Source organism: Oreochromis niloticus, unplaced genomic scaffold (assembly GCF_001858045.2).
Source record: "Oreochromis niloticus isolate F11D_XX unplaced genomic scaffold, O_niloticus_UMD_NMBU tig00000744_pilon, whole genome shotgun sequence".
In the NCBI taxonomy this organism is placed as follows: domain Eukaryota; kingdom Metazoa; phylum Chordata; class Actinopteri; order Cichliformes; family Cichlidae; genus Oreochromis; species Oreochromis niloticus.
The window spans coordinates 43,484-114,920 of record NW_020327232.1 but is presented as its reverse complement, the minus strand read 5'-3'; the positions used below and the strand labels follow the sequence as shown (position 1 = coordinate 114,920).

Genomic DNA, 71,437 nt, shown 5'->3' with positions numbered 1-71,437 from the left:
CCTTTTAAGAGTGTGACGACTTCCTTCCAAAAAGGAGCTATAAGGGAACATTCCCAAAAACAATGTAGGAAAGTCCCCGCCTCAGTTTTACATTTCCAACAGAGATAGTCAGGCATAAGCTTCATACGATGTAATCTTGTTGGAGTATGATAATATCTATGCAGAATTTTATATTGTATGCATTTGCTCCTCGCCTCCTTAACATAAATCCCATTTTCCGCCAAAATGCCCATCCATTTTTCGTTTGAAATTGGTGCATTTAAATCTTTCTGCCACAAAGTTTTAATATTCGAACATTCCCCACTTCTATTATCGTTTTCCAACCTATAAAAACATGATGCTGTGTGGTGCTCCTGAGGCATATTTATGAAATTTAGAACAAGATTTTCATGTCCCCTTCTGAACTTCGACATCACACAATGTCTAATTTGCAAATATCTCCAGAAATTTTCCTTCCCTTCCAATTTATATGTTTGAACAAGGTCTCTATAGGACATAATTTCCCCATCCTTAAATAAGTTGCTAATAACATTTATGCCATGAGACTGTCACAATTTCCAAAACACAATTTTTTTCCCTATAGAAATAGCTGGATTGTTCCAAAGAGATGAGTAAAACTGCACATGAGGTGATATTTCAGGAGTTCTATGTATATTGAGCCAAACCTGACTAGAATGAAACAAAATTGGGTTCGTTGAAGTGCAGCTTTGAGACAACATACCTTTTGGATCAAAAGGAGTATAAATCTCAGACTCTATACTTAGCCATTCCTGTCCGGCTGCATTTTTTCCCCAGTAATTAACCAATTTTGCCATCTCGAATGAGACTGAATATAATCTTGGATCAGGTAAACTTAAACCACCCTTCTCTCTAGGAGCATATAATTTACTTAGCTTGATTCTTGCCCTTTTCCCATCCCACAGAAAGTGCTTAATTAAGTCTTCATACTGTTTAAAAAAACCGGACGGTATCGCAATTGGTAACATCATTACTACATAGTTAAATTGGGGAGCTATGATCATTTTTACAATATTTATTTTGCCCCACAATGAGATTTTTAATTTGCCCCATTTTTCTATATTTGTTTGCATTTTTAGAAGGACTGGGTCAAAATTAAGTTGGGGTAGGTCCTCCATATCTTGGCTTAGCCTAATCCCAAGATACTTCATCCCTCTAGGTACCCATTTAAAATTAAATTTTTCTACCATGTATGGATAGCATAGTGGTGATAGTGGCATTACTTCAGACTTTCCCCAGTTGATAGTATAACCTGACACCTCGGAGAACGCATTTATGGTGTCCATTAAATGCGGCACTGATAAAAGTGGGTCTGTTATAATGGCAAGAATATCATCAGCATAGAGGAGGAGTTTGTGTTCCTGCTGCCCACCTATGACGCCTTTAATCTCCTTGTTTGATCTGATACTCACTGCCAATGTTTCTATAAAAATTAAGAACAAAAGGGGGCTTAAAGAACAACCCTGACGAGCGCCACGTGACAAACTAAAAAAGGTGAAACCATACCATTTGATATTACCACAGCCCTTGGTTCTTTGTATAGCACTTTAACCCAGTTTAGAAAGTGTGGACCAAACCCGAACTGCAACAAGGTTGAAAAAAGAAAGCTCCATTCAACTTTGTCAAAAGCCTTCTCCACATCTAAGGAGAAAGCTGCTATTGGAGTATCTTTAGACTGGCTCGGCCACATCAAATGGAGTAGCTTTCGAATGTTATCTGAGGAAGAGTGTGTTTTCATAAATCCAGTCTGATTTGGATGTATGATGACACCCAAAACCTGCTGTAACCTTAAGGCTAGAACTTTTGTAAGTATTTTGCAGTCCAAATTCAATAGGCTTATTGGTCTGTAATTTGATGGATCTGTATTGTCTTTATCTTTTTTTGGTATTAATGATACTGGGATCTGCCCATTTTCGAAAGCTTCTTTATACACTTTTTGTAGGACCGGAGCAAGAATGTCAATAAATGTTTTATAATACTCAGCTGGTAGGCCGTCGTTACCCGGTGATTTCCCCGTTTTCATCAAAGTTATTGCCTTTCTGATTTCTGCCTCAGTAATCGGACCCTCGAGCCATTCCATTTGATCCTGTTGCAGGTTGGGCAGGTCCAGTTTAGACAGAAAAAGGTTTTCACCTGTTTGATTTCCTGAAACAGTAGATGTATATAAACTTTTGTAGTAATTCTTGAATATCCCATTTATTTCTCTAATTGATGTGACCAAATTATTTTCATGTTTAATAGCTGAAAAGAAGTTTGAGAAATCCTGTTTTTTAACCTGTCTTGCTAATACTTTACCTTTCTTTTCACCACCTTCATAAAATGTAGTATTCAGGCGAAGCATAGAATATGCAACTTTTTCGTTGTATATCTCATTCAATTGAAATTTTAATCCACATATATCCCTATATAGTTGCTCTGTGTAAACCCCTGAAAGCAGGTTTTCTTTATATTTGATTTCTTTTTCCAATATTTGGATTTTATTTAAACTTTCTTTCTTCTTTTTAGAAGCATATGCTATTAGCTACCCCCGAATGTATGCCTTAGAAGCTTCCCACACTGCTCCTATGTGTTTGGTGCTTCCAATATTAATTTGGAAGAAATATTTGAGGTCTTCCTCAAGTAAGGTCTGAAAGGACTTATCCAATAAAAGGGAGGCATTGATTCGCCATCTAGATCCTACTCTGTTCTCTGTGCCTAATTTAATACACAATTCCACTGCTGCATGATCAGTTAACCCAATACTCTTAATATCACAACTTGTTAGACAGTTGTATTGCAGAGTATTTGAGACCAGAAAAAAATCCAATCTAGAAAAGGATTTGTGAGAATGAGAGTAGAAGGTGTATTCCCTTTGAGTTGGATTACTTAATCGCCATACATCTGTCAGCCCCATGTCGTCTTTTAACATGTGGACTGCCTCTCTGGTTTTATTACCAACAGAGCTCCCGATACTACTCCTGTCGAGGGCACCATCCATTACTTCATTAAAATCTCCAGCTAAAATAATTTGTCCTTCCATCTCCCCCACGATTTTATTAACATTGTGATAAAAAAGTGGGTCTCCCTTATTTGGACCATAGATATTGCAAAGAATCATCATCGCACCTTCAATCCGTGCCAGAACACATATTATTCTTCCCTCTGCATCTTTAAATTCCTTTACCAGTACAAAGTTAATATTTCTTCTGATGAGGATGATAACCCCATTGCGAGCACTTGAGAAAGAGCTGTAGAAAATGTGACCTGCCCACCCAGTTTTAAATTTTGACTCTTCACCTTGGTTTAAATGTGTCTCCTGTAGAAATACTACATCTGCTTGTGTTGTTTTTAAATAAGACCATATTTTACGTCTTTTTGCAGGACTACCACATCCATTTATATTCCATGTCATTATTCTAATACATTTTCCTGTCATTTTGCGTGAAAATTAGCAATAATTTGGAACCAGTGCTCCTGCATTTTGGAGTGATTATTCTCCCTTCCCAACTGACTAATCCCAGAAATTGCCACCAGCCAAAACCCCTGAACAGAGAAAACATTGTTATCAACTTGAAATGGAGAAAAAAAACAAAAAAAAACAAAACAAAAAAGCAAACAAACAAACAAAAAAACTTGCAGTTTGCTGCAACGCAGCATAAAAAACAGAAAACCAAAACCAAAACCTTATCGGGTCCATGAGAGATGCAGACCAGCTTCGTAGCTTCGTCCCAGCTGGCAGGCTGCACAGACCCCTCTCCCACCTAATTATCAACTACACAACATCTGGTTCATAGCTCAAGTTAAAAGCTAGTCCACCCTCCGCGTTTCCTCCTTCCCGTTGTTGAAAAACTTCTCCGCCGCTGCTGCCGATGTGAAGCTCAGATTCCTTCCCTTCCATCTCACCTTCAGTGTGGCCGGGAACGCCAGGGTGTACCGCGCATTGTGTTGTTGTAGTTTTCGTTTCACCGTTGTAAAGGCCTTCCTCTTCTCCACCAACTCCTTTGTCATGTCGGGAAACACAGACACTCTACTCCCTTCCCATTCAAAGCCGCGTTTTACTTTCGCGGCTGTAATAACTTTATCTTTTGCCGACTGACGCAGGAACCGGACGAGCACTGGCCTCGGAGGTTTGTCCGGGTCCGGCATAGGAGCCAGGGCCCGGTGAGTGCGCTCAATCTCAAACTCGGGGTCATCCATATTTAATCCAAGCCCCTCAGCCATCATCTTGTGGACGCTATTCAGCAACGCCCCGTCAGCACCAACAGTTTCTCTTAATCCAACAATTCTTACATTGTTCCTTTTGCCGTAGTTTTCGAGGGCTTGTATGCGATCCCACATAACCTCACACCGTTTGCTCACTTTTGTTTCCTCCGTCTGCAGCCGTGCTGTAACATCTTCCACGCTAGAAATGCGTGACTCTGCCTCAGTAACCCGTTCTTGCACATCCGTGACTGCGGTGGTTAATTCCATCAGTTTAGTCTTAATCGAAGTAATATCAGCCGCGACAGTCTGCAGCGTACTTCCAATTTTTAATACTTCAGTCAGCACGTTGTCTGCATATGGAGATTCCTGGCCTCGCTGTTCCGCTTGGCCTTGTTGTTCACCCCCATCTTGCAAGCCACTGCGGGTGCCGAGTTTCTCCCTATTTTGCTTCGGAGCCATGGCTGTCTCGAGCTACTTCTCTTTACAAAGATGACAGCAGGCTTGCATTGAGAAAAAAAAAACAAGATCCAAAATATAAGCTACGAATTTGCAATATTCAGTACATTATCATGTCGGTGGAAGGAGCACTCCTAGCCAGCTGCCATCTTGCTTGCAACGCCCACGTGACTCTAGTCTTTAGTTTTAAGTCTTCCTGAAACGTTTCCACACAGAGGCCGAGTCGTTCTCTGAGATCTGCTGCTGCATCTTCTCACAGTGCTGGTGTTTAGCAAGTCCACTTCTTTACTGAACCTGTACTTGGCCTTTCTGTAGCAGTCCCTGTCTCTGCTTGTAAACACCTTTCTCTTTTCTAGCCACAGCTTTTTGAGTTTAGTAAACCAGGGTTTGTCATTATTATAACTCACCCTGGTGTGTGATGGCACAATGCTGTCCTCACAGAAGTGGATATAGGAGTTGACAGTGTCCATGAACTCATCCTGTTAGAAGCAGCCCTCATTGTATCATCTGTAAACATGTGCCAAGCTCCTCCAGCAACTTGTTGCTCCACAGTTTTTTAGTCCTCATGACAGGTTTGGAGAGCTTCAGCCTCTGTCTGTACGCAGGAATCAGGTGGATCATGACGTGGTCAAGGGATTAATAAAGTATTCTGATTCTGTTCAGTGTTCAGGTCTCTTCGCTCTCGCACTGCAGGCCTACTTGTTGTTCCTAGAGTATTTAAAAGTAGAATGGGAGGGAGAGCCTTCAGTTTTCAGGCCCCTCTTCTGTGGAACCAGCTTCCAGTTTGGATTCGGGAGACAGACACTATCTCTACTTTCAAGATTAGGCTTCAAACTTTCCTTCTTTCTTTCCTGATCCAGCCCTAACTAAAGCATATAGTTAGGGCTGGATCAGGTGAGTGTTTCTTTGCCCTCCTCTTTTCACTTCCTGTTACACCCTGGTCTAGACAAAACTGGAGCGCAAAAGTGATTCCCCTGCTGTGAGCGGTGCTACAGCAACATTTGCAGGTGCTTCATTGATGTTGTTTCAGAATGAACATGATCAAGATATTAACAACCATAAAAACAGACAGAACCTTATAAAAAAGAGACAGAGAACTACCAAAACCAAAAGATAATTTTGCTCAGCCTCCAACAAACATGAAGCTTTCACCGAGACACACAACACAGTGAACAGCAAGTAAAAACAAAACCATCCATCTATTTTTCATTCTGTCTCCATCTGTGAACAAAACCCTGAGATACTTGATTGTTGGGGTTTGCTCTAATGCTCTAGTGTCTTTGCCTTAAAGTATTGAGTCCGCTATGAAGCACCTTGAGGTGGAATTCATTGTGAACTGGCACAGCAGGAATGAACCTGAAGGGAATCCTTCAGTGTTGTTCCTCGTGCTGCTGTAGTGTTTCCTTGTGTTCTGATGGATCTCCATGGAGCGTCCTGACTCTGTGTCACATGTTAGTGTGGAGCAAGACCTTCTGTGGATGAACACTGAAGCTTCATGTGGGTCAAAGGTCAAAGCTGCTGACTGTCAGCAACCATCAAAGCCTCAGAGAAGATCGGCTTTTGCTTTTAACAAACAGCAGAGAAAAATTTTATGATCATGCATGTACTTGTTATATCTGTGTGCTGATGCCAGTGGTCTGAATGTGTTATATATCTGTTATATATATATATCATATCAGTGTGACATGAACTGTAATCTGAATGTATGGTAATCATGCTACATTACATTTAATACTTTAAATTTATCACATTTATTACATTCATTCATATGCATGAGCAAAAACTGCTGATTATAAGTAATTAGAAATAAGCCGACTTGTACATTGTTACAGTAAAACAAGAAGACACGAAGTGACGTGTCTAAATGGGGAAGGACGTGTCATAGGAGGCGGGGCTTCATATGAAGCTTGTCACTGTGAGGATTTATTGAAATAAAGTACATGATGCTCACCTTCCTGACATTTTCCGCAAAACTGTTTGTGCTGAGCTCCGACACATCAAACAGGTCAGAGGGATGAGTGTGTTCAAGCTCAGATTCAGACCTGTGAGCTCTCAGACTCTCACCCATGGATCTGTGATCCTGCCTGTAACAACACTCTGTTTACTTTCATATTAAACACTGTACTGTAATATTGTTGCATACACATAAATGAGGTACAAGCTTTGTTCTTGATGTTTAGTATTGTGCTGTAATGATGTCTGTGCATGTTCTGCCTGTAGCTGCATCAAACATTAAACATTAAAGTCATTCTGATATTTTTGTGTATTTTATGAGTTTCATTCCAACACTTTGTGTTGTGGTGCAGGAGTGTATAGTCTCTGTTCTCCGCTGATGAAGGTCAGAGAAGCCACGATGGCTTCTGTGTGTCTGAGGTGTAACCATGGCACCCAGTCAGCATCACACCGTCACATTAAAAAAAAAAAAAAGAAGCATAAAGATTTTCTTTGATTCTGGCTGTGCTTCCATGTATCTACAGCCAAGACAACATGTTCACCCAAACTATTTCAATTCAATAAGTAAACTTTATCCTAATCTGATGCACACCCACTCATTTTGTTCTGTAAGGAGTTCCTGAGCTTTTCTGGATTACTCACAGGCCCCTCCGTCTGCATAAAAGCAGTGTTGGAACACACTGTGGTACCATACCCTCGTGTTAATCAGCTGAACAGTATTGTACTGCAGAAAGTAGTGTGTTACTTAAAAAATGGCAAGAAAAATGCAATTAACAGTGGAAAAGAGACAGAGGATCATAACACTTAAAATGTAGGTTGTTCCTACAGAGAAATTGCAAAGAAAGTCAAGGTGTCAGTGAGTACAGTCTCCTTCACCATCAAAGGCACTCAGAAACAAACTCTGACAGGAAGAGGTCTGGCAGACCCAAAGACACAACTTTGGGTCTGCCAGACAAGTTTCTGAGAGTTGACAGCTTGCGTGATAGGCTGCTCACAGGACATCAGCCTCAAGCACAGCTTAATAGTTGTCGTAGTGAGCAAGGCTCAGTTTCAACTGTGAAGAGAAGACTTTGAGCTGCAGGTTTGACAAGACGAGTTACAGCAATAAAGCTAAGGCGTCAGGATAAGACAAAGAGGCTTGCCTGGGCCATGAAACACTGCCATTGGAATACTGAAGGCTAGAAGAAGGTATTATAAAGTGATGAATCAAAATTTGAAATCTTCAATTCATCACGCAGGATCTCTGTACGCTGTCGAGTAGGTGAAAGGATGATTCCACAGTTTATGGGATCAACTGTCAAACATGGAGGAGGAAGTGTGATGGTCTGGGGCTGTTTGCTGGATCCAGGGTCGGTGACTTGTTCAGAGTGAGAGGCACCCTGAACCGAAACAGCTACCACAGCATTCTGCAGCACCATGCAGTACCCACTGGTATGGACCTATTTGGTCAGGGGTTCATCCCAGAGTAAGATAATGACCCAAAAGTTCAAGCTGTGCCAGAACTACCTCAGGAAAATAGAGCAAGATGGTGAGCTTGAAAACATGTAGTGTCCAGCACAGTCTCCAGACTTAAACCTCATTGAGCTGCTTTGGGTCGAACTGGACAGAAGAGGGAAAGCAAAGAAACCTACAAGGTCCACATTTATGGGAACTTCTGCAACAGATATGGGAAGAAGTTTCTGAAGAATATTTCATTTCTATTTCAGAAAGAATGCCATGGGTCTGTTCAGCTGTTATATCTGTCAAAGGTGGCTACTTGGATCAGCCAAAGGTTTAGAATACATTTTGGTCTATAAAGTGATTCCATGATTTATTTTTTAACTCCAACTGCTTATTTGTACTTAGCTTTCATTTCAGAGTCCAAGGAGACATTAAACTGCATCGTTTTCAATAAAAATCTTGACACACACACACATGCATACTGTTGCTCAATCTGAGCATTGAAATTTAAATATAAAATCCTCTTCTGCACTGATTTAGTAACTGAAGGGTCAGACACTTTTTTGAAGTACAGCAATTGGCATGCGTGCCCACACATGTACAGTAGATACAAGGTCCATAGCAAAGCTTTGTTCCCTCTGCTGCAGCACAGTAGTGTTTCATTGACACCTAAACATTTCTCTCAGACTTCATTATGGCAGAATGTACAAGCTAATACATTGTTGTTGCTATCATGTTGCTCTCTGTCTGACTTGACCTTTTGTATTGTATCTGAAACACACTTGTCTCTGAAAGGACCGACCAATAATCAACTTGTGTTTAAATTTCGATTTTTATTTTTGAATTTAAAAACATTGCAGTGCCATTTCTTTCATATTCAACAATAACCACAGAATGCAAACATCACTTTTGGTTTTCTGCTTGTTCAGTGTGAACCTCTGAATGAACTTCCATTAACACTGTGCCCCCTGCTGGATGTACAAGACATTACCACTAGTTTTCATAAATTCTTCTTGTGGACATTACTGTTCCTGTTGGCACAGCACACGTCACAGGCAGGGCTGTCATTACAGCCATGGATCAGCCAGCAATCAGCCAGCAATCAACCAGGTACCCGTTATGGTCCTGTCAGGCATGAGGCAGCCATTTAAAGTGGCTGTATCTGCACCAGCCTATCACTGAATTATTACTGTGGTAATTAAATGTTATTGATTATTATTGTTGTCATTAAACTATTACACCACCATGGGATTACTGAGCTGTAACACAAAGAGCTGCTGTTTTCTTTTATCCGATTTACGATTTATGAACTACACAACAAATACAGTTTAATCTGCCTGTCTGTCTCATTGTTCTGTGTTCAGATTAGCCAGTAGAGATTGTGGAGGTGACACAGAAGGAGAAGTCTGTCCTGCTGCCCTTTAAAATCAGTGAAGAAGATGATGTTCCTCAAGACGTCAAAGTGGAGTGGAAACAGGTTGTAAGTCTACACCAGCTATAATAATACTTAACATTTGAAATGATGAAGCCACTTCAATACCTTGCCTTTCCAGAAAAACACAAAGGGAAACGGGTGATCCACTTCACTCTCCTTTTTCTTTTTCTCTTACTCGCTCTCACACTCTGTTGTATTAACATTTGCAATTGATTAACAATAGATTATATCAATTCGCTAATTCAGTCTGATGCCATAACAGAAATGAAATCTTTAGAAAAAGCCTATGTGGCACACCCAAAATGCGTGGCCACTTTTGTGTTAATCATCTAATTTAATTTATTTAATTTGTTTATTTGTTATTTTCTGTGACTATGAATATTCAAAATGACTTTGGTAACATGACCAATTTATGCAGTACATTATTTTGTCACATGGACTGTACAGAAGGAGAGAAAAAAATGGAGCAACACCTCAGGTGGAACTATTATTTCAAGGCAGGTGCACCCCAGTTGCTTTAGGGGGATGGACTTCCGCCCACTATTCAGATGCAATCTGAGAGGCAAACCGAGTGCACTGTGTCTTCATTGCTCCTGAACTTTACCTGTATTTGCAGGGATTTCTTCTTTGTTATTGTGGCACCATTCCTGGGGCCCGTAACAAATTGTGGGGGCTCGTCCGGGATCCACTTCCTGTTGAATCTTCTAAGGAAGAGGGTCCAGTGATACTAGAACCATAAAGTCAACGCGAGATGGCATCGCTGTAACCGAGACGACAACTGGTGGGTGTCCACAAAGAGAAGTCAAGATCTGTACGAGGGTCTTCACTCCACCAACGGAACTGCACCTCTGTGTCTCATTAGTCGAAGCTCATCATGGCAGCAGCGCGCAAGGAGCTGGTTTGGAGCATCAAAAAGAACCTGTATAAGCTTTCAGGTGCAGCAGCCTATCAGCTCGCAAGGGACCTGGTCACAGACAGCCAGAGTAGTGAATTAGAGTCCACTGATGAAGAAGGTTGTGTGGATTGCATTATTGCATTATCTAATGCAATAGATAACAAGGAATATACTGTTGGTGTTTTTATAGACTTACAAAAGGCATTTGATACAATTGACCATTCTATATTAATGAATAAACTAGAGAGATATGGTATAAGAGGGATAGCATATAAGTGGATGAAAAGTTACCTGGATGACAGATATCAATATGTTGAAATCAATAATGTAAAATCTAATCAGTTGAAGGTATCTTGTGGTGTTCCTCAGGGCTCTGTGCTGGGCCCTAAATTATTCATATTATATATAAATGACATATGTAGTGTTTCCAAACTGTTAAAATGTGTATTGTTTGCTGATGATACCACTCTGTATTGCTCAGGTAAAGACCTAGAACAGCTTCTGACTACAGCGGAAAAGGAGTTAAATATATTAAAAAACTGGTTTGATGTAAATAAGTTATCGTTAAATATAAAGAAAACAAAATTGATTATTTTTGGCACTAGACAAATGAAAAATGTATCTAAAATCAGGGTTAATGGAATTGAAATTGAAAGAGTGTATGAAAATAAATTTCTTGGAGTGATAATTGATGATAAGCTGAGCTGGAAGTCTCATATAAATCATGTGACAACAAAAATGTCAAAGACCATTGCTATTCTCTACAAAACAAAGCATGTCCTGAACAAAAAATCATTATACACACTTTATTGTTCTCTGTTGCTTCCATATATGACTTATTGTCTGGAGATATGGGGTAATGCATATAAAACAAATACTCTTCCTATTTTCAAGTTACAAAAAAGAGCTATAAGAATTATAAATCAATCAAACTATATAGAACCAACTAACATTTTGTTTATTAATCTGAATACCCTAAAATTTTATGATTTAGTCGAATATAAAATGGCACAGATAATGTATAAAGCACAAAATAACTTGCTTTGCCGCAGTATTCAGAAGCTGTTTAAAGTCAGAGAGAGTCAATATGACTTAAGGGGAACAGATGTCTTTAAAACAAACAAGATAAGGACAAACATAAAGCAAAGATGTGTTTCTGTTAGAGGAGTTAACCTGTGGAATAGTTATGACAGTGATTTAAAAAGGTGTCGTTCATTTTTCTTGTTTAAAAACATGTTTAAAAATAGAGTATTAGAAAAATATATTAATCAAGAATGAAAAGAGCAAAAATAATAATTCTGAAACTCTTGATTGTTTTGCTGTGGAAATTTTTTTTGTTTGTTTGTTTGTTTGTTTTTGCTTTGCTTTGTTTTATTCTTTGCTTCGAGCCCTGTGTACAGGAGCTGCATGCAAAAGATTTTTTGTTAAAAGGGTTGGCATAATAAGCAAATGCTTCAGCCAATACCTTTTGATTAGCCTTGGCTCATGATTTTTTGCTTTTTGGTAATCTTTATTTTGTATTCTGTATGCTAATCAATAAAATCAATCAATCAATCAAACTATATGCAGTCAGATGCTTTGTTAAATTCTGAGGATGAGGGAATGAGTCAGTTGCTGGTGCTAAATGATCTTGCATGCAGTATGGTTGAAAATCGTGGCCTATTGAACACTGCTAATGAGGTGGCGCAGCCACTGGAGTCACCAGTTGTTAGTGCTGAGACAGTCGAGCACACTACAGTAACACATGCAGCAACATCTCACCCCTCATCACATGTAACCACTGAGAGAATGGTTTCCTTAAAGGACCTCTCTTACCTTCAACGGAGGGAATTTAAGGTACATGGTGGCCAGATTGGGGACCACAATGCTGACATAACTTATAGCAGCATGTGTAAACAGATAGATGAAGGCATTAGAGAGGGTTTCACAGAGACTGAGGTTATCCGGGGTGTATTGAGAGTTGTAAAACCAGGTGTCTTCAAGGATATGCTCATCAACAAAGATGAAATCACTGTGAATGAACTCAAGGGCTTTCTCAGGTCACACCTGGGTGAAAAGGCCAGCACTGAATTGTTCCAAGAGCTTATGTGTGCAAGACAGAGTGAACAAGAAACCCCACAACAGTTCTTGTACCGCATGATTGGACTCAAACAGAAGATCCTGTTCCAATCAAAACAGGTCAGTACAGACATTCGTTATGAACCCAAAACTATTCAGGAAGTCTTTCTTCACAGTATCTACCAAGGTCTGGGCACAAAACATACTGACATCAGACAGCAACTAAGGCCACTCCTTTCAAACAGTGACGTCACTGATGAGGAGATTCTCAGCCAGGTTATGAAGATGATTAGCGATGAAAATGAACACCAGCGTAGGTTGGGTCATGCCCCCCGTCAAAAAACAACACATACACATAGTGTCCAGGTGGAAGGAGGAGATGTGAGTGCAAACAGTGGGGATAATGATGCGATCCAACAGCTTAGTGTACAAGTAGAGGCTTTGACTAACATGGTTGCGACTTTAATGGGCCAACAAGCGGCAGTTATTCAAACAACCCAATCAAAGACTGCACCTGTCCAAACGCCAGGCCAGGACCAATTCCATGGCACCCAACCTCTTGTTAACTAGGCACCCACTACTCCACCAAGTCAACCTTCAGCTGCAAGGAGAGGTAAAATACCCAGTTGCACCAAATGTATGCAGCAAGGCTCAGAAAACTGTAATCACTGCTTTGTGTGTGGGGATGCCGGGCATAGGGCAATTGGCTGTTTAAAACGAACCAACCAGCCGGGAAACGGGAGCCGGTCTCTGTTGAGGGGCAGACAGAGACCATCCCAACTCCCCAGTCCCACTCAGTAAAGCCCATTAGCAAACTAAGACATCTGAAGGGGAAGGAAAGAAAACGCTGCAAAAAGGAGAGCCAGCCCTCCCCACCGAAAAGCCAAGCAGTTACTGACAGTACAGCCCGAACAGTGCCATTGATTGGTAAAAAGAGCCTCCTAAATTGTTTTGTCAACGGCTATGCTGTGACAGTGTTATTTGATACTGGCTCACAAGTGAGCATCATTGATAGATCCTGGAAAGAGACGTTCATTCCCCAATATGCAGTGAGGCCCTTAAAAGAACTTCTTGATCCTGGGGAAAGCCTTGACCTGTGTGCAGCAAATGGACAGCCGATCCCATATGATGGGTGGGTGGAGCTAACAGTTAATCTCCCGGGGAACACCAATCCCAACCTTACAATGGAAGTACCCTTCCTAATCAGCCAGCTCCCCCTCCCCCAGCCACTACTGGGAGCCAATGTCCTCCAAGGGATGATTAACAGTCATGAGTGTGATGCCGATGCACACACTATGATCCTCAGCCTTCTTCGCAAAGCCCTAGGAGTGGAGGAAGAACAGGCGAGGGCCATGGTCAACTTTATCAATCTGCAGAAGGAGTCAAACCACAGTATGACCACCATTAGGGTGGGGAAGGAAAATGTTTATGTTCCACCTGGCAAAACGGTAAATGTGCGATGTAAAGTACCGTCTACCTTTGACATTTCCAACCCAGTTGTCCTGTATGAGCCACTAGAGGATAGCGCCACGCTAGAGCAGCTTAGTGTGGGAGAAGGCCTGCTAGAAGTCAGTAACGACAAGCAACCATTTGTTAGAGTGCCAATTTCCAACCACACTAACCAAGTAATCACTCTGCCTAAGAGGTCCCAACTTGGCTGCATTCAGCATGTTGCCAAAGTTCTTGACCTAGGTGAGCAGGACATTGGAGAAGGGAGTCCAACACAAGCTAGTGTAGTGAAGGCTAAAGTTAATGTGGCCTCTCCTGGCACTCCCTGTGCTGACTCGTGGCAGCCACCGGTTGACCTCAGTCACCTTAGTTTGGAACAACAGAGGATAGTCGAGAAAATGCTGAATGAGGAATCGGCTGCTTTTGCAAGGGACAGCAGTGACATTGGCTGTATTCCCTCTCTCCAAATGTCAATTAGACTCAAAGATGACACCCCGGTCCAAAAAGCTTATGCCTCAGTCCCGAAGCCATTGTACAGGGAGGTGAAAGAATATATACAGGAGCTGCTTGTGAAGGGGTGGATTGTAAAATCACACTCACCATATGCTGCCCCTATTGTTTGTGTGAGGAAAAAAGACGGATCATTGCGCCTGTGCATTGATTACCGGCTCCTCAACAAAAAGACTGTGCCAGATCGGCACCCCCTCCCCCGCATACAGGACCTGATTGACTCGCTCGGAGGCTACAGATGGTTTTCCATCTTAGATCAGGGTAAGGCTTACCACCAAGGCTTTATCGCGGAGGGGTCCAGACACCTGACTGCATTCACCACCCCATGGGGCTTATATGAATGGGTCAGGATCCCGTTTGGCCTTTCCAATGCTCCAGCAGCCTTCCAAAGAAGCATGGAGGAAATGCTGGACACACTCAGAGATGAGTGTTGCGTCCCTTATCTGGATGATGTGCTGTGTTTCTCCAGGTCTTTTGAGGAACACGTTGAGGTCTTGCGGCGTGTACTTAAAGCTCTGCAACGTCATGGAGTTAAACTCCGGGCTGAGAAATGTGAGCTACTCCGCAAAGAGGTCAGGTATGTAGGCCGCTTGGTGTCTGCAGATGGAGTGAGGATAGATCCAAAGAATCTTGAGGCAGTACAGGCACTAAAGCAGAAAACCCCCCAAACAGTCGGTGATGTCAGGCGGCTACTGGGTTTTCTGAGCTACTACCGGGCTTATGTGCAGGACTTCTCCCGCATAGCCAGACCACTTTATGAATTGCTCCAGACAAACCCCAGCCCACCTCTAACTAAACTTGTAAGAGTCAAAGGAGTTTGCAAAGAAAAGCGTCTGGACTTCTTTGAGTTGCTTGAAGACGTTTCACCTCTCATCCGAGAAGCTTCTTCAGTTCTAAGGTCAAATGGCCGAGAGTCCCAGATTTAAACCCAGTGGGAGTATTCCCCCAAAGAGGGACAAAGGACCCCCTGGTGATCCTCTAATCACATGCGACAAGGTGTGAAAGCGGGTGTGGGACCTAATCAGCCAGGGTTTCGGGTGAGCTCATTGTGAAACCTGGCCCCACCCTATCATGTGATTTCCTGAGGTCAGATGGCCCAGGATGTGAGTGGGCGTTAAGGCGTCTGGGGAGGGAACTCAAAACTGGATTATAGATGGCAGACAGTTGGTGTCGTAAACCACCGCCTCTGTTCAAAGATGGTCGCTCACAGTGGACATAGATGGCCTCTTTCACTCCTCTTTCAAACCATCTGTCCTCTCTGTCCCGAAAGACAAAACTCTAAAACACAGACTGAACAACGTGGTGTATGCTGTACAGTGCAGCGAGGAATGCCCAGACCTCTACATTCGAGAGACCAAACAGCCACTTCACAAGCGCATGGCACAACATAGAAGAGCCACCTCCACAGGACAAGACTCAGCAGTCCACCTGCATCTTAAGGATAAAGGTCACTCTTTCGAGGATGCCAATGTTCACATATTGGACAGAGAGGACAGATGGTTTGAAAGAGGAGTGAAAGAGGGCATCTATGTCCACTGTGAGCGACCATCTTTGAACAGAGGCGGTGGTTTACGACACCAACTGTCTGCCATCTATAATCCAGTTTTGAGTTCCCTCCCCAGACGCCTTAACGCCCACTCACATCCTGGGCCATCTGACCTCAGGAAATCACATGATAGGGTGGGGCCAGGTTTCACAATGAGCTCACCCGAAACCCTGGCTGATTAGGTCCCACACCCGCTTTCACACCTTGTCGCATGTGATTAGAGGATCACCAGGGGGTCCTTTGTCCCTCTTTGGGGGGATACTCCCACTGGGTTTAAATCTGGGACTCTCGGCCATTTGACCTTAGAACTGAAGAAGCTTCTCGGATGAGAGGTGAAACGTCTTCAAGCAACTCAAAGAAGTCCAGACGCTTTTCTTTGCAAACTCCTTTGACTACGATGACCTGGATGACTGAGAACCTTCACAGACATAAACTTGTAAGAGGAAAAATGAAGGGGCCGCAGTTATCTTCACGGATCCCAGTAGAATGGAGCAGTCAACACCAACAGATTCTAACAAGCCCACCAGTGCTAGCCTACCCAGACTTTGATCGCCCTTTTGTACTGCACACAGACGCGTCCCAACAGGGTCTGGGGGCGGTCCTGTACCAAAAGCAAGATGATAAGATGAGGGTGATAGGTTATGGGTCGCGCACACTGACTCCAGCAGAACAGAATTACCACCTCCATAGTGGGAAACTGGAGTTTTTGGCTTTGAAATGGGCAGTATGTGACAAATTTGTCGATTACTTATACTATGCGCCCCATTTCACGGTCTTCACAGACAACAACCCCCTGACCTACATTATGAGCACAGCCAAGCTAAATGCTGTGGGTCATCGCTGGGTGGGGCAGCTCGCCGACTTCCATTTTGAAATCAGATATTGGCCAGGCAAACAGAACATTGATGCAGACACCCTTTCACGCTGTCCACTTGATATCAGTGCTTTTATGGATCAGTGCTCAGAAAGACTACCAGAAGAGGCCGTGTGTGCTACTTGGGAGGGAACTAGGACGGCCAAAAAAGGGGATGTAGCATGGGTGGCAGCCCTCAACATAACATCACAACACCAGACACATGCAGACACTGAAACATTTCCAGTCATCAGCCCCAAAGAGCTTTCAGATGAGCAGCAGAAAGATCCTGTTATCAGGAAATTGTTAGAGTTAAAGGAGAATAACAGAGATCTAACTGATGAGGTTCGTAGAACATTTGACAAGCCCACAAGGAAATTGTCACGAGAATGGAGCAGGCTGCAGGTGGAAAATGGCCTACTCTATAGGAAGACTCCCAGCCGAAAGCAGTTAGTCCTGCCTGCCATTTACAAACAAACTGTCCTCTCACACCTACATGACAACATGGGGCATGTTGGCGTGGAAAGAGTCCTTGGCCTAGTAAGAGATCGCTTTTATTGGCCCTTTATGAAGAGAGAGGTAGAGGAATATATCACCAGACGATGTTGTTGCATTAAGCAAAAAAAGCCAGCCTTACCTGACAGAGCACCTATGGGGAGCCTTACATCGAGCTCACCCCTAGGGCTCGTATGCATTGACTTTCTGCACCTTGAGACCAGCCGGGGTGGGTATGAATATATACTGGTTGTAGTCGACCACTTCACCAGATTCGCACAGGCATATCCCACTAAAAACAAGGCTGGAAAGACTGCTGCAGATCGAATCTTCGGTGACTTCATCCTGCGGTTTGGGTATCCAGCTAAGCTTCACCATGATCAAGGCCGGGAGTTTGAGAATGAGTTGTTTAGGGCTCTCAGACAACTGTCCGGTGTAAACCATTCTAGAACTTCCCCATACCATCCACAGGGCAACCCTGCAGAGAGGTTCAATCGAACTTTGCTACAAATGCTCAGGACGATGGGCGAGAAAGAGAGAGAGAACTGGAAAGATCACCTGTCTCACGTTGTTCACGCATACAACTGCACCAAACATGAGTCTACTGGGTTTTCTCCATATTACCTCCTTTATGGTCGCCATCCACGTCTCCCCGTTGATCTCCTCTTTGGATTGGTAGCTGAGGACGAGGCTGACACTCCAAGTGGATATGTAAAACGATGGAAGGAGAAAATGATCGAAGCATACAAGATAGCCAGCACGAACAGCCAACATTCGAGTGCCAAAGGCAAGCACTATTATGACAAACGAAACAGGGGTGTAACCCTACAACCAGGTGACAGGGTTCTTGTTCGCAACCTTGCAGAAAGGGGAGGTCCATGCAAACTGAAACCCTATTGGGAGAAAAACATCTACATTGTCAGAGAGCAGGTTGGTGACAACCCAGTTTATAAAGTCAGCCCTGAGAACAGAAGTCACCACACTCGCACCCTCCACAGAAATTTGTTGCTTCAAGTTAATGATCTACCGGTAGACATTACAGATGTTCCGGTGCCTGATAGGCCACCAAGGGCAAAAGGAAAGTCAAATCAGTCCTGTGAAACGGTCGAGGAAAGAGAGGATGGTGATGTGAGTGGGTCTGAAACCGATGAGGAGGCACCTTGTTACTGGCTGCGGGTACCCAGAGAGCCATCAAGGACCAATCGGGACATTTCTAATCAGGTTCCAGTGAGTTCTGAAACACCTGGAGGCATGCCGGGTGGAGATGTTCCTATGGGATCAGAGTCTGACCGAGCGAGTGTAGGAGAGATGGAGCAAAAGAGAGAGAATGAAATTTCACCCTCTGTTGAGGAACCAGAGTTTTGCGAAGTGCAGCTGCCGCCCCAGACCAGTGATCCCAGTGAAAACATTCAGGGGTTCCAACCTGAACTTCAGCCTGCACTAAGGAGATCTACAAGGGAGAGAAGACCTGGCCAGATACTGACCTATTCTTCCCTTGGTCAGCCAACGTATCAGCCATGTCTTGCTGTTAGTTCTATAGGTGTACAGCCAGTGTTTTATATGTACCAGTATCCACAATCGTACTGGCATTCAGTCCAACCCATCCATATGATGCCTGGTGTACACTCAGCTGTCACTTACCCTGTCTGCTGTTAAGTTTCGGACAGACCTTGTGCTTATATAGTGTTGGGTATTCAGAAAATGGGAAAATCGTAGCACACCCATATGTATTTGTAATATGTGTGTATATTGAGTGAAGAGTTGAAACTTGATTCAGAGTTAATGTAAGTTTGGACTGTTAATTGCAAGTGTCGGGAGCCACTTTTGTTTGTAGGGGAGTGTGTGGTACACCCAAAATGCATGGCCACTTTTGTGTTAATCATCTAATTTAATTTATTTAATTTGTTTATTTGTTATTTTCTGTGACTATGAATATTCAAAATGACTTTGGTAACATGACCAATTTATGCAGTACATTATTTTGTCACATGGACTGTACAGAAGGAGAGAAAAAAATGGAGCAACACCTCAGGTGGAACTATTATTTCAAGGCAGGTGCACCCCAGTTGCTTTAGGGGGATGGACTTCCGCCCACTATTCAGATGCAATCTGAGAGGCAAACCGAGTGCACTGTGTCTTCATTGCTCCTGAACTTTACCTGTATTTGCAGGTTAGTACCTGGTAAAAATACTACCACTGTTTGTTACATAGCAATGTTTCATCTCCATGCTAAGTTTTAAGGAAGTAAGACGTTACCTGTAACACTTATGGGCACAGCCGCGCGTTTGACCCGCATCAGTGTGAGACAGCGGGGTCAGGCTGCGCAGGCCGCTAGCAGAAACGTCGCGGTAATGTTTTGTTATTATGGGTCGTAGCGCCCAGAGCATTGTCTTGAAGGAAGGTCATTCATATAGATTTATTTTCTTTTCAATATGAAGGTTGGTACTCCCGCACACTTTACTATTTTATATAAAGTTTATGATACAAAGATGTTTTATTGCTTAAGTGTCATTGATGTTTGAAAAGTATAAAGCTGTTTAATATGTGAGTGTTAATGACATGTGAAGTAGAAGGAAGTTGCCCATGTTATGCAAAAGGGAGTTTCATCTTCAGTGTGCTGTAAATGATGTGTGTTTATTTTTGCTCAATTTCAGTATTCAGAACCGGTACAGTTGTCCACTTTAACTTCAACCAGATAAGAGTGTGGTTTGCTTTAGATACAGTTGAATATTGCTGTAGATTCACTGTAGATTACAGTGACTTTCAATTGCTTAAGGAAGAACGTACGTACTTTTGTTTTGCTTTCACTGAGCGATCACATTAAGCACATGTAAAATAGTGGAAAGTGTAGAGTGTGAATGCATTTATTTTTCTATTTGTGACTTTGGGAAATGGACAGATATGGACACTGGGGCTGAAAAAGTCATGCACACATGGATGTTGTTAATGTTGTTCATGTTTATTGAAACTTGAATAAGAGATGCAATCTGAGAGGCAAACCGAGTGCACTGTGTCTTCATTGCTCCTGAACTTTACTTGTATTTGCAGGGATTTCTTCTTTGTTATTGTGGCACCATTCCTGGGGCCCGTAACACCTACGTGTCTTCCCAGGAACAGGAAACACTGAAAAAAAATATACAAAACAGAAATAGAATTAAATTAAATTATTAATAAAAAAAAAACTATTCTAAGTACAAAGATTTCGCTTGCAAAATTTTGAACACGGTAACAAATCCGGTCGATTTCTAGTTAACCAATTAAGGATAAATAAAGAAAAAACAACTATATGTGCTGTTAAAGATTTATCTGGGAACACAATATATGATCCTGAAAGAATAAACAACATTATTAGGGATTTCTTTGAAACTTTATACTCACCACAAATAAGCTTGTCTAAAAATGAAATTGATCAGTTTTTTGAAAATGTAATGCTTCTGAAACTACTAGACAGTCAAGCAATGGCACTGGATCTGCCACTGACACCAGGTGAACTCCAGAAAGCCCTGATAAGTATGCCCAATAATAAGACTCCAGGTCCAGACGGCTAACCTGCAGAATTCTACACATTCTGGACAATTCTGGCGCCACCACAGAATGTTGCAGGAAATCAAGGAAAATGGCAGACTACCACCAAATATGAATTCTGCCAGGCAAAACCAGGCAAAGACCCTGTATTTCCCTCAAGGTATCGTCCCTTATTAATGCAGACCTTAAAATAATCTGCAAAGCTCTCTCAAAGAGATTAAAGAAGACAACCCCCGTTTTAATTCATCCAGACCAAACTGGTTTCATTAAATGTAGGCTCTACTTCCTGAGGAGGCTGAAGAAGTTTGGCATGAACGCCAACATCACCTTAAATTTCTGCAGGTGTGCAAGTGAGAGCTTGCTGACGAGCTGCATTACATTCTGGTACGGAAGCTGCTCTGCCAGCAGCCGTAAATCACTACAGAGGGTGGTGAAGGCAGCAGAGCACATCACTGGCATGAGGCTTCCTACCATTCAAGACATTTATCTTCAGCGATGCCTCCGTAAAGCACACAGCATCATCAAGGACCACATCCACCCAGCACATCAGCTCTTCTCCTTGTTACCATCTGGCAGATGTTACAGGAGTCTGTCTGCTCGGACTACAAGACTTAAAAACAGTTTCTACCATCAAGCCATACGACACCTCAACCACAACACTTAAACACACACTTTTACTTTTACTACGTCTTATTAATATTTTGTTCTTTACTATTTTTTTTCTACTGTACTATACTGCTGAGTGACTGTCTTCTGCTCGTCAAATACATTTCATTGCAATGTTGACCCTGTGCTAACTTGCATATGACAAATAAAACTGAAAACTGAAAACACTCATCAACAAACACACGTAGATTAATTAATTTAATCAACTACTCAGTCAGTTAAAATACTGAAACCACAATATTGTCTCTTGATGCAGAAAAAGCATTTGACAGAGTTAACTGGCAATTTTTATTTGTAACTTTACAAAAAATTGGTTTTGAAATCTCTTTCATTAACTGGTTAAAAACATTGTATAACTCCCCAACAGCTTGTGTTAGAACAAACAATCAAATATCCTCCAGCTTCTGTCTCCTGAGGGGCACCAGGCAGGGATGCCCACTCTCCCCTTCACTGTTTGCTGTTTTTATCAAACCACTAGCAGCAGCAGTTACACAGGCTACAACAATTAAGGGCATAAAATGCAAAAACGTGGAACATAAAATCAGCCTTTATGCAGATGATGTGTTGCTCTTTCTCCAAAACTCACAAACCAAGTTTCTGAGGTAATTACACTGATAAATAAACACTAATAAACACTAATAAACATTCAAGAGTTTCAGATTATTCCATTAACTGGTCAAAATCTACAGTTCTTCCAATTAATTGCTTCTTCCATAATTATTCTTCTACACCACTGCAATCTGGAAATATTAAATACTTAGATATTAATGTTTCTCCAAGGCCTGCAGATCTAACTAAATTAAACCATATCCCACTTCTAAAGACAGTAGAAGGCGATCTGGCTAGATGGAAATCTCTACCCATATCATGGGAAGGGTTGCCGCTATAAAAATGATGGTCTTGCCAAAAATCAATTATTTATTTTCAATGATCCCAAACAAACCATCACAAGATTGATTGGCTATGGGTCCCCACACCCTGTAGCAGATCGTTACATGGAGAAACCTTTTGAACTAAAGCGCGCTCATGCACACAGGTGTACCCACGGGTGTTCACAGACATAAACTATATCTTCCTTGGCTGCCACTTAAAGCATATTGTGCGCTGTCAGTCCTGCGTGCTGCTCAGTTACATTCAACATTTAGTATTTACTGTTGGGTTGTGTCTCTGTATTGTGTTGTTCTCTTGTTGTTTGTTTTGTCTTTTCTTCTTTTAACAGGTGATCAGCTGATTTTCTCAGTGTTTTCTTTCACTGTCCCCCCCTTCCCCTCTGTTTTCTTTCTCTCTTTCTTTCTTTCTCTTTCTGTACAGTTGTCTGTCCAATTTGTAATAACTTTAAATAAAATAAAATAAATAAACAATGATAATATAGATCAATCAAGTGGAACAATATGGCATTGGCATAATTTCTCCACTTGAAAAAATGTCAGGTGTAGACTGAAACATGCTGCTACAGAAATCAGTGATTCTCAGTGTCAAAGGTGAGTGTAACAGCTGTTTGTCCACAATGACTGAAAACAGAAGTAAAGGGCTGCTGGTTACACAGCAGAGGAGATGATGAAGGATCACAGTCACTCAATGACATCTGTCTGATTATCACTACTTTACCAACACGACTGGAGCTGGAAGCTCTGATCACTGTTACTGATTGGCAGAGGTGGGTCGAGTAACCAAAAATTGTACTCAAGTAAGAGTAGCATTACTTTAAAATATTGTTACTGGTGTAAAAGTGAAAAGTAGTTGTCCGAAAATTTACTCAAGTACGAGTAAAAAAGCAATTGGTGAAAAGACTACTAAGGTAGTAAGTAACTGGTTGTAATGTCCGATTTATTTTTTTAAATAATTGCTATCAGACAAACAAAAATAAACAAATATACAAATGTTAGTATTTTCAAATTGAATATATGTAAAAACATTAACAAATTAAGGCACAACAATTCTAATTTCCAGATTTCAGTTTTTCACAACATAAAGCTTTTTAACCAATATCTACAGTAAATAATATAAATATATGAACAGTGCAAACCATTTCCAGTGACAGGATATGCTGTAAACTTTATATTCATTTTTGATAAGATAAGATGAGATAAAACTTTATTAATCCCTCGGGTGGGTTCCTCTGGGAAATTCGTTTTTTTGTTTGTTTGTTTTTTAAGATAAGATAAGATAAAACGTTATTAATCAACAAATTCTTTTTTTTGGAGGATTGCTCCAAATGTCACAGCAGCCTCAGAGAAAACATTAGAATGAGGCATCTTCAACATATGCACATACAAGGCAGCTCACTTTACCATTTGCTATATGGGTGTGCATCTATTTCTGCATACAGTGGAACCCCGACTTACGAAATTAATCCGTTCCCGAGGGTCTTTCGTAAGTCGAAAATTTTCGTAAGTCGAAGCACCCATCGCACCTTTTGAGTGAGGCGATGCTGAACAATATGCTATAGGCTAATTGCTAACTAGAACAACAATACGTCGTTCAAGGGGTTGTCACATGATTCGGAAGGCATTGTGGGCATTGTAGGCTCAGCCAATCAGAGCCAGCGGATTTCGTTACACGGGCATTTTGCCGTAACACGGGCAGAAATATTGCCGTTCAGTGCCTCCCACAGCGAGATTTGATCGATTAAGTGGGAAAGCAAGATCGAAACAGCCACGAAAAGTCACGCATTCCTTTTCATTCAGTTTCTCATTATTTTAATATCCTATGATATAAGCGCATATGACATCTGTAATTTGATATATTTCGTCATATTTTCACAGAACGTTATTCCACGGTTTTCTAACGGGTATTTCTGAATTTGTGTGACTGGTTAACTTACCTTTGTACAGACGACGGTCTTATGTTCTACTCGGAACATCTCAAGGTCCTATGCCCATCCCTCAGTAAACTGGACCTGGGCTTGTTGCAGGGATCTGAAGGTACTAAACATTTTGTGAGTGTATGCACTACAACTTAGGACCATGTAATTATAAATATGAGCGTGATGAATGTTGGGCAGCACGCTAACGTCTTTAGTCCACTCTGTATGCTCGTATGCGTCTGACTCTTTCACTCTGATTTTTTCCTCGTACCTTTTTTTTGCTTTTTCGTCAAGTCTGCCTTTATACGGACCTGCCGTGTTCTCCGTCGTTTTGTACATAACTGTTTTTGGGGCAAATAAAATGCAAAAAGGCAGAATTAATAGTTTACTGGTGCTGGAAATGCTGGCGCTTGATGCAGTGTTTTGATTTTGCTGCCACTCGTACCTACAATGCAACGTGCGCAAGTCACGTGGTCTGTCGATCTCTATAGATCCAACCTCCAATGAAACATGAAAGGTACCTCTCCAGCTCCCCTACTTCTGACAATCCTGACCCCATACATCCAAAGAAGTCATCTTCATCAGATAGGCTGCTGTTTGTGCTGGCCTCATCCACATCTGTGTCTAGGTGATGTTTGATGAAGTTGAGACCTGTGGAAAGATGTATGGTTTTCAAATGAATTAGGTCTGGGCATCATAGTGCTGTATAGACTGCCAAGCTGCTGATGTTTGGAATTAAAATTTTATCACACTGGAGATGGTTTTTTTACTAACTCTGACTGGAGACTGGAGCTGCGATGTAGCCTCTAATCTCTCCATGGCTGCCCTGAGAATGCAAACACCTCAGTCTGCGTGGCTGCAAAAAGATGAAACGCCCTTCCAACCACAGGGGAGGGAGATGAATGAAGCTAGCCTCCTAACACAGGCTGTTTAAACTAAACAAGCTGCTGTTTCACATAATAAACTCTGTCAACTGCAGTACTGCCTTCTGATTTAACAGTTAAAGCAGTAGAGATGAGCTGTGTTTACGTTAGCCAGGCTAGCTGTTAGCTTATAGCTCACGGTAGCTAACCAGCGAGCAGTTAAATTTCCCTCGGGATGAATAAAGTATTATTAATCAATCAATCAAAAGGATAAAAAAAACAAAAACATAAAATCCTAGTAGTAGTTATATTTTCTTTTTACTGTAAAAACCCCAAACATGTTTAGTAATTTTTTTTCATAACTTGAAATTTAAATATGAATTGTGATTTCTAAAACTTATGCACACATTTTGTAAAGAATAAAGTTATATACAACTACTGCATCAGCTCCTGAGTTTTCAAAGGTGTAAAGACCTCAGCAATGCATTCTGGGTAGTCAGCACCATGTTGTTCATGCACAACTAGAAGAAAGACAGAAGCCAACAGGTAGTAAAGAGGAAAACACAGCAACAAATGCTGAAAACATGTGAAAGATCAATGAGCAGATCAGCAGCATGACAGGACACAGAGAAGCTGAACACCGAGGCAGAGGAGCGTTATCAGCAGGGCTGATCTACGTAAACACAGAATGATCACTTTTACCGACATCTCCCCCAAACCTGTGTGTACTGATGTAACATAGTTAAATAAGGTTCAAGTTAAATCCCGCTAAATGGGACATTTGGTGGGGCTAAATGGCACCACCTATTGTTGCAAATGTCACCCTACAATAACTACAAAGGGCAAGCAATTCTGAGTAACCCTCAAAGTAATGGAGGATTCCTGTAGAATAACAAATGTGCAAATATCGTAGACAAAATTCATGTTACTGGCTGTAACAGTAATAGAAGTTGACCCGGCTATTTTTGGTTAAATATTATTTGCTGTGGGTTATTTCTGCCATTCTTATGTTGGGTTAAATGGTTGTTTATGTGAGACTTCTTTACCAGTGAAAAGACCCGGGAGTATAATTAGCTAACTTTGATGCCATCGTTTCACACGGGACGCACGCTGATTGTCCACAAGAATTAAAACCATTCTACTTGTTGCCCTTTGTCATGAATGCAGATGCTGAATAAAAAGAGGCTGTTGCTACAAAATTGACCCGACCCTGTTCGTTCATTTAAAGGCCTGAGAAGACATAACCCAGAGGTCACACTGAGCTCTGACACATCAAACAGGTTAAAGTGATGAATGTGTTCAAGCTCAGATTCAGACCTGTGAGCCTCAGACATTCTCAGACTCTCAGCCATGGATCTGTGATCCACACACACATTCCTGCATCTCCTGACTGTAACAACACTCTGTTTACTTTCATATTTAATGCTGTACTGTAATATTGTTGCATACACATAAATGAGGTACAAGCTTTGTTCTTGGTGTTTAATATTCTGCTGTAGTGATGTCTGTGTATGTCCTGCCTGTAGCTGCATCAGAGTGAATCTGAACATTAAAGTCATTCTGATATTTTTGTGTATTTTATGAGTTTCATTCCAAGACTTCGTGTTGTGGTGCAGGACTGTGTCTCTGAAGCATGTTGTGGAAGTTTTCCACTTAAATAAAGCCTGCAGATGAGCGGTGAGCGGTAGCCAACATTCTTTAATCAAAACACACAGAGAACATACAACCAAGCTTGGTGGAGAGCCTACATGACCACGGGGCAGGGTCAGCAGAGTCTCTCTGAGCCTAGTGTGGCTCTCAGTTAAATACCTTCTCCAGGAACAAAAGGCAGTACACAGCTGTTTCACACCTTAAGGTTCACACTCCCTTGCTACCTCCCAGAGTCCTCGAAGAGACAAAAAACTCTCCTTCCTGTGGAGTTGTCTGCTTCCCCCAACTTCCTAAATAGACCCCCACCATTTGTCTTACAGTATGAGTGTCAGACATGTTAAAATCACCAAGGCATTACAATAACGTGATTAATACATAAGTGAAAGAAATTCCATTACAAGCAGCACAGAGAAAGTCCGCTGGAGGCCTTGCTGCACTGAAGCTGAAGAACAGCCCCACTTTGATGAATCTGGGAGTCACCCATGGCAGAGCTGACTGCCAGCAGGTGCTGATCATACCTGCACAGAGAAGAAAGAACAAAGAAGACGTGAAAATAAGACATAAAACATGAAGGAAAGAAACATCTGGGCCTCCATCTAAACTACAAACCTGCTGCTTTTCTGTCTGCAGACAAAAATCAAACAAACAGTCTTTGCAACGCTCACTTTCATTCAGCCAATCAGGTTTGGCTTCAAAGCTTCACCAAGACAAAAGCAAGATGGATAAAAGTAGAAAAAGTAGAGTTTAGATCTCATGTGTATTATCAGTGAGTGCCACATGCAGTAACTGTACATCAACTGGTGATGTCACAGCGGTCACATTAGAGCATGCTGACCAAAATAAAGTGTCCATGACATCTACCTGTATGTTCTCTGTCTATGGAGGACTGGTATTTAAAAAGCTGGATTAAAAAAGTCTGAACAGACAGTTCTCGCTCTAATATTAAATTCAATGAAAAACTGCTAATCAGGTGTTTGCAGTCTATGTGAAAAACTGTCACGACAGTAGGTTAGCATATATAAGTAGTTGGTGTGTGGCCCTAGTCTGCCGAGGCAGCATCCCCCCAGAGAGACCCCAAATTACCAGCACTCACTCCAGATGACTGTGTTACATTTTACTGAGTACAGTAAGGCTGATTGACTTCTTGTTAAAGAGCTTCTGCCATCAGATGTAATGAAATCAGATCCATGTTATTGTCGTTTTTACTTTGTCTGCACTAAATGAGTTATTTTGGCCTCATTTTCACAAATAGAAACATGAGGATCTGAAACTGCTGCAGGAACTGTTGATCAGAAACCTTTCAACAGTTTCAAACTCAGTCACAACAGTAAAGACGACCACTCTTTAATAAGTCCTGGATTTAGACACATTTACACTGTAGAAGTGCTGAAAGTTCACTGTGACAGTTTACATGCAGACTTGTCTGCAGTAAAAACTACTCTGTTATGTATTTGAACCAAAAGAATTTGGTTAGACTGAGACAAATATATATTTAAGTGGGATTTCTGTTCAAACAAAGATAAAATGACTCGATTTGTCACAGATGTTGTGGAATGATGTCACATGCTACCTCTCAATCAGCTGATGCTTCAACAAACAGCAGCTTAATGTAAACAGCACCAACAGGAGCCTCAGAGTGGAGGCAAAATAAAGAGTATAAAAAATAAAGCAAATTGAAACAGCTGAGCTGAACTCACCAGAGTAACACAGCAGCATACTCATACAGAGAGCACACAGGATACCCGATGTGATGAAAGGAAAGCTGAAGGCGTCTGACACAGTCAGTCAGCATCCAGACATCATGAAGGCTGCAGCTGCCTCTCTGCTCCTGCTCGGTGAGTCCCACCTTCATTCTTTCACTCTCACTGCAGCAGAGTCTGACCTTTGACCTCTGACTGTCACATCGTCCTGTTTCCAGCAGCTGCTTGATCCAAATATGTGATTCAGAGCGAGTCAGTCATCATACAGGATGTAATGTTAGAGTTTATGTGGATAACATGACCCAGTCTGTGTGGGAGTATTTCATCATGACAGGACGAGGACACTGTGTCACACTCAGTGACCATCATTTACGTCCTGTCACTTCCTAAAGGTAGAACATCTGTGACTGGTGCTTTTGGACTGCACCGACTCTTTTTCATAGTTCTAGTAAGAGCTGAAGGTAGGACTCCTGTTTGTCTGTGTGTGCACTGCAGGAACTGGGACCATCGTCTTACTTTGAGCTGTCTGTAGATGTTTGTGTCCACAGAACAGCTGTCTGCTGTGATGCTTCTCAGGAACACAGAGTAACAGCAGACAGCTGTTACAATCAGCTCAGTCGTCTCTCTTTACTGTATTTCACTGATGGAACAGGAACTGTTCTTCACCATGATATACTCAGGCTGTGTCAGTCACTGACCTCTGATGCTCTGTGACCTGTGACCCTCACTGACCTCTGCCCTCCTGTTGCAGGTGTGTGTGTGCTGCTGCTGTCTGCACGGACTGTTTCTGCAGGTGAGTTGATGACGTGAAAACAATCAGTGAGACTCCAACAAGAACACAAATACATTTGATCCCAATCACAGACTCATGAGCTCTCTGCATCACTCTGTTTGTGTCTGCTGATCCAATAAAGGTCTGATCCTGGAGATCCCTCCACATCCTGTGCCAGCAGGAAGTGATGTCACTATGCGCTGCAAACAGAGTAATGGTGACATCATCACAGCCCATTTCTTCTTTAATGGAAGTCATGTTGAAAATAAATCAGAGTTCATCATCACAAATGTCCAGCAGTCTGATGAAGGTCTCTACTGGTGTGCTACTGATGTGTTTGGAGAATCTCCTCTTGGCTTTCTGAGGGTCAGAGGTCAGAACAATGACATCACTTCCTGTTTAAAGACATGACCTAACCTGAGCTGAAAATAAACTGGCTGAACCATCTTCATCATGTCTCCTACAGATCCTCCTCCACCTCCCTCTGTGTCTTGGATCAGAGTCATCTGCCACCTGTTGGCCTTCTGCCCGTACTGCATCTGCACCATCCTGCTCCTGTCCATCTGCTGCAGCAGGAGCTCAGGTACAAACTCAAGCAGATTCTCACATAAACACTTTGATCACATCAACACCGTCCTGATTTCTCCGCTCTGCCCACAGGTAACAAACATGCTGTCTCCACGGAGACGCCCCTGCGTGACGCGGAGTATGATGACATTGTTGCTGATGTCACCACTGAGCACGTCTTCTAAGCTGATAGATCCTCTGAGGAATCTGAAAGTGTCCAAAGCTGTAAACTCTGTTCACTGATCAATCAATAACCTGTCAAATTGATTTCTGAAGTATTGAATCAAAGTGTCAAAACATGAATCTGACTAATTTATATTCACAGCTGTTTGTTTCTGTGATGTCTTTGTGCTTTAACTGGATCCAACCACAATAAAAGATTCAAACATCAAAAACGTGTGATTGAGACGAGCTGCACAGGACTAAAGGGGAACATCATCAGGAAACTGCACTCATAACACACTAAAATAACCTATAATTGCAACAGCATTGAAACATCCACAGACCAACCAGGAGAGAGCACACAGAGCAGAACTGATCTCATTGGCTGGACGCTCACTTCTATTTAAATCTTATGAAAACAGCTCCGTCATACCTGAACACACCACTTCTGCTCTCATGTTCTATAACTGGAGCTTTAACGTCAACAACACAAACATCTGACATGATTATAATGACACATAATATATTATTTTATTGCAGACAGTAATGGTGACATCATCACAGCCCATCTCTTCTTTAATGGAAGTCATGCTGGAAATAAATAAAGAGTTCATCATCACAAACGTCCAGCAGTCTGATGAAGGTCTCTACTCCTGTGCTGCTGATGTGTTTGGAGAATCTCCTCAGGGCTTTCTGAGGGTCAGAGGTCAGAACAATGACATCACTTCCTGTTTAAGAACATGAACTAACCTGAGCTGAAAATAAACTGAGTGAACCATCTTCATCATGTCTCCTACAGATCTCCTCATCTCCACACCCGCACCTCCTCTAATCCTGTGAACTCTCCTGCTCTTGTTTCTCCTGTAACAGACTCCTCTGCTCCTCCCTCCTCCTCCATCCCTGTTCGAGTTGTAGCAGGTCTGGTTTTGGTGGTTCTTGTTCTGGTGGTTGTTGGAGAGTACTCTGGAGGAAACAGAAAGGTATGAAATCTGTCCGAGTCGTTGTTGAGCTCTGTGCTCCAAACATAGGCAGCAGAGCTCCTGATGCTGGTTCTGGTTGAGCTCTCTGATGCAGGGGGTGAGGGGAGGGATCAGAATCAGGATTATAATATTTCTGACTGTCTGGGACAAAACTGAATAGAATCGATTATAGAAATGAATGACGACAGCAGCACTTATAGGAACCGGTGTGAGACAAATCTGCTCTCTCTTTCTAGTCCCTGTCAGTACTCTTGCTGCAGCATTTTGGATTAACTGAAGGCTTTTCAGCGAGTTTTTAGGACATCCTGATAATAATGAATTACAGTCGTCCAGCCTGGAAGTAATAAATGCATGAACTAGATTTTCAGCGTCACTCTGAGACAGGATATTTCTAATTTTAGAGATATCGACTTACTGCATTGTCACTTTGAAGTTACTGTTGCATCTACTATTGTATCTAATGTTGTATCTCACTATCTATTTTTTTACTATGTTTTGTGTCCTGGAAACCTCTTTGCTTCCTTCCTGGTGTTTTTAAATGTGCAAAGACAAAATGCTGGAGTCCAAATCTCAGATGGTTGAACAAGCTGCAGTCGATCACTTTATTTGTACTTATTTGGCTGAGAAGCCAAATGCATTCTTTATTCCTTTGTATACCAGTGGTCCTGATGGTCCTCTGTACTGTCAGGAGTCACCACAGCACATCGTGTGGAAATACTGTGTTCCACATTTTTAGCCCTGATTCCTGAAACCAGCCTCCCAGTGTCTCTGGTGTTGGGACCAGCATGAGGAGGACACAGGCCTGTGGGAGGCTGTGGCAGATACCTGCTGCTAACAGGATGTGTCCAGAAGGATCAGACCTCAGGTCAGGAGGTCGTGGCCGGTCTCACCTGTCCAGGTGACAGCAGCTAGTTTAACCCTGTGAATGTGTTTGTGTGTTTCTTTGTTCAGCAGCGCTCCACTCCTCCTCTCCTCTACATGTGAACTGCAGTGACGTCACCATCAGACAGAGAGACAATAGGAGAGGTACGCTGTCCTGGTACGCTGATTGTGTTCTCACCACACACACAAACACACATTCATCAACACACACATACAGTTTCTCAGGTAAATGATTCTGTGTGTGTGTGTGTGTGTGTTCTCCAGATGAAAGTCCTGATGATCCAGATGTTATCTACTCTGATGTGAGGACTCAAACTTCAGGTACAGATGATGATGATGATGATGATGGTGGTGATGATGATGATGGTGGTGATGATGATGATGGTGTCAGGGGGTTGGGTCCGTGATCCAGCATTTTGAGTTTATTCTGTATTTTTGATTTCTTTTGTCATATCAGAATAACATGAAGTTCTTGTGCTATTATTAGTTAGGGTTTGGTTGAGTTTTAGTTTGGTCAGTGTTATCTTCCATGCTCTCTGGTTTATGTGTCATGTTTCCTGTGCAAGTCTGTTTTGTCCTCTGTGTTTAACTTTTAGTTATGAGACAAAACATTTTTTGAGCATGCAATTTATTGAAAACATGGTTTAAACTGAAACAGGCTGTTTTACAGCTGATCAAAACTTTAGGACCACGTGCCTTTACAACACCAAGTCTGTGCAAAAATGTGGATTCATTGTTATTTTCTGTCAGGTAGTCAGACTGTCATGACGTTCTGATGGCAAAGGAAAAAAAAAAGTTCCCCTTTTGAACGTGGTCGGGTTGTTGAACTGCATAAGCAGGGTCTCCCACAACACGCCATCGCTGATGAGGTGGGACATGGTAAGGATTAGGTTTAGGATTCAACTTTATTGTCATTACACATGTGTAAATACAGGGTAACGAAATACAGTTTACATCTAATCAGAAGTGCTCTGAGCAGACTATAATAGAGGACAGTGTAGGCACTATAACAGAGACTATATATGTCAGTGTCCTAAAACTATAACCAATGTGAGCATATGGTGAATGTTGAGAATGAATGACAGTCATGATCATGGTCATTGGGAGGGATGGGGGTGTGGATCGAGTGTGAGTGTGGATGAAAAGGTTCAGCAGAGTACTGAGTTCAGCAGGGTGACAGCTGTGGGGAAGAAGCTGTTCCTAAATCTGGCGGTTTTAGTCTGAAGTGTCCTGTGGCGCCATCTGGAGGGGAGGAGCTGGAAGAGTTTATTGGCAGGATGAGAGGAGTTCCTGAGAATGATGCGTGCTCGGCATAGACAGTAAGACAGTCATTCGGAATTTCTTAGATGATCCCGAGGGTTATTGAACAAAAAACGTCAAGTGGAAGACCCCAAAATATTTCACCAGAACTGAGCCAGAGGATCCAATTGGCTGTCTGTCAAGACACAGGACAATCCTTGATCCAAATTAAGGTCATTACTGGTGCCGACTGCAGCCCCATAACCATCAGACGCCATCTGAGACTGAAGGGCTTCAAAAAAAGTCTTTGAAGGCCTCGTCTCCTTGAACGCAACAGAACTGATCGTTCGGACTTTGCAAGAGAGTACCAAACATGGGACATTGAAAGGTGGAAGAAAGTTTTATTCTCTGATGAGGAAAAATTGAACCTTGAAATGTTTTGTCTCACTCCCATTTCTTCTTGTTACATGCTGAAGCTCTACTTGGAACCCTGTTAAGATCCAAACATGCAAAACATAATTTTTTGCCATTTTTCAAGCGCTCTTAACTTTTGATCTGGACCAAGGGTGGGCAACTCCAGGCCTCAAGGGCCGGTGTCCTGCAGGTTTTAAAATCATGTCATGTTAAATGTGAAGATGGGCTCATCCTATTAAATCTGTTTTTATAATAAGTGATGATAACTGTGTGGGAAAAGACTATTGGTTCACTCTACGATGAGGACATAATGATCTTCACGATGTTCATGTGAGAAGCCTCAGCATGAGGCAAACGCAGCGTTCATCAGTGTCTCTGTAGAAGAAGAGGTTCTCAGTCTCAGTGCCTGACAGAAGGACGAGGGAGGCTGCAGACCTCAGTGAGCTGCAGGACGACATCGCCAACATCTCACTGATAGGAGGTCACACTGACAGACCATCAGAGCATCTGTAAGCTTCTCTGTCAGCTCCTGCCTCTTCCGCTGGGTCTTGTGTCATTAAGAGGACCAAACATGGACCTGCTGACCCCAGCATCACTGACATGCAAAGGGGTCAGTGAATACCCCATGATGCAGTATTTCCTGGCTGTGATTGGTTTGTGTTCTGCTCACAGATTCTGAATGTATGATAAAACCTCATGAAGCATCACCCTCCAGGGCTGAGATATACATCTAACACTGGAGGGTCACAAGCTGCAGTTCCTCTAACATCCAGCAGAGGCTCCAGCAGCAACATGTTTACATACAATCACTGAGTGGCCCCCATGCTCGCCTGAGTTAAATCCACTAGAAGCCCTGTGGGATGTTAAGTCTTGGTACAGGTTGAAGCTCAGACTGTCCAGGAGCGCAGTGATGGCCCGGTCCAGATCTGGGAGGAGATCCTCCAGGACACCATCCATCATCTCATCAGGAGCCTCGGTGTTGTCTCACATGCATACGAGCACGCGGAGGCCAAACAATCATTCTGAGTTACTGCAGTAAAATTACTGTAAAATGTACTAGTCATCATTTTTTTCACCGTGATTTTTAGTGTCTTTGAATTCAGCCTCTGTAGCTTCATAGTTTTATTACCATCATCATAACATCAGAAAAATCACCTGGAAAAAATTGTATTTCTTTACTTAAATATAAAGATCCATCTATACTCTTTTGCTTATCCTAGTCAGGGTTGCAGGGGGGGCTATCCCAGCTAACGTAAGGCAAGAGGCAGGGTACACCCTGGACAGGTCACCAGTCTGTCACAGGGCTAACACAAAGAGACAGACAACAATTCACAAACTCCACAGAGAGGACACAAACAGGTGGTGGAATCAAACTCAAGACTTTCTTGTTGTGAGGCAACAGCGCCACCATGCTGAGCTTGATGCTCTGAACACACGTGCACACACACACACACACACACACACACACACACACACACACACACACAAACAGAGAAGTGTGCTCTCTGTGAATATAAAGATATTAATTCTAATTCTAAAGTCAGAGCTCTGTTTAAAAACATGACATGATGTGTCCTCGTCACCATGGCCCACCCACCACATTTAAAATCCTGTGAAGTGAAAGTGAAAGTAAACTGGTGTTTGTGCGTCAGTCTCTGAGTCTCTGCTGAGTCACGCTGCTTCGTGCGTCTGCAGTTTGACTGAGGATCAGATTTAACGGGACTTTGACTGCAGGATCAAGATGCTGCTGATGCTGCTGCTCCTCTTACTGGGTAAGAAAGACGCTCTGATGCTCTGCATGCACACACACACACACACACACGCGCGCGCGTCTGGTTTGCTATCCTCGTGGGGACATCCCATTGACATAATGCTTTCCCTAGCCGCTTACCCTAACCCTAACCATTAAAAATGAATGCCTAACCCTAACCATAACCTAATTGTAACCCTGACAGTAAAACCGCATTTTGAGTGTGAAAATTGCTTTCAACCCCGAGGGGACCTGGATTTTGGTCCCCACTGTGCAGAAAGTCCCCACCAGGATAGTAAGAACCCGTACACACACACACACACACACACACACACACACACACACACACACACACACACTGCTGTCTGCGCTCCTCCATCAGCTCCTTCATTTGTCCTCGACTCCACATTTACATCATTAGTTCATGTTTGCATCAGCAGAGGAGGAAACAGTGAATATCAGCAGAGACAGCTAGCTCAAGTTGTAGCCTCACTGCTGCACCGCTGGCCACATCTGTATTAGTGATGATGTCATGAGCTGCTAAAGCTGATGTTTGCAGACTGCGGTCCAAATCCTCCTGCGCCTCTACCCTGAGTTTTATGGTAGTGCTGTCAGCTGATTGTTGCTCATCACGACACAAAAACACTCTGTAAGTATTTTTATATGGAAGCACTGTGACGTGTCACAGTTTGATTTGTTGCATTATCAGACAGAGCTCAGGTGTGAGAGGGAGGCACACTTCCTGTGCTTTTCACAAATAAAAGAACATTAGTGCATCAGAACATGTTCTGTTGTTTTTCTTTGTGACAACAAAGAAGAATTTTGCTCATCATTCAGTTTTTCCTTCAGTCATGACTCACTTTGATTTTAAAGGATCATTAAATCGACCATGTGACCTGAAATACTTTGATTCTGACTCAGTGTAGAATTCTGATATCAGCGTGAAATCAAAGGTTCATTTAAATCAGTCCCTGATATTTAACGTTCTCAGTGGATTCCTCCTGTGGGTCACCCACACAGCACGTGTACAGTTTCATCACAAAACTGACACATGCTCATCTTCCATCCCTATTACATCATATAAAAATCCATCAAATAGTAAAATCACTGTTTATTATATGAAATCAGTTTTGTTTGCTCGCCTTGGTCGTGTACAGTAACCCTGGTTTTCTGATTCGACCTGATTTACTGTCTCAGGCAGTCAAATAAAGTCTCTGTGGGCTGAAAATGACTGAATTATTTTAGAGAACAGCTGAATGTTAACAAAACAAATACAAACATCAGCTTTGTTCACTTTTAGATTTCAGACAGACGATTTTACAAGACTCTGCTAAACATGACCACCAGAAATGTTTCAGCTCATCAAACAAAATTTAATATAAACAAAGTTAAAAAAACATATTTAAATGATGACAGTGATAGTCTCATATTATTCTTTGTATCATCTTTAACTAATGTTAGTAAGAGAAAGTAGTACTGAGGACATGAATCATTGAGATTTACCAAAGATAACTGCAGTAACATTGTGACATATTAATGGAAAACCAAATGAAAATCACACTAACTTCTTGTCCTTGATTAACCTCAGCACATATGTTTATCAGATAAAAGCCATTAATCTTGATGCTCAATCATCCAGGTAAGGAAATCCCAAAAAGTTGATTCTGTTCGTCTGGATGTTTTCAGTGGGAGAAACATTTCAGTGACTTCTTCAGTCTCAGCTGACTGCAGGTTTCCACAATCTTATAAACAGGACGTGTGTGAATAGACTTTGAAGGTGGTCTCTGCTTTTGAGAAGCTGTGGGACACCCAATTTTAAACTTGGGTATTTATTGTTTTATATGTTTTTTGTGTACCAAACTAGGGCTGTGCGATATGACCAAAATCTCATATCCCGATATTAAAACATCTATCGTCGATATAACGATATAAATTACAAAAATGTAACAGTTCCTGTAAATTCTGTGAATGTCGGGCATCTCGACTTGCGTGAAGTGTTTCCAGCTGGGCGTCGCGTACCTGGAGTCCAGTGTTTTAACTGATGCATGAAACGATATATTTTTAGACGTAAGTTGTAACGGCCGCCGTTTTCTTTGTGAGTATTTATTACACGGCGTGCTGCGGGGAAAAGCCTGTTCTAACGTTTGAGTCTAAGGTTTATTTTTTAGCACCTGGCGGCTCTTTTTTGCTTCTCATCCGTTAATACTCTGCATCTTTCACGTGACTCGTTTTATTTTGAAAAGCCTCAACAGGATCTTGAGCTTTATTGTGAAAGGTTTATGTGGAAAATAAACAAGCGGACACGCCGTGGTTTTACCGTTGTTGTTGCTAACGAAAACGCATAAAAAACAAGCGCTTGTCCTTCCGTAGTGTGGTTATATTAAATATAAGAGAAAGAGAGAACTTTAGGAAATTAATATAGCCACTACAGTGACCATCAAAATGATGAAAAAATATTGCCGTAAACAGTTTATTTTGCGACACCACGAAACAAACGATAGCGTAAAATGAAACGATAGACGTTTTTCTATCGTCATCCGATATATATCGTTATATCGAACAGCCCTATACCAAACCCATCTTTACATCAGTAAAAACTTTGAACTTTTGACCTGATCTCATCGTGCATTTGAATCGTCATTCTCTGTCACCAGCTCAAATCAGTCATTTGCATTATGTTTCTGTCTTCAGTTTCCCAGCATGCTTCAGCTGTGGAGGTGTATCAGGGGGTGGAGTCTGTCCTGCTGCTCTGTCAGGTACCAGCTGGTGTTGCCAGTGACTCCACAGCAGCAGTGTGGGACCGTGAGGAGCTCCGCACTCCAACAGTTCACGTGCACCTGCAGAGCGGTGACGATTTTAAAGAACAAAACAATCGATACACCAACCGAACATCACTGAGAGCTGACGCTCTGCAGACTGGAAACCTCAGCCTCACTCTGAGGAACCCTACAGTCTCTGACAGTGGAAACTACACCTGCACCACCCGCAAACATGGACGAGATCAGAGCAAGATCCATGTTCAACTGAAGGTCACAGGTCAGTGCTGCAGATAAAGGTTGGAGGTCAGAGTAGAAGTGAACTCTGATGTGAATTCATCAGAATCTGTTGGATGATGTTCAGGATGTTTGTGTTTGTGTTGATGACAGAACATCCTCCTCCTCCTCCTCCTCCTCCACCTCCTCCTCCTCCAGTCTGGCCCATAGTTCTCTTTGCTCTTCTGGTTCCTGTGGTTCTCCTGGCTGCTGCCTTTGGTGTCTTCATGTATCCCAGATATAAAATGATGAAGATGAGAAAAGGTGAGTGTGCGACTGTTTGTCTTATTGGATCACTGAGTGAAACATCAGTGAGTGCCTCCCTCAGAGTCAGCTTTAGTGATTTAATGAAGTTTAGACCTGTTTTCCAGCACTCAGAGTTTCATGTAAATGTTTATGTACTTATGAAGTTATGAGGGCTCAAAAATAATAAAAAAAGAGAAATGTCCAGGTTTGACCCAATTCCTACTTTATGGGCTTCTCACAAACTTTGCATGTCTTCATTAGATATGCTCAGGTGATTCTGTGAGGGTCAGATAGGAACTTTTTTCGGTTTTCCCTTACTTTACTCTAACAGCCTGTTGAAAGATTTACATGTGAAGGACTCAGAACAGATTTCATCAACATTCAACCCTTTGTTCGTATAAATATTCTCAGGGCAGATCGAGGACTGTGAGAGCAAACCTCTGATATGAGGGTTATTTCTTTAGAAGTTACAGGGCTAATGACGTTACTTTAATGGCACTTCTGAATCATAATGAAATGGGAAATCACCCTCACTGACATTTCTCTGTCTGGACATTCTCTCAGATTACCCTTTGGAGATGGTGGAGGTGGCACAGGAAGAGAAGTCTGTCCTGCTGCCCTTTAAAATCGATGAAGAAGATGATGTTCCTCAGGACGTCAAAGTGGAGTGGAAACACCAAAACATGACGGTCTATGTGTATCAGAACAATGAACACCAGCATCTCTTACAGGACCAGGATCACAGAGACCGCACAGAGATGAATGAAGATCCTCTGAGAAATAAAGACTTCACTCTGACCCTGAAAGACCACCAACTTAGTGACCATGGTGGCTACACCTGCAACGTCTACAACAAGAAGGGATAGATCCTGCTACACAAAGTTTTCTCACTAAATGTCACAGGTGAGGTGGGTGAGGTGTTCTGGGCAGACCCAGGACACGCTGAAGAGATTATCTCTCTCGGCTTGTCTGGTGTGATGGACCGAGTTGGAACCGGAGGAGTCACAGGAATTATTTGAAAAATAGGGTTGCCATTTAATTTAATCCAAAAATTATATTTACAAAAGTAATAAATGTTGAGCTCATAAAAGAGGTCAAAGAAACAAAACTCACCTCGGGCAAAACTGCAAACTTTAACCACCCAAATAACTGTCCAAACAAACATAACTGACCTAAACATGAAATGACACACAGGGGTAAATATCATGGCTAGGGCTGGGTATCGTCACTGATTTCTAGAATCGATTCAAATCCGATTCACAAGGTCCCGAATCGATTTGATCCACAATTAGATTTAATTCAATTCGATTTGAATCTGGGAAATTTTGACAGTCAGAAATATTATAATTCAGATCAGTACATTTACATATTTTTGTATCTATAAAAGGGAAGCTGACACACGCAAGACTTTATCAAAGGTGTGAGGTCACATCAGATGCCTTTGTGTCAAAGTAGGTGAAGATAAAACACAGAAAAACATGAAGGTGGTTTTCCTGGCCTGGGATTTTATAAAAATATTCTGCAGTACATCAAAAACGAAAGAAAACCATTAATAAACATATGAACGTTACCTCTGACGTTACAGCGGTTTTATTAGAGACACGGCTAAGCGTTTTGCATTTTGCATAATTTTAAAAAGTTTAAATTTGTTCAGTATTGAACGGCAGAAATGAGGTTTTCTTTTCAGAAGAATGTAAAAGGGAAAAAAAAAAACAGCGGCCGACAGCGCTGTAAACAACGGTAGACTTGTGCGTAACAACCAAGCGAATAATGCAGAAAACAGATTTTTAGACGGGAAACTGTTCTTGAAGTACAGAGAGAGAGAGAGAGAGAGAGGGAGAGAGAGAGCGCTGTGCATGAAGTGTGATTTTATCATGGTGGAAGCACAACAGTAAAAGTCAGAGTGATTTCATGACGATGTTTATGTGAAGCGTAGTTTGGATCTTCTTTTGCTGCTGGTTCAGTCAATATTGTTTGGAGAGAGATCAAACTAACAGCTTTAGAATCAGCGCAAAAACAGCGTGAACACAAAGCGCCGACCCGCCGAAACATCAGAATCAGCGAGCTGTCGGCTTTCAGCCCCGACCGTGAGAAAGGCGACATCTAACTGATTCTGATCCGCGGGTCGCGCTGTGTGTTTAAGTCTTTGTGCAGAATCTGTGTACCTGCTCTCATTTACTGTCTTAGCTGTTTGGTGGTTGTTGAAATTTTGTGAGATTTCACCTGAGATTCTGGCATTTCGGGCAAAATAAATTTATATTAAAAAATCGATTCAGGATTTTAATGAATCGATTTTACATTATCCAAGCCAGAATCGATTTTAATCGATAAATCGATTATAAAAACCCACCCCTAATCATGGCTGATCAGACAGCTATGACATAAGATGGGTAACTAACCAAAACACAATCATAAAACACAAAAACGATGCAGTACAATGTAGTTTGTTAATAAACTAAACACCAAAGAAGAAAATCAAAACTACTAAACCCTAAACTCGATATTTAATTAAGTACAAATACTTTGTTTTTAATTAAAGAAAATACACATTCTCCCCTTCAGCAGGAAGTGGTGGTGCAGTCCAGCTTCAAATGTTGGCCACCACTTTTTGCCTGGCAACTCACAGGGATGTGGATGATGGGATGATGATGTGGATGTAACTCTGCTGTGGAGATGTGAAAAAGTGATGGTCCACACGTATCAGAGAGACCAGAGTCAGCCTCACATACAAGGGCGCACTGAGATGAAGAAAGACCCACTGAACACTAAAGACCTCAGTCTGACCCTGAAAGACCTCCACCTCACTGACAGTAGAGTCTACACCTGCACCGTCTACAACAAGGATGGACACATGCTGCTACAGAAATCAGTGACTCTCAGTGTCAGAGGTGAGAGTAACATCTGTTTGTCCACATTACAAATCCTCAATGAAAAAGATCCAATCAAACAGCCTGTGATGCATCATGGGAATGTGACATATGTAGAATCAGTGCAGGTTTGCTGTATGTGAGTTGAGCCGTACAGTGCAGGAGAGAGAGGGTGGCTCCTGCCTCTGTTTTACGGTCCATGATTGTATAGAAGCTGTTCCAGAGTCAGCTCATGTTCACATATTTATGAAGTCTTACACTGGAAAGTCTGCTGTTGATCTCAGTAAATGAACGGGGTTTCCTCATTCCCTGTACACAGACTGGCAGATGTTGATATAAGAAGATGACGTGGTGCTCTGTAGGAAAACAGAACAAGTCCACCATCAAAGCAGACTGTTTTCTCAGTTTGATATGTAGGACTGTGTCATAGCAGTAATCAGTCATCAGGCACATACAACCAATGTCAAGTACTTTGTTTCCGTGCTGCCATAAAATGTCATATTCTGTTCTGCTTCTCACCTGAAACGCCAGACACAGGTGTCCAAAAGACAGACACGTCTGACGCACGTAAGCAACTTTCTCACAGAGGTTGGTAAACACATCACAGAGTGATTCATGTGACATTAAACTGACATTGTGCAGTAATCAGGCAGCACCTCATAAGTGTTGGTAAATGATTCACAGTGGTCAGTTTCTCCATCAGTCTGATCTATAGCTGACATGTGCATTGCTCTGGAAAAGTTCTTGGCTGATTACAAGAGAAATGCACACATTGTCCTGTGTACCATCAAAGAAGGAAGGAACAGATTTGGTCCTCCATGTTTGTAGTTCCCTATTAAAGAGCTGCTGGTTATACAGCAGCTGATTGGATGATCTGTCTGTCTGAACATAACATTTTCAACTCTACATCTCAGAAAACAAGCAATGGAAAGACCTTGGCTTCCTCTAATCTTTTTGTCAAACTCGGAGTGAACAAAAGCAGGAAAACAGTAAAAGGTGCAAACTGTGAAAGTGTAGTTTATTTCATGAATACAAACATTTTTACAGTCCACAGACCAAAGTAGCATAATGATAAATGGATACTACAACATAACATGGGCTGTGCGAAGTAAAACTCATCGTCTTACAAGTTGTTATAGTCTATAAACTTAGAATAAACCATTAGAAGTCATAAACCAGAAGAGCAGAGACATTTTTGAAGAAAATGGATGATAACAAAGCAGGTAGCAGCTGACGGCAAGCTGCACACACAGGCGCCGTCTTGGATTGAGAAAAACTTTAAGCTGATTCTTCCTCAACTTAAATAAACCCTTGATATTAGAGTTTAGTGTTTAAGGCATCTATTAAAAACAGTCAGTGATGGAGCTGCTTCCTCTCAGTCATTTCAACATCCTCTCTCCTTCCTTTGAGCGTGATTATCATGACACTGTGATCAACAGTATCAAAAGCAGAGGTGGGATCCAACATAACCAGAATGGTGTCCTCTCCAGAGTCTGCTGCCATCAAAGTGTCACTAGACACTCACCACACTCCAGAGAGGGAATCCAGTGAAGATCTTTACAAAGGGAACAGACAGAAGACGGGAAGAGCAAAACTAAAAACCATCTTGGTTCAACAAACAATCCAGCCATATGTGACAGCCAGCCACTACCTTTAAAAGTGGCTGCTGATGAGATCATTAGTGAGATTGATTCATATACAAACACAGTGACAGACAGCTGCTTTGTCCCTCCAGTCTCTGCTTTTCTCTGGAATATTGTCCTCATGTCCAGGGATGCTGCAGTCTCTGCACGATGATCAGGTGTAGACCACCTGAGGGCTGAGTGGGATCACATAACATGAATCAAAGCTTTGCCCACTCCTCTGTGTGAAACTGGAACATGTGATGTTACATGTGTGTCATTATGAGACCAGACTGGATCCATCTGATGCTCTCTCTCTGACTCTCCTCTGTCTGCTCCTCCAGGATGGTGGAATACTGTTACTGGATGGGTGAGCCAAAAAGGTGGCCAGGCTGTGGCTCAAAGTGGACGAAATGGAACTGGAGTATGAAGAACAGACCCTCTGTTAGCTTGTTGTGGTTCATACACTGTAAAGTATGTGGTGTAACTATGATACCATAAACATGAAGATGCAGCTTTGCTTTGACCTTCCTCTGCTCACAGCTGAACAACCTCAGCCAGCTGTTTCTCTAACATTAGAAGCTCATAATGATGATGATCCAGAGTGTGTTGTTCCCGGTGCTGCTGTGCTGTTTCCTTGTGTTCTGATGGATCTCCATCTATAGCCGTGTGCTGAAGCCTGTGGTCTGAGTGTGTTATCCATATCAGTGTGACATGAACTGTAATCTGAATGTGTTGTAATGGTTCATTAGAGCAAACTTGCTGCATGTATTTATTTATTCACTGAGTATCAAAGTGTTGAACTGTGAGGTAAAAGTTCAACACTTTGCCAGGTCTCTCTTGGAAATGAGATTTTAAATCTCAATGAGATTTTTACCTGAATAAATAAAGGACTAAAAAAGGAAAACTTTAACATTGATTCCTTCTCTGTGTAAAGCTGGTGTCATATGTTGTCTTCATATAAAGTTTTAATATCAGATATACTCGACTGTACGTGTTATTCTATGTATTCTGTAACCATTACGATAGATGACATGTTTCTATAAATGACTCTGTGATTGTTGCTGTTGTGATGTTTTGTTTTTTGATCCTCTGCAAACACAAAGACCACCTGTTTGTGTAAATCACTGTTTCCCATGAAACAAACTTGTAAATTCTGTATTTTAATCTCTTCCACTGGAGTTCTTTGTGGACATAACATGAACCTGATACCAAGAATGTAGTTTAGATCATTCAGCATCATTAATGCTGAGGCAGCCAGGAAGTGTGAAGAATGAATTGTACATTGTTGGATCAATAAAAACAGTGTTTACATTCAAAAACATCCACCTTCAGAAACTCTGTTCATTTACACTCTCAGTACTTGGTTTGGGCTCCAGTACCATGAGTTACTGCATCAGCTCCTGCTGAGGAGTCACTGAGGCTCAGGCTGGTCTGACTGTGATCTTCAGCTCATCCAGAGTTTCTCATCTTCATCTTAATAATAACAGATTCTCTGAGGTGTTCAGGTCAGGAGAGCTGGCTGACCAATCAAACGCAGTAATAAGCTTTTGGTTTAGTGTTTCTAAACAGTGACTAATGGTTTTGTTAACATGGATCAAGTTAAATCACAGTCTGAAGTTCCCACCTTGCAGGTCTTCTCACTTTCATTGATTCAATCAAGTTTGGTTCCAAATCTTTACCAAAATTAATGTAGAAAAATTTAATTTAGATCCTCTGTGTATGTTCCAGGAGTGTGAAAGTCAACAGTAAGTAACATCAGTGTGGTATTTTACTCTGAGCTATGAGAAGTATATGTCTGGTACCTTGGTTTGTTCACTGGGCACTGAGGATGCTACAAACAGAGAAGGGTTTCACTCTGCTTAGACAGGATAGAAGGATGATGGATGGATGGTCAGTACTCTGCGGATCTTGTGTGCAGGCCTATGATGTGTGAAAGATGAAAACCCTCATGTTATTTATCTTGTTTTTCATTCACAGTAATATATGTATCACTGACAGAAGTGGAGGTAGAAGAAAGGAGAAAGGGGAGTGATAGAAAGAAAAAAAGGAGGATGATTATGACATGTCATGTCATGAATTGCTGCTGTGTATCTATAAGTGTATGCAAACCTCTGTATGCCACACTGTACAACACTGTCCTTTATTTCATGTCTGTTCACTGAACTGTTAAAATTACACTTAACACAAAATGGAAGAAACCTTGTGTTTGGTTATTTCCTTTTTGTATCTGTATTTCTTGGCAAAAGGTCCTACACTGTAAGAAAGTCTGTTCATTTCCTTTTAAATGGTGCCACAAAAAATGGAGGAACATGATGTTCAGTGATTAGTCCAGATTCTGTCCATGACAGTTGGATTGTACGGTCAAAGTGTGGTGAAGACGCTGTGAATGCTACCACCGGTTGTCTCAGAAGAGAACATCGATCCAAGGTCAGGTCATCACAACAGAGCAAGGGACTCAGCACAGTGTACATACACTCGTCATGGCTGTGAATTTCATGGTAAGTTTGGGCTTTGTTCCAAGGTGGACCCTTAAAATGAGAAGTGGCTGCACAGGTTTGAATTTATTTTGTCTGATCCACACAAAGTCACAAGTGTGCATGCAGACTCAAACATATACATATACCCCTCCATAAATTTGGTTAAATGACCTTTAGAGAATTGCACTTCAACCAGATGCTTTTGGTATCCATCAACAAGATTGTGGCATAATTCTGGCTGCATCACTGGCCACTTCTCTTGGCGTAATTAGTAAAATTTAAAATTATATTTAAATTACAGTGACATTCATGCCCGTGATGAATGTAAACCTCTGATGAGCTTGGAAGTAAAAGTGATTGAACATTTTTAAGTTTCTTGAAGACATTTCACCTCTCGTCCGAGACGTTTAATCCCATCAATACATCCATGAATCTTCTTTGTGGTCCTCTTCTTTCCCTCCTTCCTGGCAGCTCCAGCTTCAACATCCTTTGTCTAATATATCTACTGTCCTTCCTCTTCACTTGCCTCTCTAGCCTAATGTCTCATGTTAAGCATAATTTCACTACTGAACTGATATATGACAATTATGAATAGCATTTGCACAATATATAGCAATAACACTTAGCACAAAAAATAAGAAAACTTGTGTTTGGTTGGTTGGTTTCCTTTCTGTGTAGAGTTTCTGTGTAGAGTTGCATGTTGCAGTGCCACCTTCTGTTCTAACACAATATATATATATATATATATATATATATATATATATGTGTGTATATATATATATATATATATATATATATATATATATATATATGTGTGTATATATATATATATATATATATATATATATGTGTGTGTGTGTGTATATATATATATACGCCATCTATAAAAAAATGCTATGAAGATCTGATGAATGTGAGCAGCAACATCTTGTACAAAGACTCCTCATTAGTCACCCTATTGTTTCCCCCAAATGAAATAATGAACGAAGTTCTGCTGCTGTGAAGCATATTTAGACATATTTCAGAGGAATTGTGCTCAGCTACATTTAAAATACCTTCTAACTGTCTGCTTCCATAACAGGATGATTTCCACACTCTCTGAGCCTCTAAAGCACTTATAGATTAAACTGAAAGGTCAGCTAGACCTCAGGACTGAAGGCCTCTGTGATTTTCATCTTTAAACTAAACAGACACAACACCATAAAATTGCTTTTTTAAATCTTTTTTATTTTAGTTTCATGTTCTGACGGCATGTTTTCCATTTACATTTCGCCAGTTTTTCAGTTTATTCTTCTGAATCCACTTTATCAGTGTTGTCCTCTTAAATGAGCTCGTTCTTATATGGTGCTTTTCTACTTTTGTAGTGTGCAAGTTGATTTTATGTTCCCAGTATGCTGATAGTGTTAGAGTGGTCCTGTGATATGTAAAAGTGTGACCAAAGCTGAAAAGTCTTGTGGATCCAGAGCCAAAAAGAAAGCCAGACGGATCCTTTGGAACAGATGGCAGTCAGTGGCAATAGTGGTGTGTTTTTTTGTACTTTATATTTTAAGACAGTAAAGATTATATTAAAAATAATAATAAAACATGATGCAGGGAGCCCTGAAGCCAAAACAGACGTATGAAGACATTAATGGTCTAAGTAATAATGGTGACCTAAGCAAAAAAAAGACTAAAAAAGAGAAATAAATAACAATTACACAGCAGATACGCTGGCAAATGATTAAGGCCTATACACACAAGTGTGTCATGAAAAAACAACATGAAAGTCAGAATTTTCTGAATTTGTAGTGTGACGTATATAAACATGAACATGTTACGATTTAGTGAAACAATTGATCTACACAAAAAAGGCACTTTGGACAGAAACGAAGTCGTTATAAAGCGATGATGATCAGGCCCTGTTTTTTCTCAATAAGAAAAGAGATTGTGTGTGTGTACGTGTATGCACTCCTGTTGGTGTTTTCCTCCTCACTGTTCTCTTGAAGACAGATGACTAACAGCGCTGCTCCTGGTCCCACCCATGACCCCTCGGTGAAAGTGAAACTGAAAGTAAAGAGGTGTTTGCCGCAGTCTCCGGGAGTGTCTGCTGACTCACTTCTGTTCTGTCGCTGCTTCATGTGTCTGCAGTCTGGCTGAGCATCAGATTTAACGGGACTTTGCTGCAGGATGAAGATGCTGCTGCTGCTCCTCTTACTCGGTAAGAAAGCTGCTCTGCTCCTGTACAGGTTAAAAGATGTTTCTGTGAGAGCTGTGTGCTGGGTTCAGCCATCTTTACTTTGGGTGACGATCAACATTAATACCATTTTTTTCCAAAGATGATGTTACTGATGCTGATGTTACTGCTCACCTTACATGTTAAAGCTGCTCTTATTTCTCACACAGTCGAAGATTTCTGTGCATTCTTAGTCAATATGTAGCAGGAGGTGACTGATTTCTGTTCAGTCATCACTGCTGCCACTCCTTATGTGTTTTAATCCACATTATTTATGAACATAAATGTTTCATTTTTAATTTTAACACTCACATGACATGCTTTATGAACAATGTTATGAACATTATAAATGATTTCTAGAAACCACGGGGCAAAATGTACATTAAAGCAGAATGCAATGATTTGCAGCTCACATATTTTATTCACAATAGAACAGATTGAAAAATATAATGGCAGCAGTATGTGTCAAAAATTTATGACAGGGCAACAAAAGGCTGGGAAAGAACAGTAACAGGTCAATGAAATGATTTTAAAAAGGTAGAGCTTTACAGAAGTAAAAATGGAGGTTGGTGTGGTTGTTAGGACTTTGGATACATCGTCATCTACACTTTATTATGTCATCAAAAGATTCTCACAATCTGGAAAATGTCTGTGTGGAAGGGACGAGACTGAAAATCTGTCACGTCCAAGTGGCCGTGGGGAGTATGGACCCAGATGCAGACAGCACTCGGAGGAAAAGTGTATGAGTGGAATCAGTGCTTTATTTACAGAATGTGTACTGTACAACACAATATTCAGAGACAAATGCGAAACACATAGCGTATTTACTATGAAACCAGAATGAGATTCAATAATCTCTCACTGTAAGAGCCAAAGTCAATGTTTATATTTTGCTTATTTGTTATGGTGGCACAGGTGTACAGCTTTCCCTGCATCTCAGCTGATGACATGTGGGTGTGGTCACAGTCTATTTACCTGATGTCGGTGTTCGCAGCAGGTGTGTTGGGTGAGTGGCTTGTGGGCAAACTTTTCTGTTGACCGTCATTTTTTGGCACATCAGTTAATGCATGCGCTATTTGTAATTTGATTGAAAGCGCAAAAGTTTGTTTTTGTTTTGCTCTTAAAATAAATGCGCAAAGTACAAGTACGACTCATTATGGATTATTGGAGGCGCGTCACAGGGACACAACCAACTCAGCCGGCCGCGGCTTTATGTATGGATGAAAATCGCAACACTCACAATGAACTTAAACTATGAAACTTAGACTATGCACAAAGCATGAGCCATAAACTTAGTACTAGAGTAATTCTAGGAGTCTTACTAGGATACACCATGAGCAGTAACTGTTTTAAGAGTGAGGCTTTAACATATACACAAGTCAAAAACCATGAGCCGAGAGAGAGTCCAGAAAACTGTATTAGTTTAGTGAGAGCAGGAGTCGGGGAAACCAGATATCGGGTAACTGCCGGTACAGGAACCCATTAGCGACCGGGAACTGGGACACACAGGCGCTCAGAGTCTCTGTAATGAGAAAGACAGGTGTCAAGCTGGGATTCCAGGTGTTTAATCCAGGAGGAAAACAGGCAATTGTGAACAGTCTTACTTTTATCAGGCGGGGACGGACCATGGAGAGGGGGAGGTGGTCCGGGTGAGCCGTGTGAGTTATCCAGAGCTATGATCCAAGCTTTCTCTGAGAGTAGGGAAGTGAGCCAATGAACCTGGCAAACAGACCAGCAATGGAGCTGAGAAGTATTATTGCAGGTAGGTAGTGGCGTCTGGAGGATTACTGTGAGCAGAAAGGAAATTCAGGTGAGTACAAGCAATGCTATGAATGCTTTAACATGAAACTGTGACGGCCTGCACTAACAATCGTTAGCAGACATTCTGGCGAAGAGTGATTGTGAGAGTGAGGACAGTGAGCACTGGTCTTAAAAAGCCAGCAGCCCAGATTATTCCCAGGTGCAGCCTGTCAACAGTGATGCGGCAGCTCTGCCAAGAGGTGGAAACACAGGCACTGAGGCAAAAACCCAGCACCCACCCAGACCATGACAAAGTCAATAGTTTATGTCCATGATCTTTGGGTCATGAGGCAGCACTGCATTAAAAACAGGCATGGTTGTGTGATGTAAGTCAGGGTATGGGCTCAGGAGAAGCTGTCATGCAGAACCCATTTGTGAGTATGATTCAGAAACAAACTTAAACTGGACTAAAGCAAAGTGGGAAACTGTTCTGAGGTCAGGAGGTGAGGCTTTTATACCTGGATCGCCATTCTGTGTCACAACATTACAGCACTAACCCGCTTCGTGTTTCTGTCCTCAGTTTCCCAGCGTGCATCCGCAGTGGAGGTGTATGAGGGGGAGGAGTCTGTGCTGCTGCCCTGTCAGGTCCCAGATGATGTTGCCAAAGATGCCACAGCAGCAATGTGGGACCGCAAGGAGCTCAGCATCCCAACAGTTCACGTGCGTCTGCAGAGCGGTGATGATTTTAAAGAACAAAATGATCATTACACCAACCGAACATCAATGTTCGCTGACGCTCTGCAAACCGGAAACCTCACTCTCACTCTGAAGAACCCTACATTCTCTGACAGTGGAACCTACACCTGCACTACCCGCAAATATGGACGAGATCAGAGCAAGACTTATGTAGACCTCAAGGTCACAGGTCAGTGCTTCAGAGAAAGGTTGGCGGTTAGAACAAAAGTGAATTCACCACAATGATTTTAAGGTTGTTTGTGTTTGTGTTGATTACAGAACGTCCTCCACCTCCACCTTCTCCTCCTCCAGTCTGGCCCATATTTCTCTCAGCTGTCCTGGTTCCTGTGGTTCTCCTGGCTGCTGCCTGTGGTGCCTTCATATTTTATAGATATAGAATGTTAAAGATGAGAAAAGGTGAGTGATTATCAGAATCAGAATCCTTTATTGCCATTAAACATCAGATGTTTGAGTCTGTTTGGGTATTATTAATGTTAATATCTAAACTGAAACTTAATGTGGTAACCATGGTAACCCTGATAATCTTTCACTCAATTATAAGTGATGCTTCAAACCCTCTAATGGTGATAGAAATAGAATGAACTGAAGCACTTTTCATGAATCTTACAACATATTCACGACTTTCTAAACAGCTGACCAGGTTAAAATTAGCTTTGGCTAATTTAATTTCTTCAAACTCAAATACGACAGATTGATCAAATCAGACTGACAAAAGGTCACTTTCTTTTTCCTGAACTCGTTTTCCTTCCTCTGTGCTAAACTTTCATGTTCAGTTCATCAATAAATGCTTGCATGCATAATTATTAAAGCACCAACCAGACGACTCAGCAGGTCATCATGATGCTCATCAGATGCTCCAACATGGAAATGATCCAATAATCAACCTGATTGATGAGCTGCTGGAGAGGCTCCGCCCTCTCAGCCTAATGGAGACTCTTTATAATAACCATCAGTGATAAACAGTAACCTGCTAGTTATCTGAACTTTAGTAAGTACTTATTGTACTGTTACCAATGGAACTATAATAAATGATGTTTAATGCTTTGTTATTACATCAGTATGATTAGTGATGTCACAGTGATTATGTCACAGAGACGTCAGAGTGACTCAAACAGTGAGTGGGTCTCAGCAGTGATGTTTGAACTCAAACCTCAGTCGTTCCTAAAGTAAACCAAGCAGCCAGTGAAAGTGAAAGTAAGAGAGTTCAAAGAAAGCTGAGCGATGAGACACTTTATGATTCATTACGCCACCTCCATCAACCCACCTGCTTACATGTTGTTACGAGTTCGAAAAATGTTGAGCAACAGAACACACCAACAGAGGCTCAGGAGAGTGCAATCAGACAGTGAGTTTATTAAAACACACGCAGGAGAAGAAGTATACAGCATCACATCAGCAAAACGTCTCCCGCTAAGAATACACAAGATGATGATTTTATAGCATCAGGGTTTTACGCCCCCTCGTGCGCCAATTACAGCTCAGAATACATCGATTACAGTCAATGATACATCTTAAATGTCTGAAAAGAGATACAAAAGTTCCGTTTTTGATAACACCTTCCATACATGGTAATAAATTTCAAGCCTAGATGGTCTCCGAGGGCTGATACCTTTCTTAACTACTCTCCTGTCATCTGTTACCACGTAGACTAAAATGCAGTTAGAAGCTAAATGAATTCCAGGCCTTTGGCCTGGCAGGTTTCTAGATTATATGTGTTTGTAAGCGTGTATGCGGCCTTCTATGTTCCAAGTCACCCACACAATGGATTGTGAAGACATAGCGCTTCACAAAGCTTGAGACCTTTAATAGACTGAACATCAACTCCGAATGAGCACAAATATGCAGTGTGTATAAAATGATCATAGCTACACCTGTAATGAAAAAGGTTAATATGATGGCAAACATCTTTGATACAATATCAGTCCTGTAAGTAATATTATTAAGGCAATGTTAATAATGCAGGTCATATTATTGCAGTAAAAATAATTTCTGTATCTGCACAATGTGCTTTATAAGAACAATCACAAACACTAGAGATGTTTACAAAGACATTTTTAAACTTGCTGCACTAAAGGTCACATTTGTGATGGACTGACATAAAATCTGTTCCCAGTGCTTCACATATAAATTCTTACAGGCTGTTAAAGGCTACAGGAGACTAAAAGGAGCTCTTGTTTTACAGTCTGTTCTAACTCAGTGAATAAAAACTATTCATTCATAATAAATACTGCTCAGAACAATTTTTAAAGTAACATTTAAAAAGTTAACCAGAGTAAACAGGATTAATTAAACTAACTAATGTTTTATTAAACGACGATTTAATGGAGTCTGTGACAGTGGAACTGGACATAGAAAGAAGAAGTAATATAATTGTAACGTGTATATATAGGAAACCGGGGTCACAGATTGAGTTATTTACAGAGGCAGTAGAAGACTTATTGAGTAAGGCTAAGGGAAATAAGACTTTATGTTTGTGTGGTGATTACAATATTGATCTTTGTAAAGAGGCAAATGATAAGGCTGCGTCAGATTTTTATGAATTATTACTTGGTAAAGGATTTTATCCTTTAATTATGAAGCCGAGTAGAATAACGGATAAATCAGAAACACTAATTGATCATATTTTCATTAATAGTTTGGAGAGTAATATTATGAGTGGCCTCATCATAAATGATATAAGCGATCATCTACCAGTCTTTTTTACTTTTGATTTAAATATGAAAAGAAAGGAAGAAGTTGGTTTCGTGAGTCATTGGAGGTTAAGAAATAACGAGGCAATTAATAAGTTTAGACAAGATCTCATGGAAGTGGACTGGAAGGAAGTTTATGTAAATGAGGTCAACGTTGCATATGGAGCTTTTTTAAAAACTTACTTGGCCTTGTATGATAAACATTGTCCAGTGGTATCATTTAAGTATAAGAAAAAGAATAAGAATATGAAACCTTGGATAACTAAGGGTCTTGCAAATGCATGTAAAAAGAAAAATAATTTATACAGGGATTATATAACACAGAGAACTAAGAATGCGGAAATGAAATATAAAGTTTATAAAAATAAGTTGGTATTAATATTGAGGAAAGCCAAGAAAGACTATTATAATAAACTTTTTCAGGAAAACAAGAATAATATTAAGGGCATTTGGAATATTTTTAAGGAGGTATTGGGTAACAAGAACGCACCCTTAGATCGGCCTAATTATTTCATTAAGAATAATCAAGTTGTCGAAGACAAGACTGAAGTAGTAAACGAATTCAATTCTTTTTTTGTAAATGTTGGACCCACTTTAGCAAATTTAATTAGAAAAAATGACGACCCAGAATATGAGGAAGCCTGGAAAGGAGAAAATAGAATGGTTAATTCTATATTCTTGGCTGATACTACCATAAAAGAAATAGTAGCAATTGTAGAAAATTGTAAAAATAAAAAATCAACTGACTGTGATGGTATAGACATGGTTGTAATTAAAAAGACTTTAGATTGTATAAGTATTCCTCTGTGCTATATTTTTAATCTTTCGTTACAATCAGGAGTATTTCCTGATCGAATGAAAGTGGCAAAAGTGATACCCTTATATAAATCAGGAGATAAGCATAGTTTTAACAATTATAGGCCAGTGTCTCTTTTGTCACAGTTTTCAAAAGTGCTTGAAAAACTTTTTGCGCAAAGACTTGATAGTTTTATTGAAAAATATCAACTAATAAATGAAAATCAATTTGGATTTCATAAAAATAGATCAACGGCATTAGCACTGTTGACTTTCATTGATGATATTTCATCTGCAACCCATAATAATAAATATACAGTTGGGGTATTTGTTGATTTAAAGAAAGCTTTTGATACCTTACAACATTCTATTTTGATTTCTAAATTGTATAATTATGGTGTGAGAGGAGTGGCATTGAATTGGTTAAGGAGTTATTTAGAAAATAGGTCGCAATATGTGCATTATCTCGGTAACACCTCTGAAAGATTGAAGATTGTATGTGGCGTTCCTCAAGGTTCTATTTTGGGACCTAAACTTTTTAATTTATATATTAATGATATCTGTGATGTATCCAAAAGCTTAAATTCTATTTTATTTGCAGATGACACAAATTTTTATTGCTCTGGAGAGAATTTGAAAGATTTGGTTGAAATTATGACTTCTGAAATGTTAAGATTAAAAAAATGGTTTGATGTAAATAAATTATCCTTGAATTTGACAAAAACGAAATTCATGATATTTGGCAATCGTGTAAAGGAGGATGAAGTCATTATGTCCATTGATGGAGAATTGATTGAAAGAGTTACTGAATTTCGTTTTTTGGGTGTAATAGTAGATGAAAATTTGACATGGAAATCACATGTTGAGTATATCAGAAAGAAGATGGTTAAAAACATTTATATTTTGGGTAATGTAAGAGATTTATTAGACTATAAAACAATGCGCATTTTATATTTTTCATTGTTTTTCTCATATTTTAGTTATTGTGTTGAAATCTGGGGGAATACATATGAGAATACTATAAAACCTCTAAACTTATTACAGAAGAAAGTGATACGAATGATTCATAATGTTAAATATAGAGAACATACAAATAAATTATTTATAAAATCGAAATTATTAAAATTAGGAGATTTAGTGAAATTACGGACACTATTAATTATGTTTAAGGCTAAAAATAATATTTTGCCCTTTAAGTTACAAAGAGTATTTTTATTGTGTTCAGGGAGAGAAGATAGTAGAAGGAAATTTTATTTTAAGAATCAGTTAGCTAGGACTACACAAAGATTAATGAGTCCAACGGTTAGGGGTATACGATTGTGGAACTCTCTTCATTATAATTTAAAGAATTGTATGAATTTACATTGTTTTAAAAAGTGTTACATGCTTAAAACGATAACTCAATATGAAGAATGTGAATGAAATTGGGGTTCATTGAAAAAGGATCCATTATAATTTTTTTTTTGTTTGTTTTGTTTTATTTATTTTAATTTTATTTTTCTCCTTGTTACTATGTGGAGTGGTATATTCTGATTGTAAATTTGTATATTTTGATTATAAATGTGTTGTTTCGTTTGGGTTAGGACCGGAGATAAATGTTAATGTTAGTTTGTTCCTTGATTTTTGGTGCCCACTTGTAATATAAGTTGGATTGTAGATAGGGGGCAGGGTTTAATAAGAATATTTCTTCTTCCTGCTCCTTTTCACACATGGTTGTAGTGCTTTTTGATAGAAAGTGTGGTTGGTTTGTTTGTACTGTTGTACCAAGTGTGAAATAAATAAATAAATGAAATGAAATGAAATGAAATTAATGAGTTGTACTCATGTACTGATGTAATGATTGTTAAAATAGTTGGTTTAGTGAATTTTCTTTCATATTTTTCTAATAAAGATCATCAGATGCTGATGGAGGACTATGAAAGCAAACCTCTGTGATATGAAACTCTTTTGGTACATGAAGACCTCGGATATGTTATTTATTGATTTACTTGTAGTAATTAACAGAGCTATGGTAAATATTTGATACTTCGGTCCTTTGTAATCACAGCTCTTCTGCCTCTGGACATCATCAAGTGGAATTAAGACACAGAAACATGATGAGAAGCAGCTTTGATAAAGGAGCAGACACACACAAATTAATGAAAAACCACAGAGAACTAGACACTGATGCTAATACAGGAGTGAAGAGCTGCTGGTTACACAGCAGAGGAGATGATGGAGGATCAACCTCACTGATGTCTGTCTCATTGTTCTGTTTTCAGATTACCCTTTGGAGATGGTGGAAGTGACACAGGAGGAGACGTCTGTCCTGCTGCCTTTTATAATAGCAAAAGACGAACATGATCGTGTTCCTCAGGACATCAAAGTGGAGTGGAAACACCAAAACGTGACGGTCCATGTGTATCAGAACAATGAACACCAGCATCTCTTATGGGACCAGGATTACAGAGACCGCACAGAGATGAATGAAGATCCTCTGAGAAATAAAGACTTCAGTCTGAAACTGAAAGACCCCCAACTTAGTGACCATGGTGGCTACACCTGCACCGTCTACAACAAGGGTGGATACATCCTGCTACAGAAAGTTGTCTCACTAAATGTCACAGGTGAGAAAAGCAGCTGTTTGTGCAGCCTCACACATCAACACACAGCAGTTCAGCTCCTACTCAGAGAAACACTGAAAACAGGAGTGAAGAGCTGCTGGTTACACAGCAGAGGACATGATGGAGGATCAACCTCACTGATGTCTGTCTGTTTCATGTTCTGCTGTCAGTTTTCCAGGCAGAGATGGTGGAGGTGACAGAGGTGGAGGAGTCGGTCCTGCTGCCCTTTAAAACCACAGCTGACCTTCAGGACGTCACAGTGCAGTGGAAACACAAGAACATGAAGGTCTGTGTGTATCCAAGCTGGAGTGAACAACCAGACACACAGGAGCAGGATTACAGATGTCGCACTGAGATGAATGAAGATCCACTGAGAACTAAAGACCTCAGTCTGACCCTGAAAGACCTCCACCTCACTGACAGTGGAGTCTACACCTGCACTGTCTACAACAAGGATGGACACATGCTGCTACAGAAAGTAGTGACTCTCAGTGTCAGAGGTGAGTGTAACAGCTGTTTGCCCACATAAACAGAAAACATGAGCGAAGAGCTGCTGGTTATAAAGCAGAGACAAAAACTCAGCTAAAGAGTAAACAAACAGCTGTTTGCAGAAAGTGCTTAGTTCAGTTATGTATGTATTTATTTATTTATTTATTTATTCACTGGTACAAACAGAGATGATCAAACACTGTCAGAAAAACCTGCCATAAACGTTGTCATAACACAGAGTCAGTCTGATATCAGTCTGCAACTGACCAGAGTCAAGTTGGCAATGACATTCAGTCTGTTTGTGATAATACAGCAGTTAACTGTGATAAAGCCTCAGAATCACATATCTGTTGTCTGCATAGACAACAATTCACATTTAACACAAACTCAACACACACAAGCTCTGGGGGTTTGTTTAGTCACCACAAGTGACCACTGAGCCATTAGCTTTCTCTGAATTATGACGTAGCTTTGTCAAGCTCAATGTGTCCAGAGTGGGACGACTTTTCAGCTGAGTTGATTTAAAGCAGGTTTTCTCAGTTAATGTTATTTCAGGATGGTAGTGTATGAGATAAGCTCTCTTGTTTATAGTATTCACAGAGTATTTTGGTTCATAAAACACTGAGGTTGATGATTGCAACCTAAGGTTGAAGGGGCGGTATATTATAAACGATTAAGTTTCATCAAACGACAGTAACCCCTCTGTGAATCTCTATCTAATTATGATAGAGGGCTGTGGGCTTTTGTCCTGAGTGAGGGACCAGAGAAAGAGCAATTCAAAAATCCCCATGAGTGAAAAATCTAGGGAACAGTTTAAACTGCCCAGGAAAGGGTTACCGGGCCTCCACCCTGAAGCCAATCTTTGGACGGCTGCCTGTGGGTGAGTGCCTAGTTTGGTGGGCCCCTGCACCATCGGGTTGGGAAACAGATCCTAACTGTGATCATTTTTCTATAACAACCCTCTTACAGGTGAAATGATAAAATCATGGAAAAGGTTACTTGTGTTTTTTTTTCAGTGTTACTTCCTCACACTGACACAGAATAATAGGAATAATTTAAAATCATTATTCTCACATACAAATTCATGAACCATGAGCCCCTGTGTTATCTTAAAGATCTCATAGTTACGTTATACTAACAGAGTGTGTTACTGTCATACTGAAGGCTTATTTGTGGTTCATAGAGTTCTTAAAGTAGAACGGGAGACTTTGGACCATCTTCTATGGAACCAGGATTCAGAAGACACACATTCTCTCTACTTTTAAGACTCGTTAAAATTTCCTTTTTGTCACAACTCATACTTAGGGCTGTGAGTTGTGAGTATGATCCATGCAGTGCAGCAGAGAGATGGTGGCTTCTGCTGCCTCTGTGTTCTGATAAGAACCACAAACACTTTATGTAGGCAGAATCATTGTTCCTATGTGGATAACCCTGTGAGAGATTTATCAAGGTCCAAGTGGGTCCAACAAGTGGTAAACAGGCCAGTAAAAGAACTCGCATATAAAACCACACAGACAGAAAAGAAAACAAAGAACATCAACTAAAACAAGTCTGTCCAACCTTGTGTCATGATGTGCCAAACAAGCCTAAATCATTGTGCAGTCAGCTGTGTCTAATTCTAACAGGATGAAGATGAGATTCAGTGAGATTCTGATATACTTTTAGTTTAGTCGATTATAGGCAGAAAAAGTCATGAAAAAGTCAACATTGCATAAAAACAACATCTGGAACAGTACAGGATGAATCAGAGTTTGGTTTAAATTTCAGACTCCAACAACATAAATATTCCCTTTTTTTTCTACTGTGTGAAAAAACTTTGTCATCATTACAGGTTAGAGCCAAAGAACTAGACCTCAGGTTCAAAGGTTGCTGAGTAAGAACAGTTTATGTTTGGTGGATGGATCTAACCAGTCAGTATTAAAGTCTCCTCTGGTCCATCTGTCAGCTCTGTACAGTAAAATATTTGGTCGTGTGATTTTAAGGGTTTAATTTTAGTGTTCAGAGAGTTTCAGAGTGTAGTGATTTCTGTTTGGAGGTCAAACTGTGTTCTGAGTGAAGCAGTTGGACATTTATGAAACATCCTGATCAGATGCTGAACCACCTCAGCCGTCCCCTTACAGCCTCTCTGAGCTGCTGAAACCTTCTCTGCTCATTAAATGAGAGAGAATTAAATTGTGAAACATATGGATGAAGCTTCAGAGTCACTTTGATCTTTCTCACATTTTAAACTGTAAATGTCCCCAGAACGAGCTGGAGGTCATCTCTCAATGAAGCCAACAAAACCACATCATCTGCAACAAGACACGAGATCCTGACACCACCAAACCCAACACCCTCCACCCCTCACTGCACCTACAAACTCTATCCATAAAAGTCATGAACACAGTCAGTCACAAAGTCAAACAGCAACCAGGAAGAAGTCTGACTGATTACCAGCAGAAAGCTGCACAGCTGTTTGTGCAGCCTCTGACATCAACACACAAGCAGTTCAGCTCCAAGTCAGAGAAACACTGAAAACAGGAGTGAAGAGCTGCTGGTTACACAGCAGAGGACATGATGGAGGATCAACCTCACTGATGTCTGTGTGTGTTCATGATCTGCTGTCAGTTCTGCAGGTGGAGATGGTGGAGGTGACCCAGGGGGAAAAGTCTGTCCTTCTACCCTTCAGAATCAAAGACGACCTGCCTGTGGATGTAACTCTGCTGTGGAGACATGAGAATGTGACGGTCCACACATATCAGAGAGGCCAATATCAGCCTGACATACAAGGGCGCACTGAGATGAACAAAGACCCACTGAGAACTAAAGACCTCAGTCTGACTCTGAAAGACCTCCACCTCACTGACAGTGGAGTCTACACCTGCACCGTCTACAACAAGGATGGACACATGCTGCTACAGAAATCAGTGACTCTCAGTGTCAGAGGTGAGTGTAACAGCTGTTTGTCCACATTACAAATCCTCAATGAAAAAGATCCAATCAAACAGCCTGTGATGCATCATGGGAATGTGACATATGTAGAATCAGTGCAGGTTTGCTGTATGTGAGTTGAGCCGTACAGTGCAGGAGAGAGAGGGTGGCTCCTGCCTCTGTTTTACAGTCCATGATTGTATAGAAGCTGTTCCAGAGTCAGCTCATGTTCACATATTTATGAAGTCTTACACTGGAAAGTCTGCTGTTGATCTCAGTAAATGAACGGGGTTTCCTCATTCCCTGTACACAGACTGGCAGATGTTGATATAAGAAGATGACGTGGTGCTCTGTAGGAAAACAGAACAAGTCCACCATCAGAGCAGACTGTTTTCTCAGTTTGATATGTAGGACTGTGTCATAGCAGTAATCAGTCATCAGGCACATACAACCAATGTCAAGTACTTTGTTTCCGTGCTGCCATAAAGTGTCATATGCTATTCTGCTTCTCACCAGAAACGCCAGACACAGGTGTCCAAAATATAGACACCTCTTACGCACGTAAGCAACTTCCTCACAGAGGTTGGTAAACACATCACAGAGTGATTCATGTGACATTAAACTGACATTTTGCAGTCATTTCTTTCAATGAAAAGAAATTTGAATTGAGTAAAATGTGATTGACAAACAGAGTTTTAAAAAGTAAAAGAAAATTTTCATATAACTGATTTAAAAAGTGTAAAATGAATGTTCTTGTCAAAATGTATTAATTCAATCTCACTGAAGATCACATAAACTAAATGAAACATGGAGTGAATTATAATCAATACTCACTGAATGTTTAAATGTGATGCAGTTTCTGTTACAGGAAAGAAGGAAATTTAATAAAATAATTTTATAGTTTAAATTTTAAATTCTATTTTTAATCATCAGTGTAGAAGAAGTCAGAGAGAGAAAGAAGGTGTGGGTGTTGAAGGCATCCAACAGGAGAGAGGGGAGAAAGGGTGGGCAGGTATGGAAGTAAGGTGTAGAAGATATTGGGGGTTCCTTCCTTTTAACTTCTGTGAAAGGAGCAGGTCAGCAGGTTGGATCTAAGAGTTCATGTTGAAGATACCAGCAGAGACGGATGAACAATCACACTTATTGATATCTGTCTGTCTCTCTTGATAATCCATTTTTCATCTCAATCTCTCAGAAAACAACGACAGATACAGATTTCCAACAGAGAGAGACGTCTGACACAGGTCAGTAAACACCTCACAGAGCTTGAGAAATGCTTCACACAGGTCAGTAAACACATCATAATCCCATTCAGAGTCCTGGGGTCCGTTCTTCGTACCTCGCTTACTACATCCAAGATCAAATAACACATCCAAGATCAAATCATCGTGCTAACTTTGAGCTCGCTAATCCGGTTCTCCGAACACACCTGTTGTTGACGATTAGTACAGCTGGATGAAGTAATCTGAGATCACTGGGTGGCTTAAAAGGGGCTACGCATCGATAGTAGAAACATTGATCGGCAACCCTGTGATTGGTCGGCGAAGATGTTGAAGGAGTGCGCTCAGTATTTCACGGCAGCAGAGCAAGAACTCTTGATTGAGGGATTTCAGGAGTTTCAGAGTTTAATTAAAACGCAAGGGAACACTGCAAAGGCTGCAAAAGCAAGGAGAGAGGGCTGGCAGAAAGTTGCTGACAAATTAAACTCGTAAGTAATTTATTATATTATATTACATTATATCATAGTATATTATATTATATCATATTATATTATATTACATTATATCCTCTTTCACATTAGAGCCACAACAGGACCCACTAGAACATGGGAACAAGTAAAAGTGAAATATAAGAATATTCTACAGAATGGTAATATTTATCACTTATATTGCTTTTAGTCTATGACAAGAGACCCTGGAATAATCTGTTTGTTTGTTTATAACAGCAACCAAGAAAAGGGCAGAGCAAATAAAGACAGGTGGTGGTCCTGCACCCCCTCGTCACACCCCTTTTTGTACTGTGACATTTATTGACATTGTGGGGTTTTTGTGTGTAGTTTTACATAACACTCCATCACTTTTACCTGTTCCCATGCAAGGGGTGACTGAAGCATGCACAGTAAGTTGGGAGATATATATATATATATATATATATATAGAGAGAGAGAGAGAGAGAGAGAGAGAGAGAGAGAGAGTGTGTGTGTGAGAGAGAGTGTGTTAAGTAAATAATACCCTCACGGGAGAATCGATATCTTTCTATGAGCACACTGTCGCGCTGAGCTAAAGGATCCTGTCTATCCCGCAATATACGCTGAATTCTGAAAACCCTCCTTATCAATCTTGCACCTTCCTTGCTCGCGTACAAACGGACAGGACATGGCTGCGACAGACTTCCCAAATCCATCTTCGCTTTTATAGCCGTGGTCTGTCATCTTGATTACACGAAGTAATTTACTATTACTACTCTAAAATATGAATTACATCTGAAATAATCAAATACATGTAATAGAATGATTAATAGTACATTTCCCTTTTTTTAGGAAATGACCTGTATGTATCTGTATGAAATCAATAAAAGAATCAAATGCATTATCTTTAGTTACATTGATAATATTTATTTATGGAAAAACAGTGGAGAAATATCGCTGTTGCTTTCGTATAAATGCAGCGGACATACCTGAGTGGCCGCGATCTAATCTTGTTTACATAAAGTAAACCTGCTCCCGAGCAGGTTTACGCTTATGGATCTGTTGCTATGACAGCAAGTCCCGGATGAGCTTCGGAGAACCGAACGATACAAGATCACGCGAAATCGTCAACAATCAAATCCGGCTAACTTACTTAGCGAGGTACGAAGAACGGACCCCTGTGCTGTTTGCAGGAGTTAGGCAAATACTGCTCACATAAACCAAAAAGAGTCGTCCTGTCAGAATTACATGTTATTAAGATACCAAGTTAGAAACACCAAAACACGTGTGTCACCACAGCACACGAGGCAACTGTCCTGACCTGAACTCAGTGGATCCTAATTTCACACCGTTAGATGACCTTCAGACTTTTATACAGTTTGATTTATCGCACAACACCAGAGGCCCTGAACGCATCGTGCGATTAATTTAGATCCAACAGACAGAAAATATCAGGCCAAAACTAAAACTAGTAATCAATCATCTCGCATAAACAACCAGTGAAAAGTACCTGAATTCCTCCAAACAAACTGTTTGTCTTCACACGTCATATGGTCCTCTGCTATTCAGAAGAAACAATGAAAGCAAATGTCCCACAGGAAGAACAGTTTGACACAGGTCAGTGAACGCCTCATAAATGGTGGTAAATGATTCACAGTGGTCAGTTTCTCCATCAGTCTGATCTATAGCTGACATGTGCATTGCTCTGGAAAAGTTCTTGGCTCATTACAAGAGAAATGCACACATTGTCCTGTGTACCATCAAAGAAGGAAGGAACAGATTTGGTCCTCCATGTTTGTAGTTCCCTATTAAAGCGCTGCTGGTTATACAGCAGCTGATTGGATGATCTGTCTGTCTGAACATAACATTTTCAACTCTACATCTCAGAAAACAAGCAATGGAAAGACCTTGGCTTCCTCTAATCTTTTTGTCAAACTCGGAGTGAACAAAAGCAGAAAAACAGTAAAAGGTGCAAACTGTGAAAGTGTAGTTTATTTCATGAATACAAACATTTTTACAGTCCACAGAGCAAAGTAGCATAATGATAAATGGATACTACAACATAACATGGGCTGTGCGAAGTAAAACTCATCGTCTTACAAGTTGTTATAGTCTATAAACTTAGAATAAACCAATAGAAGTCATAAACCAGAAGAGCAGAGACATTTTTGAAGAAAATGGATGTTAACAAAGCAGGTAGCAGCTGACGGCAAGCTGCACACACAGGCGCCGTCTTGGATTGAGAAAACTTTAAGCTGATTCTTCCTCAACTTAAATAAACCCTTGATATTAGAGTTTAGTGTTTAAGGCATCTATTAAAAACAGTCAGTGATGGAGCTGCTTCCTCTCAGTCATTTCAACCTCCTCTCTCCTTCCTTTGAGCGTGATTATCATCACACTGTGATCAACAGTATCAAAAGCAGAGGTGGGATCCAACATAACCAGAATGGGGTCCTCTCCAGAGTCTGCTGCCATCAAAGTGTCACTAGACACTCACCACACTCCAGAGAGGGAATCCAGTGAAGATCTTTACAAAGGGAACAGACAGAAGACGGGAAGAGCAAAACTAAAAACCATCTTGGTTCAACAAACAATCCAGCCATACAGTGGGGCAAAAAAGTATTTAGTCAGCCACCGATTGTGCAAGTGCCCCCACCTAAAATGATGACAGAGGCCAGTAATTTGCACCAGAGGTACACGTCAACTGTGAGAGACAGAATGTGAAAAAAAAATCCATGAATACACATGGTAGGATTTGTAAAGAATTTATTCGTAAATCAGGGTGGCAAATAAGTATTTGGTCACCTCAAACATGGACAATCCCTGGCTCCCACAGACCTGTAACGTCTTCTGTAAGACGCTTTTCTGTCCCCCACTCGTTACCTGTATGAATGGCACCTGTGCGAACTCATCATCTGTATAAAAGACACCTGTCCACAGCCTCAAACAGTCAGACTCCAAACTCCGCCATGGCCAAGACCAAAGAGCTCTCGAAGGACACCAGGAAAAGTATTGTAGACCTGCACCAGGCTGGGAAGAGTGAATCTACAATAGGCAAGCAGCTTGGTGTGAAAAAATCAACTGTGGGAGCAATCATCAGGAAATGGAAGACTTACAAGACCACTGATAATCTCCCACGATCTGGGGCTCCACGCAAGATCTCATCCCGTGGGGTCAAAATGATCATGAGAACGGTGAGCAAAGATTCCAGAACCACACGGGGGGACCTGGTGAATGACCTGCAGAGAGCTGGGACCAAAGTAACAAAGGTCACCATCAGTAACACACTAAAACGGCAGGGAATCAGATCCCGCAGTGCCAGACGTGTTCCGCTGCTGAAGCCAGTGCATGTCCAGGCCCGTCTGAAGTTTGCCAGAGAGCACATGGATGATACAGCAGAGGATTGGGAGAATGTCATGTGGTCAGATGAAACCAAAGTAGAACCTTTTGGTATAAACTCAACTCGTCGTGTTTGGAGGACGAAGAATACTGAGTTGCATCCCAAGAACACCATACCTACTGTGAAGCATGGGGGTGGAAACATCATGCTATGGGACTGTTTTTCTGCCAAGGGGACAGGACGACTGATCCGTGTTAAGGACAGAATGAATGGGGCCATGTATCGTGAGATTTTGAGCCAAAACCTCCTTCCATCAGTGAGAACTTTGAAGATGAAACGTGGCTGGGTCTTCCAACATGACAATGATCCAAAACACACCGCCCGGGCAACAAAGGAGTGGCTCCGTAAGAAGCATTTGAAAGTCCTGGAGTGGCCTAGCCAGTCTCCAGACCTCAACCCCATAGAAAATCTGTGGCGGGAGTTGAAAGTCCGTGTTGCTCGGCGACAGCCCCAAAACATCACTGCTCTGGAGAAGATCTGCATGGAGGAATGGGCCAAAATACCAGCTACTGTGTGTGCAAACCTGGTAAAGACCTATAGTAAACGTTTGGCCTCTGTTATTGCCAACAAAGGTTATGTTACAAAGTATTGAGTTGTATTTTTGTTATTGACCAAATACTTATTTGCCACCCTGATTTACGAATAAATTCTTTACAAATCCTACCATGTGTATTCATGGATTTTTTTTTCACATTCTGTCTCTCACAGTTGACGTGTACCTCTGGTGCAAATTACTGGCCTCTGTCATCATTTTAGGTGGGGGCACTTGCACAATCGGTGGCTGACTAAATACTTTTTTGCCCCACTGTATGTGACAGCTTTAAAAGTGGCTGCTGATGAGATCATTAGTGAGATTGATTCATATACAAACACAGTGACAGACAGCTGCTTTGTCCCTGCAGTCTCTGCTTTTCTCTGGAATATTGTCCTCATGTCCAGGGATGCTGCAGTCTCTGCACGATGATCAGGTGTAGACCACCTGAGGGCTGAGTGGGATCACACATAACATGAATCAAAGCTTTGCCCACTCCTCTGTGTGAGACTGGAACATGTGATGTTACATGTGTGTCATTATGAGACCAGCCTGGATCCATCTGATGGTCTCTCTGACTCTCCTCTGTCTGCTCCTCCAGGATGGGGGAATACTGTTACTGCATGGGTGAGCCAAAAAGGTGGCCAGGCTGTGGCTCAAAGTGGACGAAATGGAACTGGAGTATGAAGAACAGACCCTCTGTTAGCTTGTTGTGGTTCATACACTGTAAAGTATGTGGTGTAACTATGATACCATAAACATGAAGATGCAGCTTTGCTTTGACCTTCCTCTGCTAACAGCTGAACAACCTCAGCCAGCTGTTTCTCTAACATTAGAAGCTCATAATGATGATGATCCAGAGCGTGTTGTTGCTCAGTGTTGGTTCCCGGTGCTGCTGTGCTGTTTCCTTGTGTTCTGATGGATCTCCATCTATAGCCTTGTGCTGAAGCCTGTGGTCTGAGTGTGTTATCCATATCAGTGTGACATGAACTGTAATCTGAATGTATTGTAAACAAAGAACAAACTTACTGCATGTTTATATTTATTGATTGATTGATTATAGAAGTGTTGAACTGTGAGGTAAAAGGAAAACTTTAACATTGATTCCTTCTCTGTGTAAAGCTGGTATCATGCGTTGTCTTCATATAAAGTTTTAATATCAGATATACTCGACTGTACGTGTTATTCTATGTATTCTGTAACCATTACGATAGATGACATGTTTCTATAAATGACTCTGTGATTGTTGCTGTTGTGATGTTTTGTTTTTTGATCCTCTGCAAACACAAAGACCACCTGTTTGTGTAAATCAGTGTTTCCCATGAAACAAACTTGTAAATTCTGTGTTTTAATCTCTTACACTGGAGTTCCTTGTGGACATAACATGAACCTGATACCAAGAATGTAGTTTGGATCATTCAGCATCATTAATGTTGAGGCAGCCAGGAAGTGTGAAGAATGAACTGTACATTGTTGGATCAATAAAAACAGTGTTTACATTCAAAAACATCCACCTTCAGAAACTCTGTTCATTTACACTCTCAGTACTTGGTTTGGGCTCCAGTACCATGAATTACTGCATCAGCTCCTGCTGAGGAGTCACTGAGGCTCAGGTTGGTTTGACTGTGACTTTCAGCTCATCCAGAGTTTCTCATCTTCATCTTAATAATAACAGATTCTCTGAGGGGTTCAGGTCAGGAGAGCTGGCTGACCAATCAAACACAGTAATAAGCTTTTGGTTTAGTGTGTCTATGACCAGCTCCTGAGTCCTGCTGGGAAAGGAAACCAGCATCTCCATGAAGCTTGTGAAGAGAACGAAGTATGAAGAGCTCTGAGGTCTCCTGGTAGATGCTGCGTGGACTCTGGAACTGTAAAGTCACACCAACAGTCACTGCAGTGTCACAGTTAGACAGGAAAAACTGTTTTTTCTTTACAAATTAAAAAAATCACTTATGTGGTGTGTTTATGGAAAACAGTTGCTAATATTATTGTCAGCATGGATGACATTAAATCAGTCTAAAAGTCCTGTCTTGCAGGTCTTTTCACTTTCATGGATTCAATCTGGTTTGGTTTCAAATTTTTACCAAAATAAAAGTAGAAAATTGAATTTAGATCCATTGTGTATGTTCCAGGAGTGTGAAAGTCAATGCAATAACTGTACAAAGGAAGTCAAAAGAAGGCAGCTAAGGTTATGAACTGCTGCTATGTATGTATAAGTGTATGTAAACCTCTGTATGTACCAACTGTATGCCACACTGTACAACACTGTCCTTTATTTCACGCCTGTTCACTGTGCTGTTAAAATTACAGTTAGTCTAAAAAGTAAGAAAACTTGTCTTTGGTTGGTTGGTTTCCTTTTTGTATCAGTATTTCTTGGCTAAATGTCCCACACTTTTAGAAACTCTGTTTATTTCCTTTTCCATGGTTTGTCTAATCCACACAAAGTCACAAGTGTGCATGCAGGCTCAAATATATACATCCACCCCTCCTTATGTAACCCGTTTGTGTGTTATGTCTGTCGATGCGTTGTGTTCTGGCGTATGAATAAGAGGCAGGAGACGACACTGGATCTGTGGGCTGTTTACTGTAAATCGCAGCAACATCTGCTACACATCGACATACAGAGCTGTGATATATGTTCCATTTAACAGGTAATATAACACTACACCATAAAAGCAATTATTGAAAAACTACATCTCAGGAGCATAAAAAATATCTCCACACCTGCAAAATATGGAAACACAAAGCTGTGACCTGTGTGTGCTGCGCTCTTGCTAGAGTACCTCTCCTGACAAGAGAACAGCCATCAACAAAATACCGCAGTGATTTCTTTCACCTGCCGCTAGCGACCAGGCTCACTTAGCATGCCAGTACTACAGCTGCATCCTCGGGCTAAAACTCATTAAAAACTTCACATAGACAGGAGATTACATGAAATATTTAATTTAAAAAAAAGGGTGTTTTGGTCAAATTCAAAACCATTTAATACATATGTTACACTTACATTTGGTTAACTGACCACTTTTCTTGGCATAATTGGTAAAATTTAAAATTATATTTAACTGAATTTGGTAAGCAGAAGAAAATGGATGAATGGAATAACAAGAGTGAGAGACATTTAATTTCTGAATAGTTGAATAAAAATGAGAAATATATCTATAATTCCAGAGGCCATCACAGTCAACAGAATGACATCTAATAAACATCAGTCTATCTTCGTCTGCTGATCCAGTTCAGGTCATGGAAGAGTGAGAGGCAGGGTACATTCTGGACAGATCACCAGGCCTTTGTAGGACTAACACAGAGAGACAAACATGCACACTCACATTCACACCTGTGCTAAATTTAGATTCAGTTAACCTAACCTCAGTAACTGCATGTTTTTGGACTGTGGAGAGGAAGCCGGAGTACCTGGGGAGAACCACAGAGACACGGGGAGAACATGCAAACTCCACACAAAAAAAGCAGCCTGGATTCAAACCCAGGTCCTTCTCTTGCTCTGTGCCTCAACATTTAACACTTCCAGGAGATTCTGGAGAGGAGCCTTGAAAAGGGTTTGTCTACAGACTGAGGAATAGTACCACCTTCTATTCTAACACAATATATATCTGCAGACTATCTATAAAAATGCTATCAAAATCCAATGAATGTGAGCAGCAACATGTTGTACAACGACTGTTCATTAGTCACCTGATTGTTTCCCCAAATGAACCAATGAACAAACTGTGAAACATATTTAGACATATTTCAGAGGAATTGTGCTCAGCTACATTTAAAATAAGATATGATTAAAAATATGGTTGTCTGTCCCTGTGTGTTGGCCCTGCGACAGACTGGCGACCTGTCCAGGGTGTACCCCGCCTCTCGCCCTGTGACAGCTGGGATAGGCTCCAGCGCCCCCCGCGACCCTGAAAAGGATAAGTGGAAGCGAATGGATGGATGGATGGATACATTTAAAATATCTTCTAAGCATATGGCATAAATATTTCTAAGCATAAATGACAATCAACATTACAAAAACCTAACAACCCGCTAAAAGTAGTGGGTCATTAGTAAGACTGTAGAACTTGACTGCTTGCTGAGGTGGCAACCTGTAACCATACTCAAGTAAATTTAAGTGTTGGGAAAAATGTCTTCCTAAAAGTACTTTTATATCACCGTGTTCATTCACTCATGAGCTGCTGTAACATTAATCAAATGGCTGAATTTGATGAACTGAACTGCCACCTCAGCATGCAGTCAAGTTCTATAGAGTCTTGCTGATGACCTACTAATTGGTGATTGATTGTTGTTGTTTTTTTTTTTGTCTGTATCTATTATTGTAGGATCTACCTTACAATATAAAACGCCTTGAGGCGACTGTTGTTGTGATTTGGCGCTGTGTAAGTAAAATAAATAAAAATAATTGTATTCAGGTGTGTTGCAACAGGGTCACTTAAAAGTTTCAGGACGTCGGCCTTGAGGATTGATCTGTTCTACATCTATCAGCTCCTCTTCCTCCAGTCTGACCCACAGAGCCATCAAACAGGATGTTCATTCACCAGAACTGCCACCATCCTGTTCCTGAGCAGACAGAGGAGAGTCAGAGAGAGAACATCAGATGGATCTGTCGTGGCTAGCGGGTCGGACTCAAGCACAGGCAGCGGGTTGCGTTCACAGTCTTTTAGCTTTATTACACACCAGGTGTTATTTACAAAAGTGAGGGATTGGGGAAGGGCTTCCACGGGTCCACGGGTAGATGAGAAAAGGGACGGATGCTCCAAACACACGGGGTCTCAGCTGCTCCTCACACTCCGCTCTCGCTCTCAGCTCACTCACGCCCAGATTGCGGGGAAACAGGAAGGGTCCGGGGATCTGGAGACAGGAAGGAAAGCAATCACTAACGATGTGTGACACAATTCACCAATCTATAAGCTGGGATTCTAATTAACATGGTGAGTCAATATTCCAGCGGCGAGAGGCTCTGAGCTGCTGCCTTTAGTAGGATCTGGGAATGATGATAAGCTACAGGTGAGTGATTAGTGGCAGGTGTGAATGCCAAGGGCAGGACCACGAAGAGAGCTCCGCCCCAGCCGAGTGCTGCAGGAGCAGGAGGGAGGGGAAATGAAAACAAAACAAAAACACATGTAGCCTAGCAGGGCTGGCCGGGGAGACACAGGGACCATGACAGGATCCAGTGTAGTTTCATAATGACACACATGTAACATCACATGTTCCAGTTTCACACAGAGAAGTGAACAAAGCTTTGATCCACGTCATGTGATCCCACTCAGCCCTCAGGTGGTCTACACCTGATCATCAAGCAGAGCCAAAGGACTGCAGCATCCCAGCTTTGAGCTCCTCTGTCCTTCAGCCAAGCTTCACAGGAACCCTGGAGCTCGTTAGCAGAGCAGATGAGACAGTCAATAAAAGTAATGACTGAATAATTATGAGGTAGGTGAGACTGATGCAGTGGTTAGCTCTGTCACCTCATCACAGGAAAGTGCACAGTGGACAGACATTCTCAGTGAAACCAGTGAAATAAAACCTGTAACCTGAAAAATGAGACAGATTATCTCCTTATGCACCTCTTACACCATTTTTTTTTTAAATCATTGCTGCTGTTTTTAGATCTTCTCCTCACAGTCCTGTTCTGACCACTTACACTCAGAGGAAGAATGGAGCAAGAGGTCATCCCTCAGTTGAAGAACCTCCATCACTGACCTTTAGGTTCCTTTGGTTCAGATTTAGATGCCTGATTTTCTCTGACTCTCAGTGAGTCTCAGCTCAGAGTCCTGATGAATTTATTTCTACATCAAAACCATAAACACATCATGTGACTCTGAACATTATTTTCTCTGAAGTATTGGAAATACTGGAATGACTGTAAGAACCAGTCAGTAACTTCATCAGGTAACAGACAGACAGACGTCGTTGAGTGTGATCCTCCAATGAGCTGCTGTGTAACCAATAACTCATTAATACTGAAGTGCAAACTCCATGTTTGCCACCACCTGCAGAACTGACAGCAGAAGATGGAGGCAGACAGATATCCATGAGTGTGACCTCCTCTGCTGTGTAACCAGCAGCTTTTCATCCTGTTTTCACTTATTGTTGACAAACAGCTGTTA

General features: G+C 41.2%; 1 protein-coding gene and 1 long non-coding RNA gene across 2 annotated transcripts; one reads left to right on the top strand and one right to left on the bottom strand.

Annotated features, from left to right (window-relative positions):
• The first annotated feature begins 35,010 nt into the window (after positions 1 to 35,010).
• Positions 35,011 to 57,050, top strand: LOC102082105 (uncharacterized). The gene is made up of 7 exons (XM_019355057.2): positions 35,011 to 35,288; positions 37,958 to 38,302; positions 38,413 to 38,562; positions 39,109 to 39,447; positions 41,107 to 41,432; positions 51,760 to 51,763; positions 57,039 to 57,050. The coding sequence occupies exons 1-4, from the start codon at positions 35,258 to 35,260 to the stop codon at positions 39,408 to 39,410; spliced, it is 828 nt and encodes a 275-aa protein (XP_019210602.1). The 5' UTR covers positions 35,011 to 35,257; the 3' UTR covers positions 39,411 to 39,447; positions 41,107 to 41,432; positions 51,760 to 51,763; positions 57,039 to 57,050.
• LOC112844687 (uncharacterized) lies at positions 48,751 to 49,652 on the bottom strand. Its single transcript, XR_003217416.1, has 3 exons — positions 49,594 to 49,652; positions 49,330 to 49,512; positions 48,751 to 49,247 (listed from the first exon to the last, which is right to left on the bottom strand). It is a non-coding gene; the product is annotated as an uncharacterized LOC112844687 (long non-coding RNA).
• Positions 57,051 to 71,437: the final 14,387 nt, after the last annotated feature.

What these genes read in the sequence shown, in the direction of transcription:
- LOC102082105 (XM_019355057.2), top strand. Translation starts at nt 35,258, where the DNA reads ATGCTGCTGATGCTGCTGCTCCTCTTACTGG. An exon ending in GCTGCTGCTCCTCTTACTGG is followed by an intron (nt 35,289 to 37,957) that starts GTAAGAAAGACG and finishes TTCTGTCTTCAG; the next exon opens with TTTCCCAGCATGCTTCAGCT. An exon ending in TGTTCAACTGAAGGTCACAG is followed by an intron (nt 38,303 to 38,412) that starts GTCAGTGCTGCA and finishes TGTTGATGACAG; the next exon opens with AACATCCTCCTCCTCCTCCT.